The sequence below is a fragment of the Notamacropus eugenii genome, chromosome 2, assembly GCF_028372415.1.
Source record: "Notamacropus eugenii isolate mMacEug1 chromosome 2, mMacEug1.pri_v2, whole genome shotgun sequence".
Lineage (NCBI taxonomy): Eukaryota > Metazoa > Chordata > Mammalia > Diprotodontia > Macropodidae > Notamacropus > Notamacropus eugenii.
Genome location: NC_092873.1, coordinates 352,532,756 through 352,593,703, shown reverse-complemented (window position 1 = coordinate 352,593,703; position 60,948 = coordinate 352,532,756). Strand labels below are relative to the sequence as shown.

The window sequence follows — 60,948 nt, the reverse complement described above, 5'->3', positions numbered from 1 at the left end:
GTAGAGTGTCTGGCCCTGTTGGTGGGAATTTCAGGCTCTGAAACAAGCGAGTAGGAGAGATGGTAGCAGGTTGCCTTGTGGTGTCTCTCAAAATTCATTTGCTTTGCCTGTACACAGGATGCTCCCTGAGAGCTCTGTTTTTCAGGCAAGGCTCATTAAGCACTCAGGTGGGAATGGCGCTAGGCCAGCCAGGTTTACTAAGCATTTGGGGAATCCACCTGGGAGCACAGTGACATCTGTGCCCTTTTACCAGACTCCTCCTAACCACCTGGGTGGCAGGAAAGCCTCAGGGTCCAGGGAACTTGCAAAGAGAAGCCTGGGAGGAGGAAAGAGAGAAAGGCAGATGATGGCAACAAGCCTTGTTTTCTCCCCATATGCTCATTAAGCAATCCGGGGCTGTAGCTGGCACTGGGGTGGGTGTCTTCTGGATGTTAAAAAGGTCAGCTGGCAGAAAGACAGGCTGAATTATGGTTCTAGTATACGAACCTGAGTAGGCTCTCCATTAACATTTATTAGGAATTGTCATTGCTCTAACTGAAATGGGCTCCAGATGTGGAAACCCTAGCAAGCCGAGATTTGGAGGTGAAGTTTCACAGCCTTGCACTCACTCCTCTTTCGGGCTGCAATCACTCTCCTGATTTATCGTTATTAAACACGACGAGATTTTGTAGAGGGGAAAATTGAAGAAAGCAACACACACATGGGGAACCATTGGATGAAGGTTGCCAAGAGAAACAAACCATTTTATTATTTCTGGTGGCAGTAAGGAAAAACCAAGAAGCAAATAATTGTTGCGATATTTCTCAGTGCTGCACAATTTCTTAGACTACAAAAATGGAGTGCTGAGCTCCTGAGCAAAGCTGTTCAAAGAGAAAAACGACTGTTTCTTTGTAGAGTACTGAAGAGTGAAAAAAAATAGGAGATAAAATGTGAGCGATCTGAATGACAGAAAATAATGCCAGCCCTTTATGTAGCCATGATCTCCCCCACTAAAGCATTCACATCTCCACAGATTTCTAGGGCAACCATGTACCAGGATGCTAGGCTGTCATTATCCACCAATATCTAGGAAGTGCCTACTGTGTGACCATCATTGGACTGGGTTCTATAGACACAGGTTTCTTTTTTTCCTTTTCCCCTCACTCCCCATCCTCCACCACCAGAGGACAAAAAGGAAAAGTTAGTCATTGACTGTTGATTTGGAACTGGATATCTTCAGATGTCAGCCAGTCCAAACCCCTCCTTTGGAAGATGAAGAAATAGACCCAGACAGGTTACTCAAGGTCAAAAAAAGGGGAATGGCCGAGCTAGGTTTCAAATTTGGTTCCTCTGAGTCCAAATCTAATGTTTCTTCTATTGCTCCACCCAGATTTGCACATGTCCCATTGTTCTCCACTCTGGGTATGTCATTCTGGACCCAATCCTTATTAATGTAGTACAGTTTCTGGGTTCACTCTCCCAACCTCACCTGTATTGACAGGTTGAATCCCCAGAGAGGAGCTACTATGTCTCCCACTTCTTGATCCAAGGCTCTAGGTTAACTTTGAGGGGCTGTTCCTTAACATTACCATTCATGCGCCTCCATCTTATGTGCTTCTCCAAAATCAATCAACCAGTTAACATCTCCCTCATATCAATTAGTCAAATAATATTAATTAATTTTTATAAAGGAATATTAACTCAGATGGGGCAACTAGGTGGTGCAGTGGATAGAGTGCCAGGGCTGGAGTTAGGATGACCTGAGTTCACATCTGGCCTCAGATACTTCCTAGAGGTGTGATCTTGAGCAAGTCACTTAGCCCCGTTTGCCTCAGTTTCCTCAGCTATAAAATGAGATAGGGAAGGAAATGGCAAACCACTTCAGAATCTTTGCCCAGAAAACTCCAAACAGAGTCACAAGGAGTCAGACAGGACTGAAAAAAACAACTGAATAACAACAAATTTATTCAGAAGGTATAGCAAGGACCAAACTCCAGAAGCAGGAAGTATAGTCTCTTCTCTACACACCCATTTGGTTCCTGGGGAAAAGAGATTAATATTTAAAGCGATTACTACAAAACATCCCTGCCAACTTGGAGGAAGAGGAGGGATTTTACTCAACCCTAGGTGTCCTTTTTCTTCAACGAGTGCATCTGTGGGTATGGCATGGGCTATGGACATATGGGTCTTTTGCATATCTAGTCTGGCTCCTTGTTGGCCTAGGTCAAATAGGTCTCTCAGCTGCTTTAAGGTTTCTTCACTGGAGTTGGCTATCATAGCTACCAGAAGCCTCTGATACTGATTCTAATTTCTGAGTATACCTTTCAATGCACCTCCCTACTGGTTTTTTCAGGAAGGTCATCATTTCATAATTGTCCTATTCTGTCTCTGGGTACTCATTCACCTAAGATTAAAAAAGAATAAGGAATAAGAGACAAAATAAACAGAAGTGTTGTGCATTCATGAACATATGAAAAAGACTTTTCATTACCAAGAAGTAATGACTGGCAGGAAACAGGATACCTGGGCCTGCTCTGAAGTCAGAAGGGAAAAGCCCCCTCCATTACACATTTCTGGACTCAAGTTCACCAAGACTGTATGTGGATTGAAATAAAGGCTCTAAAGTCTGCATTCTCGTTGACCAGTGCCCCCACTACACTAACAAGTTGGCTTTGAAAGAGTCATCATTTCTCATTTGGGAAACTGGGAATGGAATAAGGGGATATGGATAAGGTATATTGAAAACTTGCAGAGATGAGTCTAAACTCCTATTACTATTCTTATAGGAGCTGACAATTTACAAGGCACTTTGTGCTGACCAGGCAGGCTCTGGCCAGTATAAAAATAAAATCAGAGCCATCTGTGCCCTCAAGGAGCCTAAAATACAATGGAGGGCTTAAAACTGGGATGTATTATAACATAAGAAAAATTAGAATATGATGAGTGGAGAAGGCAGAGAACCATAGAAAATGGTTGAGAAAACTGGAGAAGGGAAGAAATTACTTCCAGAAGTTTGGGGATGTGAGTAGAAATAAGGAAAGGTTCATGGACGAGAGGATACCTTGAAGGATGGTTTCTTGAATTTGTTGTTGAATTGAGACCTTCCTGTCTTTGTCTTTTCATGTTCTTTTCTGAGAGAGAACTGATTGTTCAATACCAGCCTTCCAAACCCTATCTCAATTGACTTGGATACATGCCTCCTATTTCCTAGTCTCTAGCCACTCAAATGTCCTTGTCCAGAAAGTGGGTGATATGACCTACAGGTAGCTCTGACTCATCCTCTCTCCCCAGCATCCTCTTTCCCTTGTTCCATAAGAACCCATGGAAACAGCCTCCAAGAATCATCTCCCCACAGCCCCCTCCTCCCTTCTCCCTGGTAGCATAAACTCAGGCTGGTCTTTTTTAATTCAGCATTCAGGGTTCGTGAACTATTCCCTGGGCTGCCCCTACAAAGGGGGCTTGCCTTAGTAACTGGGGATGGAGCAGAGGCCTCCATTATGGCCTGAGCCCATCAATAACCACTCTGTGACAGGGCTGAAAGGTACACAAATGGAGTGGCCTTTGGGCTGTCATTCCAGCCACGGAACAATTCTGACCAGGGTGAGGACGGGGGGGCCTTCTCACTGGTCTCTGCTGTCCTGGGCATTTCATTCCTTATGGGCACCATAAAGACCTAGCTTTCCCCCAACAACCCTGAAGAAGAGGGGGTTGAGGAGGGAGAAGGGATGGAGTGGGGGAAGATTGGTGAGGAGATGAGGAGTCCTCTTTAGGTCAGTGAAGTCTGCCCTTCTCAGGCTTGCTCCTGTCTGGGTTGAGAGGTGGGGGTAGTGGGAGGGGTATAATTGCTGTGGGAGCTGCAGTCTTTCCTCTTTCTTGCTGAGTGGGGAGAGGCTGGGAGGCCAAAGGTAATGGAATTCTGGTTTGTTGCTAGCCAACTGGACTGCATAGGAGTTTTGGGGGGAGGGAAAGGAGGAAAGAGGGAACCAAAGATTCTTTTGTGTCCTTTGGGGACACCCATCTGGGGCTTGTTGGGGAAATGTGGAGTTGGGAACTGTCAGAGGAAACCCCACAGAGAATTCTAGGAATGATCATGAGATCCAGCCCATGCTGGAAGGGACCTTTGGGAGAGACCATCTATTGCAGTAGTTCTCAAACTTTTAGTCTCAGATCCCCTTTCAACTCTCAAAAATTATTGAGGACCTCCCAAAGAGCTTTTGTTTGTGTAGGTTTCATTATACTGAGTTAGAAAGTAAAACATCTTAGTATTATTATGAATAGAGTTTTGACTTCACAGATGCCCTGAAAAGGTCTCCAGACCCACACTTTGAAAAGTGTTGATCTAGTCCAACATGCTCATTTTACCGATGAGGTAAGTGAGGCCCGGACTGAAGAAATTATTTGTCCAAGGTTACATAATAGCAGGATGGGGATTCAGACTCAGGTCTTCTGACCCCAAGTTTAGTGTTCTTGAAAGGGCCCATTCAACCCAGCAGAGCTCATCTGCAGGCACGTATCTGAAACAAAATATATTGGAGTAGTTCCTGCCACATCCTCCAGTCTTTTCCTGACTTTTCTACCCACAAGCTGTATGACCTTGGGTGAGGTTTCAGTCACTATCTCTGGCCAGAGTGAGGAGGGATTAGAAGGAGATGATCCTTGGACATTGGATGTGATTTGTGGAATTGGATATTTAGAGAGAAGATCAATTTGCTGAGCCAGATGTTATAAATAAGTCAGATAGAAAGTACAAAGAAACATGCATGACATTTAACTGGACAGGCTAAACATAGGGAGCTTTTCTTCTCCAGCTCCCTGGGGCAAGGGTTAGGGTGAATTCATTTATCCAGTCTTTGCTCTTGACCATCTGGCTCCAGCTACCTTTCTAGGATTAACGTTTTGACTCCCATTCAGGTACTTTATATTCTAACTCTACATCCTATATTCCATAGTATGATGGTATTTTAATTTAGCACTCCATCTCCTTCATTCCTTTTCTTCGACTGTATCCCAGGCCTGAAATGAACTCCCTTCTGACTCTGAGGGTTCCTAGCCACCTTCAAGGCTCAGCTCATTTTCTATCTATAGAAAGCCTTTTCTGAGATCTTTATTATTAGTGCTCTCTTCCACCTCCTCAAATTAAATTGTGCATACTTATCTATTTTCTCTTGCATATTCCCAGGAGAATGTAAGCTCACCAAGGAGAGGAATTCTCACATCATTTTTGTACATCCAGCAGTAGACAACATCCTTGTAACATTGTCGGAATGGATCAATTAAATAGCATTTACTAAGCGCCTCACTGTACTAAGAACTTTACAAATATCTCATTCGATTCTCACAACAACCCTGGGACACAAGTGTTAATGCTATCTCCACTTTAAAGATGGGGAAACTGAGGCGAACAGAGGTTAACAGATTTGTCGAAGGTTCCTTCAATTTCTTCATCTATGACACCTGTAGAACAAATTTAAGTTCTTTGAAGGCAAGGACTGATTTGTTTGTTTATATCTCCAGAGTCTCCCAGAGTGATTTACACATAGTAGATGCTTGAGAAGTCCAGTCGACAAACCAGCATTAATTTTAAGGTTTGCTGTGTGCCAAAGGAAGCTAAAAAAGAGAAGAAGAGGTGGTACCAGTAAGGTGAAGGAGTTTAGAGAGTCAGAAGTGGGGCCAGAGAGGAATGAGGTGGTGAACATAGCTGGCCTGGATGCCTTCATTAAAATAGAGGTTCCAGGAGAAAATGACTAATCAGAGGAAAGGATCTGGTAGGGGGTCAGAGGGAGGGACCTTCCAGGATAAGAGAATTTCAGGGGTGGAAACATTTTCTAGGGTGAGAAGATTGCTGGAGCATGGTGAGCCTGGCACATAGTAGGAGCTTAATAAATGTTTATAGGAATAGAGGCAGCTTCCAGGGTGAGAAGACTTCTAGGAAATCGTGGGGAAAGAAATCCAGAGATTTGAGAGGGGACAGGGCAAAAAGAAATACTGATTTTTGGATTGGAACCTATGAAATCAGCATATCCTCAGCATTTATTCACAGCCTCTTCTGAAAGTTACAATAACTTGGAGTTTTCATCCACTAGGTGCTTTGCAATCATTAGAGCTCAAATACTATAACCTTTGCCCCTGGAGTAGAACTCCTAAAAGCTGACGACTGTGCTGCTTTCTTCAGAACTCTCCACGAGCAGTGGCATTGTATCCTTGCTTTTGTCTCCTAACCCTCCTCTAGCTCCCAGCACAGCGCTCTGGCCCTGGTGGGAGATGAGAAATAATAATAGCTGACATTTGTAAAGAGCTCTCACGGTATGTGTCCCACCTCTGACATCACCTGGCTGCATAAATCTGGGCAAGTCACTTCAGTCTCAGCGTTCTAGGTGACTCTCTAAGACTATAAGCTGCAGAGAAGAAGCCAACTTGCATTGATAAAGGGAGATTTATCATCTAGTAAGTCCCAAACTGCATCCTGGGCCATCTCCAGTCACCCTGATCTATATCTGACCACTGGACCCAGATGGCTTCGGAGGAGATAGTGAGGCTGGTGACTTTGCACAGCCCTGCCTCACTTAAATCCAATTCACTTGCATGTCAGGGCATCACCTCCCTGATGTCAATCAATGAAGGACAAGCAGAAATAAAACCATCTAGGAGTTCCTTGTAGTAAAGAAATCACAGGTCCCTTTATCAAAGTGATCCCTTTATAATTTGTAAAATATTTTATATACAGTATCTCATTTAATCCTCTCAGAACCCAGAGGGTAAATGCTACAGGCATTACTAACCCTAGGCCCTCTGACCCTAAATCTAGTGCTATCCCCACTACTATCCCCACTACAGCATGCTCTCTCTTGCCTTATCACCTTATAGATAAGGAAATTGAAGCTAAGAGAGGTTAAGCAATTTGCCTAGTTCATAAAACTAACAAGTATCTGGAGACATCAAACCCATCTTCCTCACTCCAGGCATATCACGCTGCTGCCTCTCCCAGCATGTAGTGCTACTAGCTGACATAACAAGGCAATACAAAAGTCCTTGTCTGAGGCAGGTCTATGCCTTTTATAAATAGTACAGATGCTAGAAGATTCAAAATAATCTCCATTTGTATGTTATGCATTGGTGGGGAGGAGAAACATTAGCCTGAACTAGTCATCGAGAGATGTTTTAGTCACCACATATCAAGGGATTGGAGCAAAGTCCAGCATATGACTCTGAAGAGCTGAAACTCAGTAGCTAACAGCAGTAGAGCAGTGGAATAGTACTAGGTTTGGAGTTAGAGGTTGTGGTTATCGTTTAATCATTTTTTCAGTTGTGCCCAACTCTTTAGGGCCCCTGTTTGGGGTTTTCTTTGACAAAGATATTGGAGTGGTTTGCCATTTCCTTCTCCAGCTCATTTTTACAGATGAGGAAACTGAAGCAAACAGGGTCAAGTGACTTTTCCAGGGTCACGCAGCCAGTAAGTGTTTGAGATCAGATTTGAACTCAGGAAGGAGTCTCCCTGATTCCAGGCCCAGTGCTTTACCCACTGTGCCACTTACTTATGTCACTAATTATGTCCTTTGATCTTGGGCAAGTCACTGGATCTTTGTTTTCACACCTATAAAATAAGAGATTTGGATTGGATGATCTCTAAGGTCCCTTACAACTCTAAATCTAGGATTCTGCATTTCCTTTAGAATGTTTGCCCAAATATGATTAGAGCATTTGTATCAATGGGAGACTGGTTATTAATTCACAGTCCGATCAAACACCAGTATGGCCTTAAAGGGAGTCTGCTGTTGTCTTAGGGATAATGATGGGAAGTCTTCCTGGAGAGCAAAAAGGAGAAGTCACTTTCTTCTACTTCATCTAAAAAAGCAACTATTCTTCCTCCCCAATCTGAATCCTCATCACTGCCTGAACTTGTACCCCAAAAAGTGCCTCCCAAGGAAGGTTATAAAGTCCATGCAGATACCTTACTGTAAATAGCCAAAAGTTAACATTTATCCAGAATTTTAAAATTTGTGATGTAATTTACAAATACTATCTCATTTCATCCTCACAACAACCCTAGGAGGCTGGTGCTGTTAACCCCTTTTACATATGAAGAAACTGAGGCAAACAGCTGTTCAGTGACTTGCCCAGATGCACACAGCTATGATCTGTCTGTAGTCCAATTTGAATTCAGGTCTTCCTTTCTCAAGTCTAGCATCATATCCACTGTTACATCTAACAGTGGTACCACTGTACCACGCTGTACCAGTGAATACCTCACTGCCTCGCTTTTAGATTTTCATTATACTTGCTGTATTTCCTGTAGGTATATGTTCGGACAAATATGTCTGTCTCTTTTAGATTCTAAGGTCCCAACAGGCAGAGACTGAGCCAATGCCTTAATCTTTGCATATCATCCAAAAGTGTCATGTGCAGTAAGGCTCTTAGGAAAAAGGCTCTTTAAGGATCAGTGATGGAGTTCATAGATTTAGGCCATTTTGGAAATAAAATAAAAATGGCCATTTGGCCATTTTGCAAATAAGGAAACTGAGGCCCAGAGAGGTTAAGCAATTTGCCCAAGGTGTCACAGGGAACAATAAGGCCAAGACTGTAACTTGGATGCTTTTGGTACTTGGTAATGTCTACAATCCCTTTCAGCTCCAAATCCCATTAACCAGATGTGAAGGGAATTATTTCCAGTTCAAAAACGTAAAATGAATGAGATGAATGCAGTCTAACAACATAATGGGAAAGATATTAAGTTTTGTTCTCTTGCTTCTGACCTTTACTTACCATGTCAACTTGCCCAATGAACCTGGCTGCTTGGACGTTCAACCAAGCCTTTGATCTGAGTGTTCTTGGCAGGGCGTGGATGTAGCTCCTGTATTCGATGCTGAACCAGAGTAACTAGGACAACTAGCTTCTCCCCTTGGATGGTATAAAGGTGTAATTCCTAGTCTAATGGGGAAGATAGGATATGTAAACAAGGGATAAGATACAGAGAACAAAGGGAGACCGTGTGGAAGGGTATGAAGAGTAATAGATTAGGAGTCAATTCCAGTTCTAACTGGGTGATGGTGGAAAGGTCTTTTCACTTCTCTGGCTTCCAGTTTCCTCATCCATAGAATGAGAAGGTCAGATAAGGCGATTTATGTCACATAACTTATGTTACACAAGATTTATATAAAATCTTATGATTCTCACTGGAAATAAAAGGGTGTAAGCTACGTATATAATCCATGAGGCATAACTCCTTAAATGATGGAGGGCTTTTCCTCCATTAAGAGTGGAATAGGCAAAGTGAAGGGAAATCCAAAACCCAAAAGGCTGGAGAAGAGAAAAAGGAGTATCTGGAGGATATGGAAAAAAGAAAGCAGGTCTCCCAACTTTGAAGGAACAGAAAACAGAGCTGGACGGGTGGACGTCGGTGATATTATTCTGATTCTCTGAAGTTCTAGTTTCCCAAAGTTCTGGTTTTCCCAACTCTTCCTCCAGTGGAATCCAATCATGACTCTTTGTGGGACTTCAAGCAGGTGACATAACCTCTCCAAGCCTCACTTCCTTCATCTATAATTGGAGACATTATTTGCCTACATTCCCAGACATAGACCCAGAGAGGTAGGGTGAACTTTTTTCACTTCAAATACTGTTTCATGAATAGCATTTGAACTCTCTGTTCAAGGTGTTAATTCTCACCATGGCAAATATGTCTGTCAGCTGTGAGCATCACCAGGATGATACCACATTGATCTTAGAATTCTTATATTTGAGATGGCCTTGGGGGTTGACCTCTGGACAGAATCTGGTATAGCTGTGCAGCCTCTACACAGAACTGCATGCATCCAGGCGCAGGAACTAGAAGGAACTGAAGAAAGATTAAACCTCAGTGAGAGAGATGAAAGGGATTTAGGTCCTCACTGAAGAAGGAAGAAGAGATAAAGATGTTCAGCTTCACTTGAACCTGAAGAGTGATTCATAGACCACACAATCTGTGGAGAACATCATTACAGTTAAAGTAACTTGTAAAGCTGGAAATGTGCATTCTCAGAATTGTTAGCTTTCTGACTCATGCTCAGAAAAGAAAATAAAAAGGTGCAAAAAAGTATCCAGGAAACAGTGGTCCAGAAATCCTCCTCTCAAGCAAGCATAGGCCACTGGCCACATGCTACTTCTACAGGATGCCATGTTTTTTGCTCCTGGTTAGGTCTTGGAGGAACAACTCTTGCCCCAAATTCTAATTTTCCAAAGGAAGCCCTAAGTAGAGGCAGAATGAGCTATAGGGATTTTGTGAGGACTTAGCACATAGTCAGCACTATAAAAATGCTTATTCCCTTCTCTTTCCTTTTCTCCAAGGTGTATCAAAAACATCACATCAGAGGCTGGGGGCCAAGAGTAACATTGTCCCTCATACTGTCTACTTCACAGGATTGATGCAAGGAAAGCCTTCTGTAAATCTTAGAATGCTACTCAATTAGGAGCTAATTATCTAATGATTGATGCCACCTCCTCCAGGGTCCTAGGTAATACTTGCTCTTAGCAGCCACTCCTTTCTACCTTCCCCTTGGGAGCATCAACACACCCGTGTTTGGCTAGAGGCAGGTGGCCCTGACAGCTCAGCTCATCATGGGGGAAACTGGAGAAGGAGTATCTAGAGGAGACAAGGAAATCCATCACGGTGAATAAGCCGACAGGTGCACGCACCTGTTTCCTGCTGGAGGTGGCTGCCCACTTGGGGTTAGGGGGGATGGGCTGGTTCAGGGGACCTTGCCTCACCAGAGAAGCTTAGGGATGGGATGGCAGAAATATGTGAAGAGGAAAAGAAAAAATACAACCAAGATCAGATGACTCTAATTATACGGCTTTAAATCACTTTGGAGAACATTGGCTCAAACATCTAAGTGGTGGAGGATGGATTTTTTTTTTTTGCCCTTCCTCCAGCTAATTTCCATTGATTTATGTGACTTGAAAGCATTTATTTTTTGCTCAGAGGCTGCCTGGCTCTCACTAGGGAGGCTGGAAGACTCCCCTAAACTGCTCTTAATGCTCAGGGGAGGGCAGGAAGCAGAGGTAGGTTGGGAGCTAGGCCTAGCTTTCTCGCTTGGTTAGAGTCACAGACCAAGAACTAGCAGGGGCACTGAGGGGAACCCCTGGCTCCCAGCCAGCAGCCTCCCCTCTCCTTTCTCTCCCCCCATCCCCCACTCTCCAGAGCCCTCTGGTCACAGCTCCTTGAATTTAACACCCCAAGCATCTCGGTAGGCTGGTTTTTATGGACTCTGCTGTAATATTTGGTGAGTTGTGAGATGAGGTGGGAACATTTAGAATGGGGACTTCCCTTCTGGTCCCTCACTGTGGGTAACAAACTGAAGCCCATCTCTCCTGGTCTCTTTTCCTCCTCCCCTCCGTACCAATAAACTCTGCCTTTGGGTAGTTTTGAGGTGTATCTTCCTTTCTCATCATCCCTATGATGGCAATGAAGAATTAGACCAGAAGTCAGGGGATCTGAGTTCAAATATGGTCTCAGATTCTTAGTAGGTGTGTGACTTCACCTCTCTGTGCCTCAGCTTCCTCTTCTGTCAAATGGGAGTAATAATAGCGTTTGTATCCCAGGACTCCATCATGCTTTGATGCTCGGGCATGGGTTAGACTAGATGACCTCTGAGTTTCCTTCCAGTTTCGAGATTCTGTGATTTAATTGCTGGAGTTCTTCAAGGCCTAAGTCCTAGTTTCAGAATTCCAGACTTCAAGCTGGAAAGAATCTCAGAGAACCTCTTAAGTAGGTCTAGGATGATGTCATTTTACAAATGAGGAAACTAAGGCCAAGAGAGGTTAAGATCCTAGAATGGTCACAGAATCCTAAAGGGACCCCAGAGGTCATCTAGTCCAACCTTTCCCTGAGCAAGAAATACCTGGATCTGATTTCAGTTGAACCAATCAACCCCATTGGGCTATCATCAGGGACATACTTATAAAGCCAATAATATATGGAAGACAAAAATATATAGAAGACATTTCTTTCTTCTTAAACGCCTTACTTCCTATCTGAATATGAATCTGCAATGAATTCATTGCTAGTCCTTAAAAAAAACTATTGGGGGAAGTAGGGTTTGAAATAATTATTTTATTGGTAAATGGGGCAGGTAAGTGGCACAGTAGTGAGAGCACTGAGACTGGAGTCAGGAAAAACCAAGTTTGAATTGAGCCACAGACACTTTCTGTACCTCTGACTCTGGATGAGCCACTTCTGTATGCCTTAGTATCTTCAACTGTAAAATGGGGATAATAATACCTACCTTGCAGGGTTATTGTGAAGATCAAATGAAATGATATTTGTAGAAAGTGCTTAGCTCATAGTAGGTGCTTTATCAATGTTTCTTCCCTTGGAATCAGAACAATGTATACATTATCAAACTTCACATGTGTTGATTGGTTATAATCAACTGCTTTATATCCTCTTTCAAAAAATTGCTTGTTACAAGGAATCGTTGGGAAGTTTAGAAAATTTATTTTTAGCAAACATATATTACTAAAATATAAATTATAGTACTGTTATAAGTAATAAGTTACAGTCTAACAATAATGTACCATAACATAATACAATATAATGGTATAACATAAAATAATATTTCTAACACATGAATTTATACTTAGAAATTAAGGTGATATTGAAAACAAAGCATGTCAATCAAACTTTTAGAATGTATGTTTAAAGGTTTCACAAAAGCCGATAAAAAAATAATCTAGCCAAAATTACATGGATACAACACAAGAATTTCCTCAACAGCAGAGATGTGTAATTGTCCAGTGTTGGCATCCCTGTCCAGATTCGTTTAGACTCTGCCTGCACCCATACACTCATATGAATTCTCCTTCTCCAAAATCACCACTCCTTGTATTAGATGTCAAGTTCTAGCATGAACTCTGGTCCCAATGGAACCAGAATACAGCTTCTTCTGGCCTCCTCTTCCTTCTTCCCTCCCAATAATCCAAGGAAGGGAATGTTTTCTTCCTCACCAGGGATTTTCCTTGATAGAAAAGACAGAGGGAGCCTCAGAGCCACAATCTCAGAGCAAATTAGCCTAGGAGCAGCTACCATCCTTAGCAATCTAACCACCTGAAACCAGTCTCCCAATGCTTTCTTGCCCACTACAAACAGGCACAGATTAAGAGCATCCCTCTGAGAGTACCCCCCAAAAACCCCACAAAGGTGGGACATGTCTCTTTTATGCCAGTGCCTAAGGCTTTTGTGACTTCCAGAATATATTATAGGCATATCCCAGGACAAACCAGTTGTGTGACAAACACCAACATAGGAAATGCTTTCATTAGCTTAAGAGCTGCTAGACCAGAGTTATTTTGTGGTGGGATTTTTTGTTTGTGAGGTTTTTATAATGGCAAGAAGGAATAATACTCCCTTATATCTGTATAATACATTGTTTTCAAAATGCTTTCATACTCATTATCCCATCTGGTCATCCCAACAGTTGTGAGGTGGACAATTCAAGTCAATTCAATAATCGCAAAGCATCTACTATGTGCCTGGAATCCCTTGCCTGGAATGCTCTCCTTCATCTCTCTCTTAGTTTCCCTGACTTGCTTTAAGACTCAGCGAAAAAAAAAAAAAAGACTCAGTTCAAATTCTATCTTTGGCAAGAGGCCTTTCTGGGTCCTCCTTCTACTTCAGGTACTTTCCTTCTGACCTGGCTTCCCATTTCCCCCTCTATATCTTGCATGTCCATAGTAGTTTACATGCTGTCCTCCCCATTAGATTATGAGCTCCTTGAGGGCACTCGCACATTAGGTATTCGGAGGCCTGGGTTGTATTCTTGGTTTTGATAGGAGAGAAGAAGAAAAGAAAGAAATGGAGAGGAAGAAAGAGACATTAGTTGTGTTAGGGCTTACTACCTTTTCCAAGCACCCCTTCTCTAGGAGCCTAGAGTTTAGAATGAAACTTAGTTAGTCCCATTGATATAGGTTAAATTATCACTTAATCCTCAAATTCTGATTTGTAAGCTCTGGACCAGCATGAGCCTTGACCATGAACCAATGAATATGCCTGTGAATCCTTCCACTCACCATGATGAAGATATAAGTGGGTATAGACTCAGATCCCAAGTAGTATAGATGCACTGCTCCTCCCACCAACCTCAATGTCCCCCATGTTAACTCTGTGGTGTGCCTTCACCACCATTTTAGACAACACACTAGCCCCGTTGACACTATTTGACTCCCTTAAATACCCTGAAAGACTTGTCAGTACAATATATTTCTAATCCATAAAACAGTTTCTCCACAATCCCTAATTTCATTCTAATGGAACCTTCCAAGAGACACCATGAAAAACACAAACTATGTCTTTTTCTGCCTACAGGCCCTGAAGCATCTCATTTTCTCTACTAAACTGACAATCTGTATGACTGGTTAGAGAAGTTAATCCACTTGTCTGAACCTCAGTTTCCTTATATTTTAAATGGGAAAATAACCTTTCCTCCACCTTTGCTCCAGTGATCCACTGGATCTGGACTACTCTTTCTCCTCATCTTTGACTCTTGGAATCCCTAGTTCCATTCTGGGTTCGGTTGAAATGTCACCTCCTACATGAAACCTTTCTTGATTTACTCAATTATTATCACCCTTCTGCCCTCTCCCCCAAATGACTTTGTATGTATTTTGAGTTTACTTATCTATGAACTTGTTGCTCCCCCCACCTCCAGTAGAGTGGAAGCCCCTTGAGGACAGAGATGGATTAGTTTTATTCTTTGTATCCTTAGATCCTAACAGTCCCTGGAACATAGTAGGTACTTCATAAATTACTGTCAAATTATCAACTCACAACAATTATGTGAAAGTCAAATAGAATGAGTATCAAAGAACTTTAAAAACTAATATGTTATATGCATATAAGGTATTATTATTGTTAATCATTATTAGGGAAGACTAGATATGCAGGGACATGAGAAAACTCCCCAAGAGTTACTGAGGGCCTAGGAAAGAACCTCCATATTTGCCTTTCTCCAGAGTAGAGATCATGTGAAAAGAAGTGAGAGAGACATAGAAAACTGAGGATATTATATAGCAAGTATTCCTGTATCCTGGCCTGACATTCTAAAGAATGTTCCTGGCTGACTTTGGTGAGTTTATCCCATGCTGTTGAAGGGTACAGGAAGTATAATGGTGCCAAAGCTGGTATGCTATGATGGTCTTCTTTCATACTGCTCAGCTTCTCAGCATCTCTAAGATACCAAGAGATTCCTTTCCAAGCAGAGCTGTGACTCTGTCCTCAAGAGAAAGAATTTCTGGGAATCTGTCCTGGGTAATTGAGCTAAAAGTAGGACCAGATTCCTTAACTCCATCTCCATGACCTCCAGCCTCAGACACCTGGGAGACCTTACCTGTGGCCATGATCCCTGTAGGACACTGACCACCAGAAGATAAGTTAGGAGTAAGCATGCCCTTGAGACCTGTCAAATAATTCATTTCACTTTCAAGAATGAAATGAGGGCAGTGCTTTTCTGGCTGTCTCTGTCCAGTGAGAGCTATCCCTTTTCTCCCTTTCCATCCCTGCCCAGTCAGGAAGGCCTGCAGCTGTTCTAAGCACTGCCTGCCTGCATCTGTCCTGAGCTGGGAGATGTATTAATCAATTTGATGAGGATGTTAAAGCTTTCTCTTTGCACCTAATTATGGACTGATTTATAGGCCTGGCCTTGGGTTTCATGAAGCTCTCTGTGTGGCAGGGACAGACGTGGCACAGGCCCCAACCCCTCCATCTCTACTGACAGGCTGTCAGTTTCTCTGTCTGTCTCTGGGTCTCTGTCATCTGTCTGTCTCACTTTCCCCTCTCCCTCCCCTCTTCCTTGTTCTTCTCCCTCCTCTATTTTATTCCTCTCCTCTCTTGTCTGATTCTATCTTTTCTTCCTTTTTCTATCGTCTTCCTCTCCTCCTCTTACTCCTTCAGTTTCCTCTTCTTTCTTCTCTCCCTCCCCTCTTCTCTCCTACTCTGCCCTGCCTTTTTCTCCACTTTCCTCTCCTTTCCTCCCATCCTTTCCCTCCCTTCCCCTCTCCTCCTTTCTCATCCTCTCCTCTCCTGTTCTGTCTCCTCCTTTCTCTTCTCCTCCCTTCCCATTCCTTTTCTTTCTATCCCATCTCCTCTCTTCTCTCCTTTCATCTTCTCTTCTCCTTATACCCCCACCCTCATTTGTTTGCTCTAGGTTAGTTCAGGAGCACCCTGACGATATATTAACAAACTAGTGAAACATAGTTCCTTCTCCTTTATGTCTGTTTCTAGCCCCATTTTTCCTCATATGTTTTTTGATATGGCAAGATACAGAATCCAGGAAGCTCGGTCTACTACCAAAGTGCTAGGGCTGAAGGTACAAGAGATTGCTTTGGGGAGAGAGATGACAATCATAATTGTTGTTGTTGTTATTACTGAAGGACCTGGGGACATTCCTCCTCCCATTATATGTGTAACCTTGCAAAAAAAAAAAAAAAGGACTGCAAGTTCAAGATACTCTACGTGTCTACATTCACTAAAAAAGCAACAAACATAGTCCTTGAGCCCCCATTAATGTGTTTCCTTTTACTAATCAGCCAAAGAACACATTTCAGTTCAAGGTAAAGACATTTAATGAAATAGCAAATTAGGAAAAGTAGCAATAGTAATTTCCTTCATAAAACTAAGACAAATTATCTCACAGATACAAACACCACCAGTGGTTAAGAATAAATATATGTAAGGAATACACATGGAGAGCACATATGGAAAGAAAACTCATGGCTAAGGGACACATGGAGAGGCAACTCATATCTTTGGTTCCCTAGGCCTGCCAATAACTTCTGTTGATGTCACTAGACTTTTTACTGGACATACTTTTGGCTAATCTCATGTTCCTTATGGTCTCTGCCAGATGGTTCTCTGATGCTCTTTTGAGTGCTATGACCTATGGCTCTGCTGAGCACATGGTTACAGAACCTCTCTCTAGTTTCAATTTCTGGCTTCAGATGGAGTCAGCCTAGGTGCTACCTCTTCCCTATAAAAGGAAGAGTGGGCTCTACCATCTCCCTTTGAGTCCTATAGGAACTTGACTCAAATTAGGAGAATTAAGCTCCCCTTTATTATATGCTTTGGTTCCTCAAATCCCTTCAAATCCCCTACCTCCAGTAAAGTATTTTGCTTATAGATCACATTTTGGCTCTCCCCAAAATGAGGGAATAAAAAGGCATACCCATAAGAAAAGTTGGATAATTATAATAACTAGCATTTATATATCACTGTGCTAAGCACTTTACAAGTATTTCATTTGATTTGGGTAAGAAATAGGTAATTTAATCCTACACACGTAAGAAAGGCTAAACATAAAGGATTCACTAGTATGCATTAGCAGAACAGGATTCAGTAACTTAACCTACCTATCAGTAAAATCTACTGGAAGAATGATAAAATTTCATTAGAACGTAGAATAGTTTGTTCGACTGCCAATTAGGCTTTTTATATTTTACCTCAGCTCTGCACTCTCTTCTCTAAACCAGAACCAACTCTAAACTTTGTGTTCAGTTTCTTATGGTCATTTCCTCCTACACCCACCACTGCTTCAACCAACTCGAGTGGACACTGCTGCTACATCACTCACAAACCTCTGGATCTTTTCAACTCAACCCCACCACCTGGATTTTTTTTCCATCTTGAGATTGTTTCTCAACTAAGCTGACAGTCATTTAGCAAGCACCAACTATGTGCCAAGCACTGATCTAAGTGCTGGGGATACAAAGATTGGCCAATAGAACAACAACAAGACGCCAGCCCCTGCTCTCAAAGAGCTTACACTCTAATGGAAAAGCAATATGCATAGAACTATGTTCAGATAAGATATATCCAGAGGAAATTGACGGTAATCCACAGAGAGAAGAAAGCATTATCATTAAGGGAAATAGCGAAAGGCTTCATGTAGAAGGTGAGATTTCAGCTGAGACTTGAAGGAAGCCAGGGAATCCAACAGGCAGAGATAATGAAGGAAATAGTTCTGAGCATGAAGAACAGTCAATAAAAATACCCAGAATCTGAATGGAAATGGAGTGTTCTGTAAGAACAACAAGAAGAGACCAGAGTTAGCGGATTGTAGATATGTGGTAGACTGAGGAGTGGTATAAGGTATGAGAAATCTAAAAAGGTAGAAAGAGTCCATGTTCTGAAGGTCTTTGAAAGCCAAAATAGAGGACTTTATATTTTATCCTGGAGGCCCTAGAATGACCCTGGGAGATCCTGGATGTTTTGGATTAGGGAAGTGACATGTTCATATGATCGATTTGACAGGTAAATAGAGAATAGACTGGAGAAGAGAAAGACTTAGGACAAGGAAACCAACCAGCAGGCTATTACAGTACTTAATAATAGCTAACCTTTTATATAGTACTTACTATGTGCCAGGAACTATGTTAAGTATCTTACAATTATTATCTCAGTTGATCCTCACAACAACCCTGGATAGGTGCTATTGTTATCCCTATTTTACACATGGGGAAACTGAGTCAAACAAAGATTAAATGACTTGCCCATGGTCACTCAGCTAGCAAATGTATGAAGAAGGATTTAGGTCTACCTGACTTCAGGTCTAGCACTCTATCCATTGTACCACCAGATGAGAAGTGATAAGAGTCTGCATCAGGGTGGTGTCTGTATGAGCAGAGAGATTTATCCAAGAGATATTGTGAAGGTAGAAATTGTAGTACTTGGCAACAGACTGGATGTGGGAAGTGCAGGGTGAGAGAAAGTGATGAAACCTGGGTTTCAAATGTAGGTTGCTAGGAGGATGGTGGTGCCTTCCACAGTAAGAGGAAGTTAGGAAACAGGGAGGGTTTGAGGGAGAAAATAATTAATACTCTTTTGGACATGTTGAGTTTAAGATGTCTGTGAGACATCCAGTTTGAGATATGCAATATGTAATTAGAGATAAAGATTGAAAGTCAGGAGAGAGGTTACAGCTAGATAAATAGATATGAGCACCATTGGCATAGAGATAACAATTTTATCCATAGGAGTTAATGAGATAACCAACTGAAATAGTAGGGAGGGAGAAGAGTAACAGTCCATGGATAGAGCACTGGGGGATACCCGTGGTTAACAGGTTTAACCTGAACGAAGATCAAGCAAAGGAGACTGAGGAGGAGAGGTCAGACATGTAGAAAGAGAACCAAGAGAGAACAGTATTAAGACAACCTAGAGAGAAGAGGTCATCAAGGAGAGGAGGGTAGTGAACAGTATCCAAGGCTGCAGAGAGGTCAAGAAGGATGAGAATTGAGAAAAGTTCATTCAATCTGGTAGTTAAGAGGTCATTGGTAGCTTTGGAGAGAGCAGTTTCAGTTGAATGATGAGGTCAGAAGCCAGACTTTGTAGAGCTGAGAGGTTGTTGTTGTGTTCATCCTTCATTTTCTAAGAGGACCGTGACATCAGAGAAATGATGACCTGACTTGCACTTGACTTTGTTTTGAGTGAGGGAGGGCTGTACAGGTCACCAGCCTCACTTTCTCCTCCTGAGCCGTTTGGATCCAGTGACCAGATATTCATCAGGATGACTGGAGACAGGATGCAATGGGAGACTTTGGCCTTTTAGGCTAAGACCTTTTCAGGTACTCACTTAAAGTGTGGTAATCAGAGCTGAGAGAAGAGTGAAAAGGAAAGTGGAGACACTATTGTAGATAGCCTTCTGAAAGAATTTAGCCCTGAGGGGCAGATAGATGGTGCAGTGAATAGAGTACTTGCCTGGGAGTCAGGAGAACCTGAGTTCAAATTGGTCTTAGATACTTGGTATGTACTAGCTGCATGACTTTGGGCAAGTCACTTAACCCTGATTGCCTTGCCTCCCCCCTCCAAAAAAAAAAAAAAAAGAAAAGAAAGGAAAGGAAAGGAATTTAGCCATGAAAGGGAAGAGAAATAAAGAACAATATAGGACAATAACTGGCAGGATTAGACAGATCAAGTAAGGATATTTTTTTAAGATGAGACAGGCATGGGTGAATTTGTAGGTGGTACAGAAACAGCCAATAGACAGCGAGATTGAAGATGAGTGAGAAAGTGGGGAAAATGGAGGGGGCAATCTGTTGAAGAAGATGGGATGGGATTTGATCACATGTGCATCTAGAGGGGTTCACCCTGACAACGAGAAAAGTTACCCTTTCTTATAAGATGGGGTGAAGGAAGAGATAGTATCAGAAAGTATTAGAGTGAAATGAGATGAAGAGGAGGGGAGGAGAGGAAGTTTTGGTGAATGGCCTCAAATTTTTTCAATAAAATATGAGTCAAGGTTCTTAGGTGAAAGGATTGACAGAGGGAAAGCCAGGAGAGGTTTGAAGGGGGTTGAAAAAGTTTGGAAAAGCTTCTTTGGTGTGTGGGATGGTGACAGTCAGCCAACTACTCAGGAAAGGAAACATAAAAGAAGCCCAAACTCAGTTTCAGGCTTACTGAGACAGGCTATGTGCTTCTGCTAGCATGTGTTCCCATTTCCATGGAAATCAAAGTGAGAAAATGGAGCCAATTGTCCCCTCCCCTATCAAACCCTCTGATTGCAGCTCTTCCAGAAAGGAAAACAGGGCTGAGGGGAAATGGATCCCTTCTGCACATCCACTGAGTCATCATCTCCTCCTCTGACTCAGCAACCAGTTAAGGGACTCTTTCTCACTAGCAGTGAGTCATACATAGCTGGAAGCCAGTCCCCAAAGCTTCCACTTGGTTTGCCCAGATCTAGGAACGGCTACTGAGCACACTCTATGGCTATGGGAAGAGAGATGACTCCTGCTACATATTTTATTGGGAGAAAACAATATGTGCATAGAGGGGCAGGAGAAAAAATAAATATACTTAGGCATAGAGGGAGTATGATATGAGTGATATTTCTACTGTAATCCCCAGTCGATGAAGGCTGAACTAGCTTTTCCCAAGACCCCGTGCTATGTAGGTCAGGCTAGTTTTTCTTTTAAAGGTCCTGGAGATTTTATTGACTAAGAAGATTATGTATGGCACCTTTGACTCAGTTTCCTGGTTGCCAAAGGCATAAAAAAAGGATCAACTACATGGAGTCAGGGGCCCTTCAAACTTAACAGTAACCACACTTGTGTTTATACAGAGAAGGGAAAGATGGGATGCTGCCCCAGCTAAATGCTGTATCCTTCTTGAGTATCCTGTCTCTGTCATGGCTAAGTCAACCTCTTTTTGTCCATTATCGAATGACCTATTAATATCTCATTTCACTTCATTCCAGTTTCAAATCTGAAGCAGCTGAGCAAAGGAGACTAAGGAGTTGTCAGAAAGATACAAGAAGAACCAGGAGGGAGCTGGGGTAGGAAAATCCAAGGTAGAGAGAGAATCCAGGGGAAAAGTGTAGTCAACAATGTCAGATTCTATAGGGAGATCATAAGGAGAACAAAAGCCATCAGATTTGACAACTATAAGATTATTGGTAACCCTGGAGAGCGCGGTTTCAGTTGAATGATTAGGTCAGAAGCCAGACTGTGGAGGGAGAGAGAGACAGAGAAACAGAAAAAGATAGAAACATACACAGAGAAAGACAGAAACAGAGAGAGAGAATATGTATGTATGTATGTATGTATGTATGTATGTATATATGTATGTATGTACGTACACATGTGTGTACACAAAACAGCTTGAGTAGACATTAAGATTGTTACACTATTTTTTAAAGGATGGAGGATAACTAGGCATGTTTGTAAGTATTAAGGAAGAAGCTAACGGATAAAAAATGGATTAAAAATTAGGGAAATATGGGAAAAGAAAGAGAGGGTTAATGTTGTGGTTAATTAAAGTATAGACTGGGGAAAAAGGTTCACTGAAGTGTAGGGTTGGAAAGAAAAGGGAGTTCCACCCAGGTGCATGGCCTTCTATTTTTCAGTGAAGTATGAGAAGGAAGGGGTGATATAGGCATCTTGAAGAGAGGTTTAGAAAAGAGACACCTTAGAACAAGGCAGAGGTGGGGAACCTGTAGCCTTGAGGCCACGTGTGATGCAGCCTTTTGACTGAGTCCAAGTTTTACAGAACAAATCCTTTTATTAAGGATATTTGTTCTGTGAAGTTTGGATTCAGTCAAAGGCCACACCCGAGGACCTAGAGGACCACATGTGGTCTCGAGGCTGCAGGTTCTTTACCCCTGGTCTAGTCAATCTAAGAAGAGTAAAATGATTGCTGTGTAGCAAAGAGGGCCTGCTGAGATTATATAATTAATTTGTAATGGATTGAATCAGCATTGTTGGGTGACATCCTTTACTGGTGTTCAGAAGCTAATGCATAGGAGCAGAGTAGGTGGGTGAGGTAATCAAAAATTGGAATTTGGAAAGGAATGAGCCACTTGAGATACTCTGAGCCTTCCTGTAGGCAATAATTGTAAACAGAACCCAATCAATCAGTCAAGAAACATTTAAATGTCTGCTATGTGTCAGGCACTGTGCTAGGAGCTGAGGATACAAAGAAAGGCAAAGGACAGTCCCTGTCCTGAAGGAAGATCTAATGGGGATGACAACAAGCATACAAGTATTTAAGAACAAGCTGTCTACCAGATAAATAAGAAATAACGAACAGAGGGAAGGCACTAGAATTAAGAAGGGTTGTGAAAGGCTTCCTATAGAAGATGAGGTTGTAATTGGGACTTAAAGGAAGCTAGTAATCCTCCAGGATGGTGTTCCTAAATTAGTCCCTATACTGTCATTGTAGAACATGATGCACTGAAGGAAGAAGAACAAACCAAACCTTATGGATAGGAATAGGGAAAGACCCCCAAAGGAAAAAAGAGGGGTGAAAAGTCTTCAGCTCTGAGATCTGTGATCGTAAGACTACTAAGAAGCAGCTGGGGACAGACAGGATAAATGTAATCTTTGGGAGCAGTCAATCAATGAGAATTTACGAAGTGACTACTATGTGCCAGGCACTGTGATAAATGTTGAAGATACAAAGGCAAAAATAAAGATCTTCCTGCTCTCAAGGAGCTTATATTGTCAGAGGAGACAACATATAGATAAATAAGCCTGTGCTGAACAAATATATATATAGATATATATACATATATATATATATAATACGAGGTAATTATGAGAGGAAAGGTGCTAGTAGTTGGAGGAGAGAGGGAGATCAAGAAAGGAATTTATTTCTTTTAGTGGTAACTGAAAATGAGTTAGCAACTTGCTTCCTATCACATCTACCACTTTGGAGTCTACTTTTCATTCCAGTTTAGCTTTTGATAGGTGACTTTAATATTTTAAATATAATTATTTCCCATAGTTTAAGACCATACAAGTGTCACTTCTTCCTGGTCTCAGTTTCCTCATCTGTAAAATAAGAAGTTCAGGCTCTAAGTTCCCTTCCAGCTCTAAATCTCTGATTCTATGATACTAGCATTTTTGATTGGTTCATATTGAACTTGAAGGACACTAAATAATCCAGTTTTTTCTCAGGTTTATTGCTGTTTAACCATTAAGGAGGATCTAGGAGGATCAGCAGATAAAGCACTAGCCCTAGAGTTAAAAAGATCTGCATTCAAATCTGGCCTTGGAAGCTTCCTGGCTATATGACCCTGAGCAATTCATTTATCTTCTGTCTGCCTCAGTTTCCTCAATTGCTTTAGGAGGATAATAATAGCACCTCCTTCCCAGGGTTGTTGTGAGGATCAAATGAGATCATATTCACAAAGTGCTTGTCACATTGTAGGTGCTAAAAAAATTGTTCGTTCCCTTTCCCTTCCCATCCTTCTCTTGGGAAATTGATTTTTGAACTCAAGTATGAAATTTTACATTGATTCCTATTGACTTTCATTTCATTAGGATCAGCCCAATGTTCCTGCCTGGGGTGATCCTGTTGAATCCTGACTCAAGCATCCAGTATGTTAGCTGTCATTAGCCAATTCTTTAAGTGTTTGACATGTGCAGATATAATGAGGATGTCATCTACTCTCTTATCCAAATCAGTGATAATAAATGTCAAATAGAACAGGACCAGGCTCAGATCCCTGAAGTACCCTACTGGAGACCCCACACTGAACGGTCCAACTCAATCTAAATACATCTAATCTTATTCTCACCTGGTCCATGTCTCCCCATCTATTCCAGAAGAATAGAATGAGATACTTCATCAAATTATTCATACTTCTTGAAATAGTGTGAAATTTCCAAAGCTCCTCCATTCCTGTAATCTGGAGTCTGTCCTTGAGCTCCCTTTGCTGTCATCTTTCCAAAATGGTTAGCTGTAATACTGGATTTCTAGTTTTCTTTAAAATTCAGTTCAAGCCCTATCTTCTCCTTGAAATCTTTCCTGGTTCCTGTGTCTCCAAATGACCTTGTATTTATCTTAGAAATAATTTGCTTATGCTTATACAAGTACATGTCTCCTGTAATAGAACGTGAACTCTTTGAGACAAGGGCTTTTTTATCTTTGCATCCACAGGACCTAGTACAGTGCCTGGCACACAGCTGAAGCTCAATAAATTCTTGTTAATACATTTATTGACATCAAGGGTCCCAGGATGGAATGTTGAACTTAGAGTCAGGAAGACCTAAGTTCAAATCATATCTCAGACACTTACTATTCATGTGACCCTAGGCAAATCACTTAACCCTTCTAGTCCTCAGTTTCTTTATCTGTAAAATGAGGGGTTTTTCAAGACATCTTCTAACTCTAAATCTATGATCCTGTGTCTATGAATCAAGAGAGGTCTATCCATTCTTCCATCATCAGCCACTGATTGTCACAATGTCTTGCTTCCCACACCCCATTTTTTGGAAAATGTGGAGGTCAAGTATGCTATGAGATGAAGTGAACATGCTACCACCAAATATCTTCTGCCAACAAGCAATTGTGTCAACTGTTTGGCATGCGTGGTTATTTCCTTAACTCAAACCTAAACCTTGAGTCATTAGTCAAGGTCTAGTTGAAAAGGTATAGCTAACATGATTGTTAACACCAGTTTAAAAAAATTTAACATGCTATGAGTCTGGATACCAGATAACCAAGGTTGTTAGAATTGTATACAAAATAAAAAAGAATAGGCAAAAAAAGACTGGAAGGCAAAATATTCACTTCCTCTGAGGAAAGGCATGGATTTTAGTGCACAAACTTTAATAACTAAGTTGACTCCCCAGAGGCCTTTACCAACTCCACTAAAGGAGTTTTCTGGTAATGGGAATAGAACCCAGATTGGCAAAATTGATTGAATTGGCAAGCTGTTAGATTTTAATATCCAGGAGAAGACAGCCAGAGCATTCAGTTTTCTATTGTTCCCAATGCACTTCTGTACTCAACTCACGAAGGAAATGTGGTCATGATCAGGGGAAACACTGACAGGAGAATGTGCCATTTAGGTATCAGGGGTTGCAGAACACAGATGGCAATGGATGAGTTAGTGACCGAGTTCTGAAGCTCCTCAAATTCATTATACCTTTTGTTCAGTTATTTCAGTAGTGTCAGACTGTCCATGACCCCATTCTATGTTTTCTTGGCAAAAGTACTAGAGTGATTTGTCATTTCCTTCTGTAGCTCATTTGAAAGCTGAGGAAACTGAGGCAAGCAGGTTGAAGTGTCTTGCCCAAGGTCACATAGCTAGTAAATATCTGAAGCCAGATTTGAACTCAGATCTTCCCGACTCCAGGTCAGTGCTCTATCCGCTGTACTACCCAGCTACATTATACCCTTTAGCTTTACTTTAAACTTCTTTTCTACTCAACCTCAGTAAGTCCCAAGGATTTTGCTTTTCCTCCTTCCTCTGAAGTTTAGTACCCCATCCTCCATAGCAAGTGTTTAGAAAGTGTTTCACACAGGAAAGGGAGAAGCCAGAGATCTCAACCATTTGTCCATTGTATAATATAAATCTAGGTAATTGAGAAGGAACCAAGCAAGTAAAATATATGAGTTCTCCCTCATCACTGAATAGAAGTGGGGAATGTCAGGACAGAATGCTACATATATTATCAGATATAGTAGCTGTAACAGTTGTTTTGTGTAACTTTTTATTTATTGCAAAAGAAGGTTTGATGTGGAGGGTTGGTAATAGATCAACACATTTTATATTAAAAATAATGTATGTAAGAGAAGGGGCAGCTATATGGTGCAGTGAATAAGAGTACCAGGCCTGGAGTTAGGAGGACCTCAGACACTTTCTACTGGGGTGACCCTGGGTAAGTCACTTTACTCTGTTTGCCTCAGTTTCATCATCTGTCAAATGAGATGCAGAAGGAATTGCCAAAGCTACTCCAGTGTCTTTGCCAAATGAGTCATGAAGAGTTAGACATAACTGAAATGAAACAAGAACAACATCACGTGAGAGAGCCTTTTTGATGACTGGGTTGAGGGTAGGGATTCGGGTTGTTATTGTAATACAGATCTACAACCTCTCTTCAACTTAGTAGCTAGACTTAGGTTCATGAAGTCCACCACCAGGTCTGACCCTGACTCTGATGTGAGGATGACACTGGGCCCTGACCTTAAAGGCTTTTCAGCTTGGCAGGAACTGTCAGAGCCTGTGCTCAACCAGCTTAGCTTAGATCATGATCCAGGGTCATTTACATGAAACGATGAGATACCAAAGAAAGATGTTAAATGTCAATTCTGTTTGCATAGCACCCTTAACTCTCCAAATATTCCTATTTCTTCTGTCTCATCAGATCCCCTCAACATCTTCGGGAAGGAGTCAGGCCACGGATAGCTTTATTCCCATTTTATAAATGAAGAATTCAACGTATGGAGAGGCTAACTATTTGCCTAAGGTAGTGGCAGAGTCAGAATCCAAACTTGTTGCCACTGACTTCACTTTAGTTTTGCCCCTAAATCACCTTGCCTGGAATTTCAACTCCCCAGGGCTAAAAGTCATGGGATTTTGGAACTGCAAGAGACCTTGGAAATCTTGTTCAGCACCCTTATCTTACATATCCAAAAAACTGTAGCCTGGAGTGGTATAATGACTTGTCCTAGGCTCCAGTGAGTTAGTGAACTTCACTATTCCACACCCCCCCCCCACTCCCATCCTCCAGAGACTATGACTACAACTAACCAAGAATCAGTGACACGTATGTATTTAGATGTTGGATTGTCATCAGGTTCTTGCTTAACTCCTGGCGAGAGTAATCGGAGCCAAGGGCTAAGTACAGTATAGGATTAGCTTTAAAAGTCTCCCAGGATTGCATCCAAGTCTCTGAGTACTCAACCAAAAGTAGTTTAAAGTGGCAGTTGTCTGGGGCGGAGAGCAGAGCACTAGAATGAGGGTGAGGGGTGAAGGCCTTGAGGTTAAACACAGGCAATGATGGCTAAGTGCTGAGCCCTACGAGGAGCTGGTCAGGGATTCAGTTTAACCAGAATTCAGGAATAACTCGGCACGGACTTGATTTACATGTGCTTTTCCTTTCAAGTATAAATTACAGATACTGCTGGACCCAGGGTGGGAAGGAGGCACTCTCTTTCCCACTAAGGGGTCCTTACCTCTGAGTGATTTACATGCCCTATGTTCAGGCCTAGGAAAGAGAGAGAGAGAGAAAGAGAGAGAGAGAGAGAGAGAGCCTCCAAAAAGAGATCAGGCTTTTTCTCATTATCCTTTACTCTTTCCTCCCTTTCCCATCCCAGAGGTCCAAGAAAAAAAAATCACCTAAGATTTAGGTTTACCTCAGGTCTAGGTTGTCCCCAAAAGAGATTTAACAAGTTCTCAGTGTACAGTGTAGATCGAGTAAAAGACAGTTATTTACTTCCTCACACACAAAGAAACATTTAAGACACAAAAGACTCACTTGGTTACACACAGTAACCAAGACAAGATTTGTGTTAAAGCATGAAACATGGGTTACTCCATGACTCCTGTTATACTCTTAAAATATGAAAACAGAGGATATTTGTTTAGACTGCTTAATACACATATGACCTTTACTTTAGCTCTGCATTGTCAGAACATACCCCACGTTAAGGTCCATGTCCTCAGCTTTCCCAGAGTGGAGCTTGACCAGATCATCACTCTTTCACAGTCCTCTGATTGGAGAAGGATATAATTACAGAAATATTCTTCTGCATCCAGTTCTAACTGAAGAAATCACAAAGTTCCCACTTCTTGAATTACTGGGGTGACCTCCAAAACTGAAAATGTCCATCTCAGTATTACCATTTGATCTCTTTTGCTTTGAGAAAGAAATAGAAGCAGATTAGGCAGCCCAGGGCCTAACTTCTAGCCTTGGACTCACTTAGATATTATGTATACTCATTGCCATGTCCAAGTGGCCATAGATATTGGGGGGTGGTGCCTGAAGGGAGAGAGAGAGAGAGAGAGCGAGAGAGCGAGAGAGATAGACAGAGAGAGAGAGAGAGAGAGAGAGAGAGAGAGAGAGAGAGCTATATGTTTCAGAATAAGGAAGAAGAGAGCGGAAATTGTCTTTCCTCATAAAGTCTGAGTGAGTAGCTCTTCCTGGCTCCGTGGCTAATCCTCTTTGACACAGGTCAGTCAAAACACATTAATAAGCACTTACTACATGCAAGGCATTGTGCTAAAGGCTGAGAATACAAAGAAAGGCAAAAATATGATCTTAGTCTTCAAGGAGCTCACATTCTAATAGGAGAGATGACTGGAAAATAAATGTTTATATACAAGATATATGGAGAAAAATGGAAGGTAGGTGGTGTAGTGGAGAGAGTACTGTGTCTGAAGTCAAGAAGATATATCTTTCTGAGTTCGAATCTAGTCTCAGATACTTACTGGCTGTGACCCTGGGCAAGTCACTTAACCCTGTTTGCCTCATTTTGCTCATCTGTAAAATGAGCTGGAGAAGGAAATGGCAAACCACTCCAGTATCTCTGCCAAGAAAATGCCAAACAGCGTCAGGAAGAGTCAGGCTGAACAACAATTTCAAAAGGGAAGGCAATGGCAATGGAGGTGCCTGGAAAAGGCTTTTTGAGGCCGATGGAATTGGAGCTGAGTCTTCAAGAAGGACAGAGAATCCAGGAGGCAGGGTTGAGGAGGAAAAGCATTTCAAGTACTAAGGAAAATTCAGTGAAAGGGTAGACAGGAGATGAAGTGTCATGCATGAGGAACAGCACATGGCTCTGTATAGCTGGGTTTAGAGACTGTGAAAGGCGACACCTAGAAAGGTAGGAGGGGTCCAGGTCATAAAAAGTTTTAAATGCCAAACAAAGAAGTTTCCACTTGCTTTGGTGGAAATAGGGAACCAGTAGAGTTGAATGAATGAAGGACATGTTTAGGTCTGCACTTTAGGCAAATCATTTTAAAAACTGAGTGAAGGATGGATTGGAGTGGAGAGCCTTTAAGGCAGGTCTACCCACCAGAAGGCTCTACTGCATGAGTGGAGAGAAGGGCATGTACCCAAGAGATGTTGTGAAGGTGAAAACAGCAAGACTTGAGGACATATCGGTGAGTGCCAGGGAGGAGTTAAGGTTAACACTAAGGTTGTAAGCTCAGATGGCTGGGAGAGTAGAATTGTCCTCAACAGTAACTGGAAAGTTGGCAAGAGGAGGGGTTTGAAGGAAAGGATGAGTTCCTGGGATCAATTACATAGACCAAGGGATCAATAAGAGGGTTGCTTTTGTCATCCCAAACCAAACCATCTCCAACATTAAACCATCACATGTAGCCCACTAGAAATAATGCAGGAAAGGTCGATGCTTCAAGGAATGATTCCCCCTACTACATAAACTCAGCAGAGAGCTATAGTGGAAAGAAAGCCAAACGTCGAGTAGGAGGCCTGGGTTCAAATATCCACTTGAGTAGATATTTAAGAGCTCTGACCTGGAATGAGTCACTTCACCTCCTTGAGTCTTAGCTTCCTCATCTCTAGAATGGGGGTGATCCCACTTCCTAGATCACAAGAGCCATCTGGAAAACTGGAGAAATATGAGCAAGAGTTTCTTGGGCATGGTCCAGGACTTGTACAAAATACAGGGAGAAGACAGAGTGGTGAAAGAGAACAGTAGAGTAGGTCAGTTAAGGAAGGCTTCAGAGGGAAAGGAGAGAGAGCTGCCATGGGCCCTCACCAGCACATCCATGAAGCTGCTCCTGCCTGGTGGCTGCCCGATGTTTGCTTCACACATACCACAGCTGCATATTAATGCTCCTGGAGTTGAATCCCAGTCCAGAAAAGCAGATGCTTATGGATGCCGAGTCTGGCTGAGCAGAGGAGATGAAAAGCTGTCTTTGCTGGGTTGCGAATTCCATCAGACCCCAAGCAGCTGTTCTTTAAAGCCCCTGAAAACAAAAATCCTCATGAATAAATATTAGGGAAGAAATGAGGTTTCCCAAGAACAAAAGCTGAGCTGAGGAAGTTATTTGAGAGATGTTGGAATCTTTCATCTCTACAAAATATGCCATTTATTTGCACCTCAGACCAATTCCCTTTCCTCAGATCTCCCTCCTTCCTCACCACAACATGAATCATGTTTCTCCCTCAATTTTATCCACCTAACACCTAGGGGAACGTTTGTTCAAATTTTCTTTTGGTGGAAAAGAGAGACCACAAACATCAGCTCCCCTCACCCCGTCTCCTTAAGCTTTGGCTCAGATCTTCTATCTCCATGATCTCATTGACTGAGCCAGGGTTTACTTCCCCAACGTAATGGAGGTTTCGAAGGCCCCTGCTGAGACCTTGGAACTCAGGAGGTTGCTTGGGAGGGAAAGTCTTTATGGGGACTTCAGAGGGAAGTCTAGGTCCTAGCTCAAGATCTAAGCTCTCAACCCAAAGGCAGCCTTAGGAGTAGGTGACTTTGATTGTATCTGAGAGTGCTCCTTCCCCCTCTCTCTCACATATACGGTTACCTTCCTTGATGTATTATCTAAAATGCCACAATTTCAGCTTCATTCCTCTAAATTTAGATTTTGTTCTGGTTAAAATGCAAATGTCCATGGAAAGAAGCACAGTCAATATCATCGATCATTTATACTTTAGTATGAATGAGTTTGTCAAGTGCCAAGCCTAGAGGCCTGTATTGGGCTACCCGAGTCTTTCTTACCTCACCTCCCGAGGTCTTCGGCTGGCCACGCCGGATGCACGTATGAGAGAAAGGACGTTCCAGAGTCAAACAGGGGTTGAGTTTTATTACAGGGTTTCGGTTACAAGTGCAGGGAGATCTTCTTTCTTAGGAGGAAGAGGGGGAGATTTCCTAAGGAGGCTAAGCTTAAGGGATTGGAAGTAGAAGTACAAGCAGGGAGAGAGGGGGAGGGGAGAGAGAAAAGAAAAGAAGCGGAGCCCTACTTTTCTCTTTGGCTCCACACGTGCTAAGAGCGCTTTTAGGCTTCCTCAATCCTACTTAATCTTCAGCCACACAGTTTGCATCTCAATACCATGCTGTTAGGTAACTAGGTGTACTCCAATCCGGGACGACCTCGAGGGCAGGGAGACTCCATCCATCAGGTATCTCCGGGGGAGAGGCGGAAATACCCAAGCTAGCCGAGCTAGCTCGGTCTGACCTTCTCGAACCCCCCGCTGTTCATGGAGGGCCTCGTAAGACTCTAAGATTTAGAAGTCCCACTTTTACCTGCCCGAGACTGTCCACACGGAATTGAGCTTCCAGTCCCAACAGTCAAGGGTCTTCCAGGTAAACTATCTGGAGCTTTTTGAGTGGGAGGGGACAGGGGAAAGAAAAACTGAGAAGACGCTGTGAGACCCATGAACACTTGCCACAATGATAGGGTAAAAAGGGGGAAAAGGAATGGGAAATATAGGGGACAAACCTTACATTATTCTTTGCCAAGGGCTAGCCCTGTCCAGAGCTTTGATTTCACAGTATCATTGGTCTAACAGTGATGTGTAGGACCCAAGGTGGCTATTTTTCTTGACTGTCAGAAGCTGAGAAAGAACACCAATGGAAAGGAAAAATGGTAGAGTAAGAAAGGGGCTTCAGAGCATCACTCTTCTTGAGAGGTAATGAGACAGACTCTTCCATCAGACACAGCCAAGCTTTATTAATAGTTATTGTTGTTTAGTCGTTTTTTCAATAGTGTCTGACTCTGTGACCCTTTAGGGGGGTTTTCTTGGCAAAGATATTGGATAATCTCCACCTCATTTTACAGATGAGGAAACTGAGGCAAACAAGGTTAAGTGACTTTCCCAAGGTCACACAACGAGTATGTATCTGAAGCCAGATTTGACTGTAGGCTCTGCCACCTAGTCGCCCTGTTACTAATAGTAGATCTTACCAAAAATCAGAGGATGAACTTTACTGAAAAGCAGGGCCTGATCCTGGTTGTATACCTTCAACCTCAGCTCTTCAGAGATGGTAATGATTACTATTGACCAATCATCTTTGGTTACAGAGGATACACATTATATAACGCTGAACATAAAACAGAAGCATAGCTAGGTTGGGGTCATAGCCATTTTGTCCAAGGGCCCTACATGTAAAGGGCAGCTAGGTGGCACAGTGGACAGAGTGCTGGACCTGGAGACAGAAAGACTCCTCTTCATGAGTTTAAATACTTCTCCAACTTACCATACTTCCCATGCTATAACTGATGGTGAACTTACCCTGGGTCTAGTTTTTGGTACCTACTCTGCCATGAAATTCCTAGTTAGGACTTTTGCATATATAGAGATATACATACATATATATACACACACATTATATATAAACACACATATATATACATATGCATACATATGTCCCTGCTCTCCATTTTGTGTATACAAAATTATTAGAAGCTCAAAGATTCCCAGTATATTCAGGTCCAAGTATTAGGACTCATATACCTCCTACCACATCAGAGGAGAACTCCCATCCTTAAATGAGACTACAGTGATACAATAGAAAACATGTTAGATTTTTTTTTTTTTATCCAGAGGCCATTGGTTCAAATCCCAGCTCACTTTTTTATCTCTGTGATTTGGGGCACATTACTTAACCTCTCTGGGCTCCAATCCCTCATCTGTAAAATGAGGGAATTGGAACAGATGATTTCTACACTCACTTCCAGCTTTAAATCTATGATTTCTTGATTCTCAGCAAATTCCAAGGCACAAGGGATATGAAGTCACAAGATCTCTGAGAAAGATAACTCAAAGGAAGAATGAGGTTAGATTTCATCTCCCTTTCTTCATTGTGTTTATACAATGCCTATGATGACTTGAGAGTTTGGGGTTTGTTTTTGTTTTTTTTTTAACCCAGTAGGCCCATTTGAACCCATCTTCTCTTAGTCATTAAGGAAAGTGCAACCCAGAGAGTTCAGTCCACTTGCCCAAAGTTGCAAAACTGAGTCAGACCCTCATGCAAACACAGGCCAATTCTGATTCCACACTACATGACTGCCTCTTGGCCCCATGGTGATCTTGGTTGTTATGATGAGACCTTGTGCATGTTCATTTCCTACCTACAACCTGGGTTCTTTTTCCCCTGATGATAAAATGCCGCAGGATTCAAATGTTTGCCTTCAAACAGCTCTCTGAGACCATTTTCAATCTCATTTTTCTGAAGAATATTCCTTGTCTCACAGGTGCATATAATAACTGACATTGCTTTCAGGTTGTAGCTAGACAGGGGAATAAGTGGGAGGCAACTGTCTCCCAGGTAGGTAATGTATACATTTTGTCTCTTCTTTTAAACTAAACTCCTGAAGAATAAGAATAATATTTCTGCTATGAGCCCAGATAAAAAACTCTCTGCTTCATTATACTAGGAACTCCCTGAATGCAAGCAATGACTCTTCCGACAAACTGGTGGGTCCCCAAGTGCCTAGCCCAGAGTTTTGCACATATTAAGAGCTTAATCAGTAAAGGGGTAAGGACTCAGAATGTGACAACCATTGCCCAAATTGGAGCTTCCCTGACGTCAGCAGCTATGCATTCCCCATCAGAATGGGAGCTCCCTGAGGGCACATGGTCTTCTTCCATGCGATAAAACCCTTACAACATTTCACACAAAGTCCTGATCACACTGTTGCTGCTTCCTAAGTATTCATTTGTGAAGCTGATTATTTTGATTGAATGAATGCCACTTACAGTTATGATCTGAGGCGTGAGATAAGCATCTTGGATTTGCTTCTTGTTCAGTTGTTCAGTTCTGTTGGACTCTTTGAGACCACATGGATCATAGCACGCCAATGCTGCCCACGGGATTTTCTTGATAAAGATACTGAAGTGGTTTGCTATTTCCTTCTTCAGTGAACTAAGGCAAGCAGAAGTCAAGTGACTTGCCCAGTGTCACAAAGCTGGCAAGTGTCTGAGGCCAGATTTTAATTTGGTCTTCCTGATTCCAGGCCCAGCACCCTATCCACTAAGCCACCTAGCTACCCCCTCTGGAACAGCTCCATATCCCTACACGGACAAAACGAAGTTCATAAGGGTCAAGTGATTTGTCTTATATTTTATAGTATTTTCAGAGCAGGATCAGGATTTGAACCTCGGTCTCAATTTGAAATTGGATGCCAGGGGAAGAGATGGAGAAACTGTAGCTTTCCACCCCTTTCCAGCTGGCAGGCAGAGCTAGTCTCTTTCTCCTTCTCTCCTCATAGCAGATGACCTCTCTGACTCTGGGACCGCAGAAGAGTCCAAAATGAATGAGACAGGGAGAGAACTAGGTCTGGCTGTTCCTTCCTTCCAAAGGGACTGATTCCCAGTGCCAGAACCAAAAGGGTGTTCCAACCAAGAAAACTATTTCCCAAGATGCTCCAGGGGAGCCCACTCAAGAGGCAACAGCCCCAGTTTTGTGTCTCTGCATGGAGATAAGCTATCAGTGTCTGCAGAGGATCAACGGAGGATAAGGAAGGACTGCAGTCTGACAGCCAAAAACAATCTGGGAAGGAAAATGCTGACTGGACTACTGAGAAGGAGGGAAGAGGGGGAATGGAAGGAGGGAGGGAGATGGAGAGGGGCGGAGATTGGGAGAGAGAGAAAGAGATGTGACAATGCTAAAGAGGCACGGTAGAAAAAAACCCTTTCTCTGAAGTAAAAAGACATGAGTTCGAATTCCTAATCTCTCCCTTGCTATCTATGTGACCTTAGACAACTAAACCTAGCCCACGTTCCTGCCTCTTCAAATAGAGGAGGTTGAACTGATGCCTAAAGTACATCTCCGAGTGCAGTGACAGAAGGAAAAAAATCAGAGGGAATAAAAGTCTATTTTTTTTCTCTCTCACAGAGCTGATATGTACCTTGCCCAAGGACACTGAGGCAGTAGGAGGCAATGCGCTCAGCTTAGAAATGAGGAGGTGGGACCAGATGTCCTCTGAAGTTTCTTCCAGCTCTGAATCTGTGATCCTACAAATCCATGTCTTCTAAGCTCTGTGCTAGAGCTGTCATTTGGATTAGCTGGTTTTAGTGGGCACGCTCGTTAACCGATCAGCTGAGAGCAGGAACGTTAACATTTGAAGGGAGAACAAGGCTATATGGAGCCTATTTGTGACCCAGTAGGCCAAAGACAGATGGGAGACTGAATTGAAACTTGCAGGAGAATTGCTCAGTGACCTTGGGGAAGTCCTTCTATCCCTGCAGGCTTCATTTTCTCCTACTATAATCAGGATCATTTTAACCTGCTTCATGGGAATGCTGTGTAGACAAACTCACTAAGGGTTCTAAAGAGCTGTTGTTTCACCTGTAACTACTTATGGAGAGAGTTCCTTAGCAGGAGTTTTTATAGTCTCATTCATTTGAATGGGTGTTCTGGGAGGTAGGCAGGGAGCAGATATTTTTCTCCTCATTTTAATGACGGGGACTGAGCCATGGAGTGGATAAGTTCCTTACCCAGGTAACAGAAAGAGACCTAAGAATTGAAAATGCCCCTCCTTTTTTGCTTTTAACAAACAGATTTCACAAAGAAGTTTGACACTTTTCCTTGGCCTTCCTACATCTTCCACGTTATTTTTCCCTTCTCATTCCCATCCCTGTGATAGGCCATAGGATCACAGACTTAGAACCTGAAGCAACCTTAGAAATCATCTTTTCTGACTTGATCATTTTATGGATGAGAAAACTTGAGGTCCAGAGGGGTTAAATAGCATGTCCAAGGTCACATAGGTAATAAGTGGCAGAGCTAGGATTTGGGCCCTCATGGTACAGCAGATAGGGGCCACTGAGTGGCTCAGGGGACTGGAGTCCAGAAGACCCAAATTCAAATATGACCTTAGATACTCACTAGATGTGAGAAAGGCAAGTCACTTACCCATGTTTGCCTCAGTTTCCTTACCTCTCAAATGAGCTGGAAAAGGAAATGGCAAGCCATTCCAGTATCTTTGCCAAGAAAATCCTAAAAATGATATTACAGAGTTGGACACAACTAACATGACTGAACAATGACAACAACAAGGTGAAATGGAAAATGGGATGGATATGGAACCGCAGAATTTGAGTTCAAATCTCAGCTCTGCTGCCTACTGCTTCTGTGACCTTGATGAAGACATTTAGCCTCTCTGGGCCTCAGTTTCCTCATCTGTAAAATGATGATGTTGGAAAAGATGACCTTTGAGGTCTCTTCTAACTTTGTATCTAAGATCATACGAACCTAGGTCCTTCAATTTCTAAGTAAGTTCTTTCTCTGCTGTACTACATGTATCTCCCTTTCCTCATTGCAATCCCTTTGCTAAGCTTTCAAGGCAAATTGCTTCTCTTTATGGGCCTCAGTTTCCTCATCTGTAAAATGCTTCTGAGGTCCCTTCCAGCTGTAAGTTTATGATCCTAAGATCTTCCAGGATATCTGCTCCAATGACATTATTTCTTAGGGACAGCTGCTCCAAATGTTAGGAGCTGATCCTTAAGAATTACTGTGGCTGAGAACCTGGGAAGCCAGCCCTTCTGGACTTAACTAAGCTGGCCCTCAGAAAACAGACATAGAATACATCCAATCTAGGTCTGTATGCAATGCCTTTTCAGCGTGCTAGGACCTATCAGCGCTTGTGGCTCACTGGGCATAGCCTTATGATGCACCACCTTTGTGATGAATCATAAAAGCAAGACTTTAATGGATGTTATCCATTTATTGAATCTCAGTTAATGAAACTCAGATCTTTTATATCACAAAAATGAAATAGCAAAATTTGACTATAGTATGTATGTCTAGTATATGAGAGTGTGGCATTAAGCATAGATGACAGAGATCTATTTAAGAGTTGGGGGTAGGTTCAAGTCCCATCTCTGACACTGCCGATGTGACTCAAGAGAGTAATTTCATCATTCAGTGCCCCAGGCAACTTTCCTAGTATAAATTTTCTAGAACTTGCTGATCTTAGTTAGTATACAGATTTTCTTCGTGGGAATTCTCTTTATTGGGGACTTGGACTCTGACCAACCTTCTCAGTCCAAGAAGCCTAAGGTGTAATTACAAAAATTAAGGGAAAACAAAAAAAATCTTAAAATAAACATAAAGATTCATCTATGCCTTATCATCTTTTACAGAGTATGAAGACATTTCTTGACTGAATTAGGAGAATTTGACCACTGGCAAGGGAAGGACTGGTCATGTCCCTTAAAAAGCTAAGTGTATCAGCTCAGTCTAGTCCATATATGAACTGGAAGGCAAGCAAGAACCTTGTCCCTGAGAGGAAAGTAATCATCATCTTTTTTCCAGGAGGTTGGGAAGGGAGATGGAGAGGAGGAAGAGAGGGCTATTTTTTCCCTTCCCCAATCAGCTATAGTAAAAGAACTACTTGACCAGTAGGAGATACCACATTCAATATGGAGCAAATGGATATTCTCCCTCTTTCTGACTCTATCCGTGTCTCTCTGTCTGTGTCTCTCTGTCTTTCTCTGTCTCTGTCTCTGTCTCTGTCTCTGTCTCTCTCTCTCTCTCTCTCTCTCTCTCTCTCTCTCTCTCTCTCTCTCTCTCTGTCTCACTGTCTCTCTCTGTGTCCCTATCTCTCTCTGTCTCTGTCTCTCTGTCTTTCTCTGTCTCTGTCTCTCTGTCTTTCTCTGTCTCTCTGTCTCTCTCTCTCTCTGTCTCTCTCTACCTCTCTCTCTCTGTTTCTGTCTCTCTCTCTCTCTCAGAAATAGCTTCATGGAGCAAGGTTTCTGACAACAAAAAAGAGAGATGACTGTGGATCTAACAATTGAGAGTCAAATTGAATAGAGAAGTGAACCCCAGAAACCCATTTGAGCAAATCCATCTGAAAGAAATGCTGTGTTCAAGGTGGAGAGGAGGGGTTGAAGGTGAGGATACCATGAGGAGGAAGGAAATCATTGCCCTCAAATCCCCAGGCCTGAATTTCCCTGATCACATATGTTCTACTCCTGAATGTCTCAGGCATACGCTCAGACTGCTTGCCTACTCCTCCCAAATCTGCCTTTGGTAGTAGGAGTAGAGAGCACCCTGGGATTACTGGGGAAGATTGTATTACTACTGTTCATAGCTATGCTATCTTAGCAAATGCCTTTTCTTTGAGCTAATTGTGTCTCCTGACTGATTATTAAAGGTTAGCTCACCAATGGGTGCTTGTAAGCCACAGTTTTAGCTGCAAAGCCACAGGGTACCCTAGAACCTTGTAAGGCTAATCACACACACACCCCAGGAACCCACCTGCAAATCTATGACTACTAAATCAGGATGAAGAATAGCCCCTAGATGGTGCATTACACCTCTCATACCAGTCAAATCTAAGATCTGGGAAAAATTGTACAAAATGAACAAGATATTAAATATTTATGCACAAATATGCATGTACATATGTGCACAAAAATGTATGTATATAAACACATATATGTACAAGGTGTCCCAAAAATCTTAGTGAAGTATTAAGTTATTAAAGGTTAAAACTACACTAAAACTTTTGGGACAGCCTATATATACATGCATGCCTATACTTGTATGGGTTAAGTATATTGGATATGTATGTGCATTGGGATTTGTGATGGTCCAGAAGATTTGGTACCTTTAGGCCCTTCTGACACACCAATGAACTTGCTTAGAGAAGGTTGCCTCTGCTCTACTCATGGAGTACGCTTCTTTTTCCTAACTCATATTCTATATGTAGTTCAACTGGGCCTCTTACTTTAGCCAATACTTAGCCATTTCTCCCCTATGACAGAAGAAACGGGGAGAAAGTTTGACAAAAAAATACCTGAAGGAAAATACTGCACTACCTATAAAATCCATTACTATTTTCTCTCTCGTGGCCTGTTGGTTGTAAAGGTCTTTGCAAACCAGGCATCTCCCATGATGATTAGGAAAAGCAATGAAAATCAAGGGAAAATACTATTTAAAACACTCACTCCTCTTGCCAGATCACAAGACCATTGCATCACAAAAGGCCCGAGGACTAAGTTGACTGCATCCTTCCCTTGTCGCTCCTTTCTCTGAGGTATTTTGCCTTAGCCACTGACCCCTCTTTTAAGTGAATTAAGACAAGATGACAAAAAGCGTATTGGACGGTCTCCATGACTCAAGTCTCTCTTCACTCCAATCCATCCTTCAGGCACCTGTCAAAGTGATTTTTCTAAGGCATGAGTCTAACCATGTCATCCCTCTGTTCATCGAGCTCCAGTAACTCCCTGTTACTTTCAGCATCAATTATAAACTCTTCTGTTTGATCTCTTCAAGCTCCTCATAACCTGACCCTGGGCCATCAAGAGTAATCTTGATGCCTTGCCGCTGGACTGAGATGATTCTGGAGGAGAGAGTGAGGCTGATGACTTGGCACATCTCTGCTTCATTTCAATACAATGGACTTGCAAGTCATTGGTCCTCTTCAAGAATGAAGGATGAACAACAAACAACTCGGTCCCTCCCTACCTTTCTAATCTTCTTGTACCTCTCTCCACTCCATAAGCTCTTTGATTTGGTGACATTGACCTACTTTCAATTTCTTGCATATGACGGTGCTTTGCCTGTGTCTCTTTGTCTTTGCATCAGCTGTATCCCCATGCACAGAATATTCTGCCTTCTCACAAAAATCTAATTTTCCCTGGCTTCCTTCAATACTCAGATCAAAAGTCATCTTCTTTAGGAGGTCTTTCTCTGTCCTTCCAGCTGCTAATATTTTGCCTTTTCAGATTACCTTCTTCAACTCAATATATATTTTGTATATACCTAGCTGTTTATAGGGCAGCTAGATGGTGAGATAGATGACATACCAGGCATGGAGTCAGGAAGACTCATCTTACTGAGTTCAAATCCAGTTTCAGGCACTTACTAGCTATGTGACCCTGGTCGTGTCACTTAACCCTGTTTGTCTTAGTTTTCTCATCTGTAAAATGAGCTGGAGAAAGAAATGCAAACTACTGCAGTATCCTTGCCAAGAAAACTCCAAATAGGATCATGAAGAGTCAGACACTACTGAAAAGAATTTAGCAACAACCACCACAAAGTTATTTATATTTTTTTTAACAAGAACTCTTCCAGGTGCCCTATTGCTTTAGCTAGATTGGTTTGTCGGCTCTGTGAGTGGCAGCTGATTGGCTGTTGGTGGGGATGACCAGCCCATTCTCCACAGGAATTTTCTTCCCTGGATGATGCCTATAAGGGCTGGACTAGAAGCAGACCAGTGATCTCCCCGTCCCCAGGGCTCTTGGGCCTATCTGCCTGTTGGTGGTAGTTGTTAGCAGTTATTGCTGGTATTTGGTGAGGAAGATGGAACCCCCCTCCCCAATGATTTATCCCTTCAATGATGACTACAGGGGCTGAGTTAGAAGTAGGTCAGGTGGTTTGGAGGACACTACTGTTTCCAAGGAATATCTTAAAGACAACCCAGGATCTGAACCTAAAAGCCTTGGGAATAGTCATGCTTCTACCCAGTACCCTCAGCCATCATCCTGGGAGCAACTCCCAGGAAGGGTGGTGGTGGTGGTAGAGAATAACCTTGCAACTGCTCCTGCAGGTATAATAGCCACAGTTACTGAAGACTTGGAAAAGAAAGTTCTTGTCACCAAAGTTCTTGGCACCATTAAATGGTTCAGCATCAGAAACTGATTTGATTTGATTAGTGGAAATGCCAGTAAAGAAGTGGCATTGTCATCTGATTTGCTGCAGCACTCTAAAGACCAATGGGACCTTTCCATCTGACTTGCAACTGAGACATTCCATATGTGTTGTCTCCTCCATCAGAACGTGAGCTCCTTGAGAACAGGGATTGTCTCTTGGTATATCTGTATCCCTATCTCAGGACAGTGTCCCTATCTTCACACATAAGTGATTAATCAGTTCTTTATTCATTCATACTTAATTAAATGCTTGTTGACTAGTTGACTGGCTGCTTCCTTTGTGAAATTCCCTCTATGTTTCAAAATAGTTTCTAAGGACAGGATCTGGTGGTATTCAGGGGATTAGTTTCTTTACTGTTGGTGGGATCAATCACATGGTTGATACAGCCACTCCATCTCATCCAAAGTGATATTCCCTACCTGAGCATGATTGTCACTTCCTTGATCAATAAACTCCAATGGCTCCCTGTGACCTTTAGAACCAAATACAATTTCCTCTATTTGGCATTTAAAGCTCTTCACAACCACCCTCCTCCAACCTCTTCCAGGTTGATTATGTTTTACTTCCCTTTATGCACTCTCTGCGTAGGATCCAACCAAACTGACTCTCATGCTGTTCCTTACACATGATATTTCTATCTCTCTGCCTGTCTATAAGCTATCCTTTATGTCTGGAATGTATTATTCCTCACCTTTCCACTTAGAATCCCTGGTTCCTGATCCAACCATTCTGAAAAGCCCAAAGGGCTAGAAGATTGGGCATACACTTTGATCCAGCAGGTCTGTAGTTTTAAAAAGGAAGAGGACCTATATGTACAAAAATATTTACAGCAACTCTTTTTGTGGTGACAAAGAATTGGAAATGAGGTGGTGACCATTAATTGGAGATAAGTTGTGATGTATGGTTGTAGTGGAATACTATTGTGCTATAAGAAATGATGGGCAGGATCTTTTCAGAGAAACCTGTAAAGACTTACATTAACTGATGCAATGTGAAGTGAACAGAACCAGAACATTGTACATAGTGCCAGCAATACTATGAATGACTTAGCTCTTCTCAGCAATACAATGATCCCAAGATAGTTCCAAAAGACTCCTAATAAAAAGTGTTGTCCACATCTAGACAAAGAACTGATGGAATTTGAATTGAGAAAGAAGCATACTATTTTTCACTTTATTTCTGTGGTATTTTTTTTTTGGTCTGTGTCTTCTTTCACAACATGAGTAAAATAGAAATATGCTTTACATGATTGCACATGTATAAGCTATATCAAATTGCTTACCATCTTGGGGAAGGAATACGAGAAGGAAAGAGGGAGAGAATTTGGAATTCAAATTTTAAACAAATGAATGTTAGAACAGCTAGGTGGTACAGTGGATAGAGTGCAGGACCTAGAGTTAGGAGCACCTAAGTTGAAATCTGGCCCCAGACACTTATTAGCTGTGTGACCTTGGACTTAACCCCAGTTTCCTCCAAAAAAAAGTTAAAATTGTCTTTATATGCAATTGGGAAAAAAATAATATTTAAAAAAAAGAATCCCTGGTTCCCTTCAAAGCTCAGCTCAGATACCATCTACTAGATGATGTTTTTCCTGATTCCCTCCTTCTTGAACTGCTGGTACCTCCTTCCAAATGATCTTATATTTATTTTGTACGTATTTATTTTTAAAATCCCATCTTTCTACCTGAAACCATTCCCAGCCCTTGATTCTAGGACCTTCCCTCTATTAATGAGTTCCTATAGAGCTTGCTATCTTTATCTGTTTCTATCTATCTAATTTGTTTGCATGTTATCTCCCGCATTGGACTACAAACTCCTTGAGGGCAGGGGCTGTCTTTTGCCTCTTTTTGTATCCCCAGTGTTTAGCACAGGGCCTGACACATAGTAGGTGCTTAATAAATGTTTATTGATTGATTGATTGAAAGCTTGTTGCTCCTCTTTCATTTTTTAATGGAACCAATGACATCGCAGGTGATATCTTAAACCTTAGGGTGCTATATAAATATTGTTGTTAAAAAGGATTGGCTTCAGCACCTTCTGGGCAGTAACTGTGACTCCTTCCGACCTATAGCCCCCTGCTCTCCCAGTACAATGTAAGCTCTGTGAGAGTAGGGACTGTTTCATTTTTGTCTTTTTATCCCCAGAACCTGGCTAGCACAACAATTGTCACATAGTAAGCACTTCCTACATGTTTATTTGTGTTTTTTTAAATTCGATTCAAAAACACATATCAAACATGTAGAATGTTCCAGGCCCTTTGCTAGGTAATGGGTCTACAAAGATAAAAAGATAAAGTCATGTGTAGTCTAGTGGGAAGATAAGACATATATACAGACAGTTATGATAGAGATGAAAATGTGCTAAGCACTAAAAGCAGGTGCAAATAAAGAACCATGAGAGTTCACATGTGGAAGGAGGTACAAGGAAGGCTTCTTGGAAAAAACAGGCTGTGATGTAGGAGTAATTCACCAGATGGAAGGGGGGGAGATGGGAGGAATGGTTGATCCCACTGCACTTGATGAGGTGGCATTGCCTTTTGTTGTACTGATAGAGCTTCCAGTGAGAAACCTTCCTGCCTGAAAGGCAAGGATATTGTGACTTGATGGTTGCCACATGATCTCGAGACTTAATTCATAATGACCACCTAATGTCTTCAACTGACTGTTACTTGTGGCAAAGAACTATTCCCATCCTGGAGCATCTGTAACATTTTTAGGGTTCCTGGATAGTACCAGCCCCAGAGAAAAGTAAGTCTTTATTGGTTAGAATGGATAATGCCAGGCCTAGGGTCAGAAACACCTTAATTTGAAACTGGTCTCCAAGACACTTACTAGCTATGTGACCCTGGGCAAGTTATTTAATGTATATTTGCCTCCATCTCCTCATCTGTAAAAATGAAGATAATATTTAATAGCACCTACTTCCCAGGTTTGTTGTGAGGATCAAATAATATGTGTGAAGTGCTTAGCGCAGTACCTAGAATATAGTAGATACCATAAAAATATTAGCTATTTTTATAGAAGGAAATGTAGTACCTTCCTTCAGAGAGCTTACATCCTAATGGTGGAAATCACATAAAAAGTAGCTGGAAAAACTGGAGGAGGAGGTGAAATACCTATGTGAGAACATGGTGGCTGAGTCCAGAGAATAAAGAATGACTTATCTGGGCTCTTTCCAAAAATGGAAACTCTAAGCAGTCACCAATGAGAGCAGGGCGCCATAGGTCAGGAAGAGTCATAGCACTAGTGCCCAGAAGCCAATCCCTTTTAACAAGTTATATAGCACCTTAAGTTTTAAGATATCACCTGTGATGTCATTGGTCACCTTTGAAAATGAAGGATGAACAACAAGGTTTGGCATTTTATGGAACCAAGATGGCGGAGTAGTAGCATGGACTTCCTAGAGTGCTGCCCCCAAACCCAGCCAAATATCTGTAAAAAATGGCTCTGAACAAATTCTGGAGCTGTAGAACCCACAAAACGATGGAGTAAAGCAAATCTCCAGCCTAAGACAGCCTGGAAGGTTGCTGGGAAGTGTCTCTCTTGCCATGCTGGGAGCAGAGCACAGTTCGGTGGGGGCTGTGCCTATACAGACAGAACCTGAGCAAGTCTTGGGAAGACTGAATCTCTCACACCTATGGTGGTTTCCAGACTTCATGATCCCAAAATGCTGAGGATAAATTGGAAGATCAGTGAGAAAAGCTTGTGGGACAAGTGCAAGAGAGTAGAGTGGTCTGGCTCCAGCTCCAGAGTGGCTGAGGAGGGAGAGGGCAGAGGAACTCTCAGCAGCCACAGCAGCAGCAGGGGCAGGGGCAGCCACTGTTTCTGGAGCTCTAGGCCCACAGACTGTAGGGGGAATCAAGTGGCTGACAGTACACCCTCCACCCCCACTGGAAGCAGAGAACTATTTTGACAAAGAGCTCAAAAGTCAAGTAAATGACTGGGGAAATGAGCAAAAACCAGAAAAAGAATCAGACTATAGAATCTTACTCTGGAGACAAGGAAGACCAAAGCATGCAAACAGAAGAAAACAAAGTAAAATCTCCTCCATTCAAAGCCTCTAAGAAAAATATGAATTGGTCATTAGGCCATGGAAGAGCTCAAAAAGAATTTTGAAAATCAAGTAAGAGAAGTAGAGCAAAAATTGGGAAGAGAAATGAGAATGATGCAAGAAAATCATGAAAAACGAGTCAACTGCTTGCTAAAGGAGACCCAAAAAAACGCTGAAGAAAATAATACTTTAAAAAATAGACTAACTCAAATAGTAAAAAGAGATCCAAAAAGCCAATGAGGAGAAGAATGCCCTAAAAAACAGAACTGGCCAGATGGAAAAGGAGATCCAAAAGCTCACTGAAGAAAATAATTCCTTGAAGATTAGAATGGAGCAGATGGAAGATAATGACTTTATGAAAAATCAAGAAATTATAAAACAAAACCAAAGGAATGAAAAAATAGAAGACAATATGAAATATTTCATTGGAAAAACAACTGATCTGGAAAACAGATCCAGGAGAGACAGTTTAAAAATTATGGAACTACCTGAAAGTCATGATCAAAAAAAGAGCCTAGACATCATCTTTCATGAAATTATCATGGAAAACTGCCCTGGTATTCTAGAACCAGTGGGTAAAATAAATATTGATAGAATCCACGGATCACCTCCTGAAGGAGAGTCAAAAAGAAAAACTCCTAGGGATATTGTAGCCAAATTCCAGAGTTACCAGGTCAATGAGAAAGTATTGCAAGCAGCCAGAAAGAAACAATTTGAGTATTGTGGAGATACAATCAGGATAACACAAGATCTAGCAAATTTACATTAAGGGATTGAAGGGCTTGGAACGTGATATTCCAGAAGTCAAAGGAACTAGGATTAAAACCAAGAATCACCTACCCAGAAAAACTAAGTATAATACTTCAGGGGAAAAATGATCATTCAATGAAACAGAAGACTTTCAAGCATTCTTGATAAAAAGATCAGAACTGAGTAGAAAATTTGACTTTCAAACACAAGAATCAAGAGAAGTATGAAAAGGTAAACAGCAAAGAGAAATCACAAGGAACTTACTAAAGTTGAACTGTTTACATTTCTACATGGAAAGATAATATATGTAACTCTTGTGACTTTTCTCAGTATTTGGGTAGTTGGAGGGATTATATACATATAGACAGAGGGCACAGGTGAGTTGAATAGGAAGGGATGAGATCTAAAAAAATAAAATTAAGGGGTGAGAGAGGAATATATTGGGAGGAGAAAAGGAGAGATGGAATGGGGCAAATTATCTCTCATAAAATGAGCAAGAAAAGCTTTTTCAATGCAGGGGGGAAAAGGGGAGGTGAGAGGGAAAAAAGGAAACTTACTCTCATCATATGGCTTAAGGAGAGAATAACATACACACTCAAGTTGGTATGAAAATCTATCTTACACTACAGGAAAGTAGAAAAGAAGAGGATAAGTGGGGTGTAGGGGGGATAATAGATGGTAGGGCAAATGGGAGGAGGGGGCAATTAGAAGTAAACACTTTTGGGGAGGGATGAGGTCAAAAGAGAGGATAGAATAAATGGGGGGGCAGGATAGGATGGAGGGAAATACAGTTAGTCTTTCACAACATGACTTTTATGGAAGTCTTTTGCATAACTACACATGTATAACCTATATTGAATTGCTGGCCTTCTCAGTGAGGATGGGTGGGGAGGGAGGAAGGGAGAGAAGTTGGTACTCAAAGTTTTAAAAACAAATGTTGAAAATTGTTTTTACATGCAACTGGGAAATAAGAAATACAGGTAATGGGGTATAGAAATCTATCTTGCCCTACAAAAAAATAGAGGAGATGGGGATAAGGGAAGGGAGATGTGTGATAGAAGGGAGGGCAGATTGGGGGAAGGGGCAATCAGAGTGCTCGGTGTCTTGGGGTGGGGGAGGGGGAAAACGGGGAGAAAATTTGGAACTCAAAATCTTTTGGAAATGAATGTTGAAAACTAAAAATAAGTAAATTAATAAAAAGGCATTTTACAAATGTTATCTTATTTGATCTTCACAACAACCTTGGGAGGCAAGTGCTACTATTTTCCTCATTTTACAGATGAGAAAACTGAGGCAGGCAGCAATTAAATGACTTATCCAGGATCACATAGTTAGTAAATGTGTGAGGCTGGATTTGAGTCAGGACTTTCTGACTGCAGGCCCACTGCTCTATCCACTCTGCCACCAGGATTGGCTAAAAGTCTAGGGTCCCAGAGAAGGGTCATAGAATATTAGAATTAAATGGGACCCTTGGACATCATCTGGTCTAATAGATGATGAAACTGAGGATCAATAAGATGAAGTTACTTGCTCATGGCTTCCCAGCAGGAACTGACCGAGAGGATTGAAACTCTGGTCTTTTGAGCCCAAGCTAGAAACCTGTCCAGTTCCCCATTCTGCCTTCCCTAATTCTCCAGTGGAAAGGATGACCATAAGTTCCAGGGTTTGTTTTTCCTCTGTAAGCTGTTAGAGAGGGTAGTATTACTTTGAATGATCCACAAGTGAGCATCTGGGGTCAGACTCTTCCAGGGTACCACTACCCAAGGAAGTGCTGCCCAACATCTGGTATCTGCCATTCTCCAGCAGCACTGAGATGACCCTGCCCATTGCTGTGTGTGTGTGTGTATGTGTGTGTATGTGCACGCGTGCGTGCGTGTGCAGGGGTGGATTGAGAGAGTGGAGATGGTTAAGAGAGAGGCAGGCTATACTGGAAACAAACTGCAGAGACAGAAAACCACTAGGGTGCAGTTGTGGGCTAAAAGCTCGATGCTGGGTTGCCAGATGCTGGATGCGGATGCTGGAAGGATGACAACTCCAAAACCAGTACAAGGGGACAGTTGGCAATGTTGGCGATTAGATTTGAGTGTTGTGTTTCCATCGTAGCTATAATTAGGCGGATTCTTTGTTTATTTAGGCTGAGAACTGTAAGATAAATGACAGCTCCGAAGATGCTTTTCAGCACTTCATAAATCACCTACTGGCCTGGGCAGTTTAGCCTCTGTGATGTCTTGAGTTCTTCCCCACCCCCGCCTCCACATCTTCTTTAGGAGAAACTGACTTCAGAAAGATTTCAGGTTGGGGGAGGGAGGACACACCAGAGAAAAGATCCAGTCTTTTTCACCAAGAAAGGCAGAAGAGGAAAAGATGAAATGATTGTTATTTCTAAAAATCCCAGGGCTCCAGAAGGAGACACATGCAATGAACTGGTCTCTGGAATCCCCAGTGGAAGATGCTTGGAGATTTTTCCCACCAAGGTGGTCTCTGTTGGTGACGTGGGGGCCAGTTGATGGGCAGGCTTGCCCTCCTCTGGGAGAACAAGGTCTCATTTCGGCTCTAATTCAAACTCTCTCCCCTTCTGCCTCTCTCGACATGTCTGGAGATTTACAGGAGACATTTGAGAAGTATTTATAGTTCAGGAGTTATTTTTTTTCCTATGACTGCATAAGTCTCTCAGGGGGGCTCAATGCCAAAGACTCCACTTTCTTCCCCTTGGAACAATGCATTCCTGAAGAGGGATTATGGAAGGCAGCCCAGACTCCCAGCTGGAGCCTAGATCTGCTCCAATACCCACCCTGGAAAGTGAATAGGGCAAAGACCTAGATAATGACCCACACTTCCCAGAGAGGACATAGGACAAACTATCTCAAGTTAACCATGAGCAGATCACTCCCCTGCTGCTAAATCTTCAGTAGAATAAAATGAAAACTCCTCTGCCTAGTGTTGAAGGTCCTCTACAATCCAACTCCAACCTGCTTTTTCAGTCCTCTTTCATATTTTTTTCATTTTTTATTTCTTCCATAATTTTTCAGGCCCCCTTCATACACCCTACATTTCAATCAAACTTAATACCTATAGCTGTTCCCATGAGCTAAACTTGCCATGGCTTCTCTCTGTATATTCACAAAAGTCATTCCCCATGCTTGTAATGGATTTCTTCCTCATCTCTATTTGTTAAGCATTTCTCTTCCTTCAAGGCTCATCCACCTCCTCCATGTTGCCTTCCCAGCTTCCCCCACTAGTTCGTTTGGCTCTCCTCTTTTCCTACCTCACTTTACCTTGTATTGTTTATAGATTGTACCCCATTCAGCAGACACCTGAAGGTGTCTCCTTTGAATCCCCAGATCCTATCTCTGTACCTTGAACATAGGATGCACCCAATAAATATTTGTGAGATAGAATAGAATAGAATGGAATAGAATCTCATTGAATAGGAACGGGAACAGGATATGAGGAGCCAACAGTCTCCACTGAATTATACTGGAATGTTCTGGAAAAAGGTTAAGCTAGACTGTAAATATGACAGGATCATAGAAAGCAGTGCCTTAACCAAAGGAAGTGCAGGTCATGTGGCCACATGAGAGGAAGCTAGGCTGGGGCTGAAGGAAAGAAAGATAAGAAGTACATGCCAAAGATGCTGTAACCAGAGGTCTCTGATTCAGCAGTTGCAGGTTAAAGAGGGAATGTTATGTACCAGACTAGACTTCTGGGTCAAGGGCACTTTCTTTCTCATGTCACTTGCAGAATCACAGCATCTCAGAGTTAGAAGGGATGTCAGAAGCATCTAAACCATGCTATACCTGAAAAACTGTCCCCTCTTCCGCATAGCCAACAGGTGGTCATCCAACTATTGCCTGAATATCTCAGGTGAGAGGGACCGCACTATAGCTCATGAAAATCCAGTGCACTTTTGGGGATCTCCAATGGTTAGGACACATTTCCTTACATCTGCCTCTCTGCTTCTTCTGCCTTCCATTGTTCCTCATTATAAAAGAATAGGTCTGTCCTGTCTTTCACATGATAACCCATCAAACACTTGAAGATGGTTGTCATCCCCCACCTCTCAAATCTTCTCTTCTGTGGCTGCAGTCTGGTGTGTTATGATAGGGAGTACTTTCTGGTGTGGGTTGGACTAGATAATAATCCCAATAATAACTAGCATTTACAAAGTATCTGCTATATGCCAGTGCTAAGCACTTTACAAATATCTCATTTGATCCTCATAGCAAGCCTGTAAGGTAGGTGATATTACCCTCATTTTACAGGTAAGGAAACTGAGGCAAACAAAGGTTAAATGACTTATCTAAGATCAAATAGCAAGTATCTGAGGCTGGATTCAAACTCAGGTTTTCTGGACTCCAAGCCAGCACCCAATCCACTGTTCTACCTAGATGACTGCTAAGATTGCTTCCAATACTCAAAATCTCCAGGTTAAACATTCTTAGTTCCTTCAATTAATTCTATGAGATTTCTATAACCTCATAGCAAATGAGAGTAGGAAAAAACGTTAGAGACCACTGAGACCAACCCCTTCGTTTTACCTATGAGTAAACTAAGATGAACTAGGTTACATGATTTACCCAAGGCCATATAGCTAGTGTGTGAGGAAGGATTTGAACTCAGGTCTTCCTGACTCCAAGCCCAGCACTGCAGTCGCTACTATCTTTTAGCTGCCTCATTATCCTGTTCACTCTTCTTCGAAAGTCCCTTATTTGAATCCTTTGCCCTTCAGAATTCCCAGGGACTGGGAAGAATGTGCAGAGAAACAAAACTGACTGATTAGTCAAACCATAAATGCTAATTATTTCTGTTGAGAAATAAGACCTAAGAGTTTGTACAAATCAGTTGCATATGAAATTAATATTATGTGAATTTCTAAACAAGGCTCTGTAAATTTGAAGGACTCAATCAAATGACAAAATACTCTGTTAGTTCTCTACCCTGTATACATTTAGGGTAAGATGATTTGGAATCTTAGAGATTATCTACTCTACTCCTTTTCCTCATTTTACAGGTGAGGAAACCAAGGCCCAGACAAGGAAAATAACCTGTGAAATGTTATGTTATACAGGTAGTAAAGTTAGTGCTGAGTCATATTTCAAGACTTTGTGATCCCACTTGGGTTTTCTTGGCAATGACACCGGAGTGATTTGCCACTTTCTACTCCAGCTTATTTTACAGATGAGGAAATGAGCAAATTCAATCAAGTGACTTGCCCAGAGTCACATAGCTAGTTTAAGTATCTGAAGCCAGATTTGAATTCAGGTCCTCCTGGCTGGATCAGAGCTCTATTCACTGAGCCATCCAGCTGGTAGGAGAATGATTCAAATCTAAGTCTTCCTGCTCCCAGTCCAGTGCCCTTTCTACAAGATTCTATAATCCCATCCAATCAAAAGCATTTATTAAGCAACAACTATGTGTCAGGTACTTTGCTAAGGAACTGGGGTTATAAAGATACAAATGAAGCCATCCCTGCCTTCAAGATGCTTACATCCTATCATGTGCCAGGGACTTCTTCCAAACTCAGACAAGACCCAGTGACTAGCAGATTCAAACTGCACCTTGAGGTGATGCACACAAATAAATATCACTCCTTACAAAGGGTGCTAAATGGGAGGGTGTGGATGATATAACCCAACACATTCCTATTACTGAGAAAATAACTCAGAACATGTACCCTACTCCCAGAGGGCTTTAGTTACCTATATGAAGGTCAATGAATTCACTTTATTTATCTGTTGGTGAAAACAGCTGGACAGCTGGGAGCATAACTCTAAAAAAAAAACAGAAAAAAGAAAAAAGTGCAGAAGCTGTCAAATTTACTAATGGGATCCGTAGAGCCAGGAGCTTTGAACAACTTCTTACATGGTGCATTATCAGCATAACAATTCTCTTCTCCTCAGAGCTTTGCTTCTTTTCAGATCTCCTGGTAAAACACACAGCAAAAGCAAGGCTTTCCTTCCTTAGCCTCAGAGTCAGTTTAAGTGTATACTGAAATCCCCTGACTGGTTAACCTCAGATTTCTTCCACTGTCAGCAGATCTCAGGAAAAACCTGAAACCTTAGCTGGGATTTACAAGCCGATCCCAGTTAATATCATTCTGAATCATCTGGCAATGTTAGGATCAAAACTGGCTAATTCGACAGCCTAGGTTTTTCCCATACTTTTATACCTCAGTCCAAAGAAAATGCATCAGATCCTATTTTTCCTTTGCAGGCATGCATGTGTTCCATCTGATAACTCCAAACTTCACCAGCTTCTCTATTTGGCCCAGATTGGGAGGAAAATTGGCACAAATAGTGGGAATTAGAGATAGATAGATAGATAGATAGATAGATAGATAGATAGATAGATAGATAGATAGATAGATAAGACACAGAGAAGCACACAGAGAGACAGAGACAGACAGAAAGGAGCAACAGAGACAAAGACAAAGAAGGCAACCTGAAGGAGAAGGAGGGAAAGGAGAAAAAGACTAGAAAGAAACAGAGGCAAAGAGGCAGAGAGGGGGAAAGAGAGAGAGAAGGAGAGAGGGGAGGGAGGGAAAGAAGGAAGGAAGGAAAGAAAGAATGAATGAAGAAAGAGAGGACAAGAGAGATTGACTTTGTCCCTTGCACAAGAGGACAATGTTCCTAAACAGTGAACTGATCCATTTGATGTACTTGGTACAGAACATTCTATCTCCCATCCATTCTTTTGCACGGGCTGTGCTACATGGATATACCTAAAATACACTTCTGTATTACTATCACTTCTTAGAATTCCTCTAAGCTCACATCATCTGTGCCTGAGACTTTTTTCCAACAGACCCTGTGATTAGTTCCTTCCTTTTCATATTACTTTGTATTTTAAAAAACATTTTCTATTTACTTTTCTGCTACATGTTGTTTCCCTCCATTTGAAAGTAACCTCCTGAAAGGAAAAGACTGTTTTTAATTTTTTTTTTATTTTACATCTCCAAGTACCTAGCATACATAGTAGACACAATAAAGCTTGTTGCATGACTAGATGCTTGCATTCATTTATGAAGTCCTGAGGATGCTTTGCATAGAAGCCTCAATAGTCCCTTGGTCCATTTTTGTGAACCATATTAGGATGTTTATTCTAATGTTGTTGGAAAAGTGTGCAGCTGTGAGACAGCTAGCCATGGTATGAGGTATTTTTATCAAGCTATGGAAAAGGATAACTGAAGCAAACAATTTTATTTTTTTTCCTTATTCCCCCAGAATAAGAGAGTCTTTATTTCTTTTTTAAAATTTTCTTTTTAGTTTTCAACCTTCACTTCCATAGGATTCTGAGTTCCAAATTTTATCCCCATCTTTTTCCTCCCCAACCCCAAGACAGTGTGTAATATGTAAAGAAGAATTAGAACCAATGGGAGAAACCACGAGAAAGAAGAAATGGGAGGGAAGGAGGGAGAGAGAGACAGAGACAGAGACAGAGACAGACAGACAGACAGAGACAGAGACAGAGACAGACAGAGACAGAGACAGAGAGAGAGAGAGAGAGAGAGAGAGAGCAAATAACATGCTTTGATCTGCACTTGGATTCTATTGTTCTTTTTCTGGATATGGACATCATTTTCCTTCATGAGTCCCTTAGAATTGTCCTAGATCCCTGCACTGCTAAGAAGAGATCAGTCTATCAAAGTTAGTCATTGCACAATGTGGCTGTTACTATGTATAGTGGTCTCCTGGTTCTGCTTGCTTCACTCAGCATCAGTTCATTCAAGTCTTTCCAGGTTTTTCTGAAGTCTGCCGCTCATCATTTCTTACAGCACAATAGTATTCCATTACATTCATATATCACCCCAACTGATGGGCGTCCCCTCAACTTTCAGTTCTTTGCCACCACAAAAAGAGCTGCTATAAACATTTTTGTACATGTGGGTCCTTTTCCCATTTGTATGATCTCTTTGGGATACAGACCTAGAAGTGGTATAAGCAAAAAACTTCAAAAGAACAATAGGGAGCCATAAAATAATAGTAATAGCTAGCATTTATATGTAACAAAGTTTGAAAATGTTTTGTAAATATCATCGCATTTTATCCTTATAACAACCCTGGAAAGCAAGCGCTATTATTATCTCCATTTTTAGGTGAGGAAATTGAGGCAGACAGAAATCAAGTGACTTGCCCAAGGTCACGTAGCTGTTGTGTCTGAGGTAGGATGAGAACTCAGAGGTTTTGGATTTCAGGTCCAAAACTCTACCTGCTGCACCACCTAGCTACTTCAAATAAAAAAGACATAAAATGCTTCATAACGGTAATCACAATATGAGAAATACAAATAAAAACCATCCTAAGGTTTTGCTCTAACCCATGAAATTGCCAACCATGATAAAACGTAGAAATAGCGTGAGGACAAGAATAATGAAACACCATTGGTCAAGTGAATTGGTCGAACTGTTCTGGAGAATGATTTGGAATTATGTAAGTAAAAATTGCTAAATTTTTCATGCCCTTTGATCCAGAAATCCCACTGTTGGGAATATACCCCAAAGAAGTCAAAGACAGAAAGGTTCAATATTCTCAGCAGCCTTTTTGTGGGAGCCAAAATAACCCCTGGGAAATAAAGTAGGTGCTCGTTGGTTGGAGTAGAGCTGAATAAATTGTGTTCTGTAATAGTAATCACTGCCATTTATATAGTACCTACTTGTTCTAGACACCGCTAAGTGCTTTGCAAATAATATCTCATTTGAACCTTATAACAACTCTTGGAGGTAGATGCTATTATTGTATTTTACAGATGAGGAAACAGAGGTAAATAGAGGTTAAATGACTAATAGAACATTATTGTACCCTAAGAAATTACAAATATAAGGAATTCATGGAAACTGGAAGAACTTGTATAAATTGATAAGGTAGAGAAAAGAAAACCAAGAGCATGGTGTATACAATAAATATAATATGAATGAAAATAACAAAAAAAAGTCAATTGACCTCACATTAAAAATTATGACTAATATTAGTTGATTCTAGAGGGTAGGTGATGAAGCACTTCTCCCTTCCTTATGATGGAAAGGTAGGGGACAACAGATGCTGAATACTGCATGTACAGCTGCTTGGCTTAACTCTTTTTCTTCATGGCAAGGGAGGGTTTTTATATGTGTAGAGGAGAAAAAATGTAAGGCTGTGTCTGGAATGTAATTTTTTTTTAAAGCAGCAATAAAGCTTAAAAGGAAAGAAAGAGATAGGTGGATATAAGTATGTGAAAAGCTGTTCTGTCATTCAATCATGTCCGACTCTTCATGACTCTCTGGCCTACACTGCCATGGGGTTTTCTTGGCAAAAATACTGGAGTGGTTGACTTGTTCCAAACTATCCTCTCATTTAGGGGATAGTTTATGAAGGGTTCACCTCTGTAAAGCAAATCTAATCCCTGCATTTTGCTTTCAGTCAGAGTTGTGCACCTGAGTATTTTCTCCAGAGTAATCCAAAAGAAGTAAATGGCGAATAGGCATTCAGAATTTATCAGGTATTTATTGGACATTCTGCTAAACTCTGTGAGAAATGCAAAAAAAAAAAAGTCTTAGAAATGGTTTCTGCTTTCAAGGAAGGAGCTAATAATCTAGTTGAGGAAATTTACATGCACGAAGCTATTAGCAAACAATAGGAGATCTGCCAAACCCTCTCTAGCTCCAGCCAGAAAAATTCATTCTTGGAGAACTCTATATCAGTTCACTTGAGAACATTTACCCTGGATGTACAATGATTGCCAGAGATAAGGAACAGTGGGGCCTGATCCTACTAGGGTCATATCCTGCACATTGCAACTATCTTCTGCCAAATTCCCATTGCATTTATAAATCCCTGGAACAGATGTCTGTTTGAGAGCAGGAATCCTGTGTCCTGTTCATCTCCCTTGACATTGGGTTGAGTCTTAGTATTGGAAAACCCTCTTTGAGGTCACCTTCTTGGGCCCTTTGTATCAAGGCAGGACTAGTTAGAGCCAACACAGATCCAAATGAGAGCTGCCTGCCCTTTCCTTAAATGTCCTGGAAGGAGGTGGATCCATCACCTTGCCAAGGAACATTCCTAGGATCTCAAACCCCTTTTATGATTAGGAAACTTTTTCTTTTAACATTACTGAAGGGGGGTGGGGTGAAGGATGAAATCATTCAGTTGGTCTGCTAGCATGAAACCCAGAAGACTAAAGCTTAGAGTTGTTTCTCCCATTGACCTACAAATAGACTTTCATCCTTGTGATGGGCCAGGGTTCAAAAGACCAAAGCAACTAAATGACTCGTCTTGATGATTGGGAGATAATAGTGCCTTTTTGAGAAAAATCCCAAGCTGAAAGGCAAGAGCCCTTGAATTCTAGGACCAGCCCTGCCATTGTCTGGTTATGTGACCTTGGGAGGCATCTTAACCTTTCTGGTCCTTGGATTCCTTACTTGCAGCTGGGGAAGAACAATACCTACCTTCTCTAAACTTTTGATTCCTACTAAAACCAGAGAGTGGTCACATTGTTTTTGGTTATGGAGGGAAGGTCTTGGAGTCAGGAAGACCTGAGTTCAAGTTCTGCCTCTAACATATATTAGCAATATAACCATGGACAAGCTACTTGACCTCTCTGTGCCGTTAGGCCAGGGGTAGGGAACCTGTAGCCTTGAGGCCACATATGGCCGCTAGGTCTTCAAGTGGGGCCCTTTGACTGAATCCAAATGAAGGGTCCACTTGAGGACCTAGAGGGCCACATGTGTCCTTGAGGTTGCAAGTTCCCACCCCTACCTTAGGCAATTGCATACATTATATGTATATAATGTATATGTATGCAATATGTATATATAATATATTATATATAATACAAAAATTATAATAGTGCATATAATATATATAATCATATATTAGAGATGAGCTGCTACTCTGAATCTAGAGATGAATTTTCCACACCAAGAGTTCCCTTCATCAGTGAAATCACAGGACTAGACTTAAAAAAAAACAAGGTTAAAAAAATCCATTGGTGAGAAAATGATTGGTGAGAGGGGAAAGGAGCTTGTATTGGGGGGATAACAGAAACGCAGAGTTATTTTCAATTATCTTTCAAGTTAAAAAAAAAAATACCAAAAATTTTTACTGCCATTATCAGACATCTGCTTCAGTTCTCTACTTCTCTGTCCCTGGAGAGCCGGGTGCAGTTGAGGTTAGAGAGAATCAAAAATGGTTGTTATCAGCATTCCTAAGAGAACTCCCTCTCTTTGCATGTCTTTCCCAGAGAGCAGTTGGCTCAGGGGCCTGGCTCATGCCTCAAGCCTGTGAGTGGGTGTGAGACTTGGGAGATTTTTCTGGTGGGGCCTGGGGAAGAAGGGAGGGTTATGGGTGTATAAAGTGGCGACAGTTTATCTGAGGCTGGCGCTGGGTTCATTAAGTGGCCTGGTTCAGCTTATCTGCCTCTTGTCCACAGTCATCTGTTCTGAAAGATGGACCCTAGGCCCTTGTCACCATCCCTGAGGCATCAGGTGCTTAGGAGGGTGTGAATTGAAGTGCTCTCCCCCACTTCCATCTTCATCTCCACCCTTCCTCATCCTCCAGAGATAGAAACTGGAGCCAAAGAAATGGGAATAAAGCCTGAAGAGGCTTCTTGGCTTTCCACACTGGCTTCAGTCCCAGGGATAGCAAAGTTCTCTGGAATGGTTAGGCTGCTTGTGCAAAGGAGACACAAATAGCCTGGTGGAGAGAAGGAAAAGACATTAATATGACCTTGGACATCAAAATCACTTAGATTTCAGTATATGTGGCACATATTTATGAAGCAACACAATTTGGATTTCGTTTGTCCTTGTGACATTCCTATAGTGTGTAATAATGACAATACTAGCATTTACAAAGCACTTTAAAGTTTTCAAAAAGCGCTTTACATTTTACTTACTTCATTTTCTTCTCACAACATCTCCATGAGGCTGTTACCATTATTATCCCCATACGGAAAAAACTGAGGTTGAGAGGTTAAACAACTTGCCCATAGCCACATTGGATTCCAGGTTCGATGTTCTAGTCACTGTGCTGTCCAGTTGCAAGGTCAAGGGAATGGGTGGGATAGTGAGAATTCAATCCTCTTGTAATTCATGTTATATGGCCACAGTGAGACACAGAGGAGTTAAAAATTTTACAGTGTCACAGTGCAACTCAGGGATAGACTCTGGGGCAGAGCCCAGGTCTCCTAAATCGCAAGGTAGGATACCTAATTGATAAAGCATTGGACTTGTCATCAGGAAGACCCAAGTTCAAATATCATCTCAGACACTTACTAGCTGGATGACCCAGGACAAGTTACTTAAACTCTGCTTTAGTTTCCTCACATATAATAATAGCACCTACCTCTCAGGGTTGTTTTGAGGATTAAATGAGATATTTGTAAATCACTTAGCACAATGCTTGGCATGTTATTGTTCAGTCATTGTTTTTTCAAAGTGTATCTGACTCTTTGTGATCCCATTTGGGTTTTTCTTGGCAAAGATGCTGGAGTAGTTTGCCATTCCCTTCTCTAATTCATTTTACAGATGAGGAAAACTGAGGTAAACAGGGTTAAATGATTTGCCCAGGGTCACACAGCTAGTAAGTATCTGAAGCTGAGGTGAATCTTTCTGACTCCAGGCCTGGCACTCTACCTACTGTGCCCCCTGCTTGATATATAGTAGGCACTTAATAAATGCCTGTTTCCTTAATCTCATGCTGCCTTAAACTTAGGCCTTCTCTCATCAGACAGTTCTAAACAAGGATCCTAATACTACCCTGCAATGATCTTTCACTGTTGAGCTTAGATGTGCTCATCTTTATATATAAATATAACCTGTGGGTCAGCACTCTTAAATTCTGGGCTTACACAGACCAGTTCCAATCTTAGACACTGCCCCCAAAAGATTCTTCTTTTGGGAGCTCACATTGTCCCAGCCTAGAGTTTGTTGTGAGAAAATTTCAGTACATAGTGCATCTTTAGTTTCCACAAATGTAAGTGAATAAGGGGCTCCCATTCCCACCTAAGGACTTAAAGTACCAATGTATTTATTCATTACAGTACAGTCTTTATTTCATCCCATAGAAAACGCAGAAGATGCAAAGGACTCATAGGAGCCCATTAAAAAAAAAAAAGACTCAGAAAACACATAAAGAGCTCATGCTAGCCCACAGGCCATGAATATAGCTCTCCTCCCTTTTCCACCTTTAAACAGACTCCAAAAGTCCTCCAGACTCGGTATCACTCCCATGACTTGGAGTCCCCTCAGAAGAGAACTGAACTTAGGACTGCCAGACAGACATGACCTTGACATTCTTATGAGTCCCTTTCTACCCTGCAGATCCTTTCTGAGTATTTGAACTAGTCCATAAGGAGAATGCACTTGGGTTTCCTCACCAGGCAGCCTATCTTCCCTTCAGACTCACCTTGTCCAAATAATACAATGTAATTTTGAAATGCATAGTCCAGATCCCTTGTTCCTCTGTCATATGACAAAAATCCTCTGCCACATGACCAGGGGCCATGTAAAGAGTCATACTGTTCAGGAGATTCTTCTTATCTCAAAAAAAATCTGGATTCCTGAACTCTAAAACATGTGGTTACTTTCAAGGTAACCCTTGAGACTGGGGCTGCCCAAGAATTTTCTTCTGACTAGAAGGCTACATTCCAGGATTCCAACTGCCTGGAAAACCCTTTCTTCTCCAACTATGAGGCTGGAGTTCAGGAACAACATTGTCTAGGAAGTCTCCTCTCAAGTCCCATGGGCAAGACTATGTCTCCTTCTGCCATATGCTTCTTCAGGAGCTATACCCCTGGCTGGTTGCTGTCATCTCTTGTGCTTAGAAAGCCAATATTCAGATCTCTGGTCTCTCACCTGTAGTCTAAAGAGAAAAGAAAAGAAAAGAGAATGGAAAGGAAAGGAAAGAGAAAGAAAAGAAAAGAAAGGAAAAGAAAAGGAAAGAAAAGAGGAAGAAAAGGAAAGGAAAGAGAAAGAAAAGAAAAGATAAGAAAAGAAAGGAAAAGAAAAGAAGAGAAAAGAAAAGAAAAAGCTTGTCCTGACTTATGGTCCAGGACCAACACTGTTAACTTACATTGTGATCTTGGAGGTTACCCCAGTCACTGAAATCTAAGAGTGATATCTTGAGTCCTTTCAATGAAGTGTTGAGGGTAGGCATGTTCCCTCCCTTCTATAAGATGACACAGTCCAAAGTTCCCAACAAATGTTCACTGCCTTCTAAGCTCCTCAAATCAAACTCATTTTCTTTAATTCAACAAGCATTTATTAAGCACCTACCACATATCAGGCACTGGAAATGCAAAGACAGAAATGAAAACAGCTCTTGCCCTCAAGAAGCTTACATTTTACTGGAAGAAAACGGGAGTACAGTGGTACAGGGAGCTGAGTGTTTCAGTGGATAGAACACTGGATCTGGAGTCAAGAAAATTTGAGTTCAGATTCAACCAGACACTTAACTAGATGTGAAACCTTGAGCAAGTCATTTAATCTCTGATTGCCTCAGTTTCCTCAATTGTAAAATGGGAGTAATAATAACACCTGTTTCAGAGGATTCTTGTGAGGATAAAATGAAGTCATTTTTGCAAAACACTTAGTACGGTGCCTGGCACATAAGTGCTAGCTTTGACTACTTTTATAAGTAAGTTGAAAATATGTAAAATATAAATACAAAATAATTTCAGAGTGGATTTTTTTTCAGTTATTTCAATCTCGTTGTAACCCCTTTAGGGGTTTTATTGGCAAAGATACTGGGATGGTTTGTCATTTCCTTCTCCAGCTCATTTTACAGATGAGAAAACTGACTCAAACAGGGTTAAGTGACTTGTCCAGGGTCACAGAGATAGTGAGTGTCTGAGGTCAGATTTGAACTCAGATCTTCCTAACTCCAGGCCAGGCATTCTATCCACTGCACCACCTAGCTGCCCCCTTCAGGGTAGAGGGAACCGTAATATAAAGATCCCAGTGGAGCTCTTGCTATGTGACCAACCTATTTTCTTTTATTTTTTTCTATTTTCTTTTCAATTACACAAGGATGACATGCTTTATACCACTTCCTCAGATTGGCATATAGATATCATGAGCAGTGTCATCTTAAAAGACAGTGAGAAACAGTGAATGGGGGAAAAGCTAATTTTTAAACAGCTTGGCAAAAGTCCCAACTGAGCGAAATTATCCCAAGGAAATTTAATGATGAAACCAAAAGGAAGACATCAAACAGATAAAGGCTGGAAAGGAAAGATCTGCAAGGATTTAAAAATTATAGTAAATTCTTTGCCATTATGAAGAGTAGACTACACTATCATGATCTTTAGAGTACCTATAGAAATGTCTCTACAGAGGACAAAGTGAGAAAGTATAGGCAGAAGAGGCT

General features: G+C 41.7%; 1 long non-coding RNA gene across 1 annotated transcript; it reads right to left on the bottom strand.

Annotated features, from left to right (window-relative positions):
- Positions 1-12,432: 12,432 nt before the first annotated feature.
- On the bottom strand, positions 12,433-27,953 carry LOC140528382 (uncharacterized). The gene is made up of 2 exons (XR_011975163.1): positions 27,869-27,953; positions 12,433-12,968 (listed from the first exon to the last, which is right to left on the bottom strand). It is a non-coding gene; the product is annotated as an uncharacterized lncRNA (long non-coding RNA).
- Positions 27,954-60,948: the final 32,995 nt, after the last annotated feature.